The following is a 57,087-nucleotide window of genomic DNA, read 5'->3' on the forward strand; positions in this document are numbered from 1 at the left end:
ATACAAACCAAGATCTCATAAACATGTTTAACCCCGCCGCATTTTTGCGCCTGTCCCAAGTCAGGAGCCTCTAGCCTTTGTTAGTCTTGTATTATTTTTAATTTTAGTTTCTTGTGTACAATTTGGAGTTTAGTATGGCGTTCATTATCACTGAACTAGTATATATATTTGTTTAGGGGCCAGCTGAAGGACGCCTCCGGGTGCGGGAATTTCTCGCTGCATTGAAGACCTGTTGGTGACCTTCTGCTGTTGTCTGTTCTATGGTCGGGTTGTTGAATCTTGGACACATTCCCCATTTCCATTCTCAATTTTACAAGTTAATTTCCAAATTAAATTACATGACAGTAGATTTAAAACATGCTGATTGAGTGAAATATTAGCGAAAACAGTGGGACAGAGTGACCAACTTTTGTCAGATACTGACATACCAGACTATGACCCCATTCAAAATAAAAATAAACCCAACATGTAAAACTATGAAACATTAAAAAACAATTATATTTGGGTAATTTGACCAGACTTTTGTGAAAGATGGTAGTCCATATACTCCTTCAAATGCAATACACAATTAACCGCCACACACAACTGAAAACAAATATCTTCTGAAAACTGTTTTGATGTAAAAAAAAAATACTTGAAAGAGTGTTATACTTGAAAAATACTTGAAAGAGAGTTGACTATATGGTATGGGCTTTGCTCATTGTTGAAGGCTATACGGTGACCTATAGATGTTAATTTCTGTATCATTTGGTCTCTTGTGGAGAGTTGTCTCATTAGCAATCATACAACATCCTCTTTTTATATTATGAATCTTATTTGTCTTCATTAGCTTTTGCTTGTTTGTATATTAATGGTTTTATTAACACATTTTAAAACATTTTTCACAATTTTATTATTTCTGCTTTTGTAATAAATAAATAAAACAATATATCACAGACTTATTACAAAATAAAATATTTAACAATGTTTGCTAATGTCACAATACGATAATGTATTGTCTAAATCATTACTTTGTTCAGGTTGTATAGTGTTATTACAGTGGAACTAATATTTCCTAGTTTGGCAGATTTTTTCCTTTCTGATCTAATGAAGATACATTTCGATAAATCAATTAATACTTTTATAAAACATTTTAATATAGGTAATAAACCACTAAAATTGAATTATTAAATTCAATGGCAAAGTAGGAGAAATGAGATTATTTATAATGGAGCTAAAGTTCAAATATTCTTCATCTTTTCAGTATCATGTTTATCCTATTGCAAAATGATTATGGTTATGTATACAATCTGGCCTTTTTTTCAGGAAAATGTCAAATATAATGTCACGTCAGTATCTTTATCATATCAAAATTCAGGATTATTTTACTTTACCATCTTTTTAAAAGATATTATATGAGCATTGGTTGATCGTTTCTAAATGTTTATGAGAAAACATGAAAATGAGTAACTTTGGTTGATTTTTTGTTGCATTTTTCTTAATAAACAGAGTTGTATATCATTTGATTTTGTTTTTTGGTGTTTTAACGCCTCTTTTAAGCACCGCTTTTGGGCTATTTTGTGACGGCCAGTTTTTATTGGTGGAGGAAGCCGGAGTGCCCGGAGAGCCTGGAGAAAACCACCGACCTTCGATAGGAAAACTGACAATCCTAGTCAATTAAGATTGGAGTAAAGTGCACCTGCACGAGCGGGGTTCGAACTCACAACCTCAGTGTTGACTGGCTAGTGATTACAGTAGTAACTACTTAGACCACTCGGCCACCGAGGCCCCCGAGTTTTATATCATTCAGTCAAACTATAAATTTACTGTTCTTGATTAATAACAATCTTATGTTGTGTGATAATCTGCAGAATGATAACCAAAATCAAATTTATGAGTTAAAAAATTATTCAGGTTATCATATCTAATTAATTAATTAATTAATTAATTAAATATAAGACAGAAATTTTAATTTAAAAAACTTTGCAAAGGAGTAGGACCAGTAAGACCCCTTTTTGGCCCCAAAATATAGCAGTTTTACCAAATTGTTAAAATGTAAATTTTTAGCTATTTATTGGAAAGGAGAATAATTCTGTTACATAAATATGGGCTTTTTTTGACAATACAATGCACATGTATCGGGTACTAGCATCATTAAGTCATGCTAAATTACTGAAATCTTCGAAATTTTTGCATTTTGGTTAATTTTTAGACGGTTTCCGCCTGAAATGGAAGTGGCCGCATTTGTGTTCATTCTTAATATTTAAATGTAAGTTGTATTTGATGATACTACATAAAATATATAAAGGTTGAGAATGAACACGGATGCGGCCACTTTCATTTTTGACAAAAACCATCTGAAAAGTGACATATTATGGCATATTTTATAGATTTTTCATATTTAAGCTTGAATTTGAGCGTCTTTAATGACTAAATCAGTTCAAATCTTTCACATAAACTGATTGAATCGACTGAAGTAGACACTTAAGTGTTTAAAAATTGTCCAAAATCTTTCATCAGATGAACTTGAATTTTGAGGCCAAAATCGGCCCTTACCGGACCTACTCCTTTATCTTGAGACTATTAATGTTTTGATACTTCAAACATATTGCATTGTAAAAATAACAATGGACAAATGTGAAATTACATGCAGAATTTTCTAATTAGGTTTTAATGATACATTTGGACCACAACATAATTTGCTCCAAATTATACTCAATTCCTTATACTTGCATGCCATTAAAAGGAAAACAATATTATGATGTAATTGAAAAAGCTAATTATTAGCATAAAAATGTTTTGTTCCATTGCATCCAACATTTTAATACTTTTACGTTACTAGATAAATTATTCAGTTTACATGATAATCATGATAATGTGGTATAATAAATACTTATTTCATGCCATATAATTCATAGTACATAAATATTTTAATGAACGAACTTCAGGTGTTTTCATATTTTAAAGAAGCATACATCTGGAAACAACATGCATGTGATAATTTGCTTGTAGATTATTAAGTAAGACAGTATTTATCTATTAAAAATTAAAAAACACCAACTTTGTTAAATTTAAAAATGTTAAGTGTAATAATTTCTGTAGAGCTGATTGTTACTATAACCCAAAACATGTTTCTTTTGATTAAATCAAACTGTAATCATGTAGAGAACATACATTTCCCTGATTTTCAATGTTTCAAAAGTTATTAATCAAGAAATTTCTTAAATTCATGATTGAGAAACAAACCACCAGGTCAGGTCATAGGATTGTAACATTGATATTCAGCTGGTTTATACACTGAGTTCCCTCTATTTACCAGTTTACAGTAGGCTATTGGTTTGAAGGATATCAGAACCAGTTAAGACATGGTGGTTACTCTCAATAACACCAGTAAGTGATGGGCCTATGAATTTTAATTAGAAACCAGTTAAATCATTAAATAGTTCAGTCCTTCAATGCATGGTTTCTAAACCAGTTAGGTACTGGTTCATCACTGTAAACAACTGTCTGGATGTATGCTAGTCTTTTCTGTACTTTTGATCTGAAAAAAAGGCAAATGAGAATTTGCATAAAAAATTCAATTTATTTAATTGATATAAAGTTGTCAGGAGTTTAAAGTGGTGGCATTTTGCTTAGGGTTATCACAATAACAAAATGCATGGTTTGGTTGCAAAGCACATTTTCTTGCATTGTAAATTTGCCTATTGTTAATACCCCCATTACCCTCTATATATTATTAATTATATAACTTTATATGACAACCCTCCCTTTTATTTTGGTTTCTTACATTTTTGAAAGAATGGTTCTGAAGTAATTCTAAATCCTGAATACCCTTATATAATGTCTGTTTAGTACACACTTAAGGGTCAAATCTAGGTTCATGCAATAACTTCATATTTGTAATGACATAACCTTATAACTTACATTAATAATTCTAAAAAAATCAATTAAATATGAAGAACTGTCAACTTCAAGAACGGTTTAGCAATAATAAATTACATGTAAGGTCATCCCTACATGACCCCTAACAAGGTTTCCTCAGATTTTCATGCAGTCTTACAATTAATTGCAGTAATTTGCAGTAATCAAAAATCTAAATCTATTTCATACAAATGCCAATTCTTACATCTAAATATTGTTAAAGTCAAGGTTTCAGAATGTAGTGCATTCTGGGTAAAAATTTTAAAAGTGTACACCAAATTGTTATGATTGCTTAACAGGGTCATAAATAATGAATATCTGATAAATTGTGTATCATTATTTTGAATTTGGTGTCCTGACAATGAAATTACCCATAATCCTTTAGATTCTGATTGGCAAATAGTTTACTGAAGATTTAGAATTTACTTACTTGGAAATTTCTTTGCAGTACAGCATTGTAAGTGATTTAAGTTTTTTACAACCCTTGCGTAGATACTTCAAAGATTTATCTCTGAAAAATAAAGTGGTCATAACTGATCAGTATGAAGAACAAATGAGTCTGATAAGAATAGGAATTAACAAATAAAGTTAACCCAGAGTACATTAATCTGTAAAGCTTTCCTGGGACTTTTGGCATATAATTGATACAATTTTAACTGTTTGTCTTGCTGATAGAATTTGATGAACAGAGTTTTTTTTTTCTTTATAGTTTAGAAAAGTACCAGAAGGTTACTAAAAAACATAAAAAATAGTAGAAAATTGTGATTTAGGGGCAACAAGCACTGTAATGCAGGTAAAGAGTTGATTGATAATTTTAATCATATTGACTTTTTATGTAGATTCTAGCTGTGTTGCTAATTTTCATTGTTATTCAAATTTTCAAAATTGGTAATAAAAAATCATCAACTAAGGGCAAAAATTCCCTAAAAGGAGTCACTTGACCACTTCTTTGTAGATCTTGTCTTGTTGATCACTTTTTGCAGTTAAATGTTCTAATTATTAAAATTTTCAGATATTATAGACAAGAATAGGAAAGTATTGGTATATATAAATCCATCTTGACATCATTTTTACAGCCAACTTCCATGTTGGTGACAAAGTTGTCAGGATTGACAGTTCAAGTACAGACTGATATCCCATTACACAACAAGGAGTAAATTTAAGTCTTGTACCAAGCTTTGGAGCATTAGCGACCAGATTTTTCAAAATTGCTTTTGGTTGTTTTACACATCCCCGATAAATACTTACATGATATGAAGACAACCACTAATATCTAATGTTTTTAGGTATTTACAAACTCCTGATAAACACTTACGTGATATGAAGACAACCACTAATATCTAATGTGTTTAGGTATTTACAAACTCCTGATAAATACTGTATACTCATGTTGGTTATCTACAAATAAAGAATAATTATTACTGTAAAAACCTTATAGTAAATTTAAGACCTTAGTAGCTATTTTGTACAAATCTTATATGCTATTAATCATGACAAATTAACCATTTCAATTACTTACAGTAACTAAGAAATAAAACACAAAACATCTGCTTTCCCAATACATAAAAATCAATTGAAATCACTTCAAGATTAATTTGACCCATCTGGTCTGAGGCTTTCTAACTTGCCAGTGGAAAATTTGAGTCAATAAAAACTCATCAAAGATTAATAATGGACTCATCCACAAAATTCACAGGAATTTCTAGAAGCTACTGGTCTCTGATTAATGAATCTTAATAAATGCTTTTTTTTACTTTAAAACTTTTTAATTTTCTTCCCTAAATTTTTTCCACTAATGTCCCCAAGGCCAAGGATGTCATCACAACCTTCTTTCGAGTGAACTTACATTTTTGCATCCACATAAATTTAAAGCATTCAGATTCTGACAACAGAAAGCTAAATTCTTTATGGCACCATCTGTAATTTGCTGAAATAAAATAAATACATTATATATTGATTTTTAGCTATCAACTATTTCAGAATACAAACAATTTTCATGAATGACTCAATAAAATCTTTAACACAGAAAAGTGTATGTGATGTCCCTAAGAATCACAGTTTTCAATCCCCGGTCTCACCATTTTTGGATAGAAAAATTGTTTCAGCATTAATTTAACAACTATGGTATTGTGAAATGAGAATTCTGTTAGATATATCGTATTAAATTAATTACATACTTATTCTATTTATAAATGATTCATGGTATAGAAAGGTAACTGAAGGTTTTGGTTCCTGCAAAACACTGCCACATTCTGTGCTTGTATCAAATTAGGCTATCCACCTATCTATTTGTTTTATTTCTAGAAAGTTTTGATTGTTGGTTCAGTTTACTGCATTCCCAATTAAATCTTTGATCATCATAAATATTATATAATACACAAAATAGAACTAAAACAGTAAGCATAATTAGCCTGTAATTACACACATTTAGTACCCTATTGAGTCAGTAGTGTTAAAATTAAAATTCATTCTGTTATGTGTATATTTTATACAGAATTTTGAGTTCTGTTTTATGTTATTTATGTCATATTAAGATTATTCTTAAATTATCATATCATGTTTAATTGAAAAAAACTGAATAAAGCAGACACATTTTAATTCAATATTTAACTGATATTTGTGACTACAAATAAATGTGAGGTCTGCGACAGAATTATGTTCATTTAAAACTTACCCAACAGTGAGACAGATCTAATCTTTCAATTTCTTTACATTGCTGTGTAAATTTCTCCAACCCTAAATCTGTGATGTCAATACATTCAGACAGAGTTACATCCCTTAGTCTGTAATTGTTTCCAAGCAATGACAGAGACTGAAAAAGTTGAAAAAAAAAATATCAAAAGACATCTTTATCATTGAATCACAGAATTTCAAAGAGTGATAACAAGACAATAAATAATATTTAAAGTTGTTATTGAATAAAGATGCAACATTCTGTCAGAATTATTTTGAATTATAAAATTTCTTATCTATATGATCTACAATTAACAACATAAATTCAACTTATCAAACTCCATAACGCCATTTAGTTTTGTAGCTCCTGGGGTATTTATACAAATTAGGCTTTCCAGACCTTCAAATCTGAACATTAAATGAGGTATATCTACAAAATGCATGCAAAACACAGCACTATATGATTAGTATGTTTAATTTTAAGAAACTTCAAAATACTTACTTTGTCCGTTACTTTACATCCAGATATATCTAGAGAAGTCAAACTGTGCAGTTGTCCAAGAATTTCTATACCATTCTCACTTATATGATCACAAAAGCATAAACTGACATAAGTCAAATGTTTTAGTCTGTAATAAAAAATAGAAATTTTTTCTATATCCTTCTTTAATGGGAATCTTTTTTTAGAAAAACTGTAACATGAGCATGCAAATAAATATAGAATGGTATAAATAAATAATGTTTTCAGCAAAGGGGCACAAAAGATTACCAACATATTCTTTATCAAAATAGTAAATTTGTCATTATCATCACACTTCTATAACGATCCAATCATAAAGTGTGACGATGACAACGGTACAGATGACACAAGACAACAAAAGAGATCCCTACATGTCAATAGTGATAGCTGTATGCTTGATGATTAAACTAACGTGACACGTGACATTGTATATGGTCGCCTTAATTTCAGCTCATAGAAAATAAGTTTGTTTATATTGAAAATCAGAGCAAGGTAAACTAAATTTGTGTGAACTAGAACTTTAAAAGTATCGGTTAGATATATACAGATATCAGTGTGGACAAAATTATAAAATGCAGGATAATATGGCACAATATGTTCACTATTCAATGTGTGATGTAAATGGCGGACGTCAATATGTAGGACACACTAATGATCAGCTGTTGTATGAACATAATGTAAGTAATGAACATTTGAGACCTCAATCAGTAAGAAAGAGACAATTATCTGATGAAAACAATCACAGTTCAAGGGGAACACAATCACAAAACAATGAACATAAGAAATCAAAACAATGCGATAGTAACAACATGTCGAGTGCACCTTATGATAACACCCATTCAAACAGAATAGAAACACTGTTACTTCAATTATCATCGAATTTAAATAATGTTAGTCAAAAACTTGAAAGAAGAATTGATGAACTTGAGACGAATTTTGAGGAAAGGGTTTCTAAACAGTTATCAGAAAAAATATCTGTAATCATTGATAATAAACTAAAAGACAAGATAGATGAGGTGAAGTTAGAGGTAAAATCAGATATTGAAATAATGCAAGCTAGAATCGGGGATTTAGAGAAGTCATTGGCAGAGGCAAACAGCTCAAAAGGTGAAAAGTCAGATATAAACCGTAAGAATAGATTTGTTATAAAAAACTTACAATCTGAAGAAAATGAAAACAAAGAAGTGACCACAAACAAAGTCCAAGCCCTTTTGAAAGATGGTCTCGCCCTATCAAATATCACTCTTAAATCTGTAGAAAGAAAAGAAACTTATGGTAAATCGACAGGACTGGTCATAGTGGAGGTTGAAAACTTTGAACACAAACAACAAATTATGAAACATAAGAAAAACAAAAAAAACAGTGCACAATATAAGAAGGTGTATATAGAACATGATCTACCAATGGAAACACGTAATTTCCAAGCCACAGTTAGAACTGTTCTTAAAGAAATCGGAAGTCAAAATAATTATATGTTTGCCGGTATTCGCCTGGTGAAAAAACAATAGGACATTTTGCGGCTTGGTGTTTGGAATTGTAGGGGGTGGTCTCTCAAGGACAATGACAATGCAAAATTTAGAAAGTGTGTGCTTGAATATTCTGAGTGTGATGTTTTGGCATTAACTGAAACGTTTTTACGTGCTGATGAAAGATTGAATATTCCTGGCTATACCTTCTTTGGTCAAAATAGAAAGAAATTACATAGAAATGCTACCCGGGGATCTGCGGGAATTGGAGTTCTTGTGAAAAAAGATGTTTTATATTCATTTAATGTACTACTTTTAGATACGGAAATAGAGGGAATTATGTGGATAAAATTTCAATCAAAATTCTGTGATTTATCGATTATTGTGGTTGTATGTTATTTGCCGCCAGCAGAATCAAATAGAGCGCTAGATTCGGAAATGTATTTTCAAAATCTGTTACAACAAGTTCACGAATATCAAAATTTAGGCCGAATAATAATCTGTGGAGATTTGAATTCACGAGTTGGTAAAAACAGTGATTATGTTGAAGGCGTCGATATAAAACGACCACGAAATGTAGTAGATTTTTGTGAACACCAACAGGGTGATAAATTTATCAATTTTCTGTGTGATATTAATTTTGCAATGTTGAATGGCCGCTTCAACGACCACGATTTCACATATATTGCTCCCGCGGGTCGTTCTGTCGTGGATTATATGTGTGTACCATACGAGGATATAGAATTTGTACATAATTTTAGTGTTTTAACGATGTCCAATAGTACAAATGAAATCAATTACATGCCTGAAAAAATCCCAGATCATTCACTGTTACTTTGTGATCTAATTATCGGATGTAAATATAACTCTAACACGACAAATGATGATATTAACTCTAATGCTCAAAACAAGAAATTTAAAGTGACAAATCTACCAAACAATTTTATGAATAGAGATGAAATAGTTACAAAAGTCAATGAAATAATCATGAATATTGAAAATTCAATTCGAATTACTGAAAATGTTCAAACTGCGTATGATGAATTTCAAATGTTGATACACGGGGAAATGGAAAACAAATTAAAAAAAAAAAATTTTCAATAACGGAATAAGTAAACGTAAAAAGACATTATATAAACCATATTGGAATGCTGACTTAACGAATCATTGGAACAAGGTTTGTGAAGCTGAAAAAAGATGGTTAAAATGGCAAGGATCAAATAGTGTTAAAAAGAAGTACAAAACAGAATTTTGTGATGCTCGAAAACATTTTGATAGAATAAATCGAAAATATAAACGGAAATATGTGAAAGATGAACAATACAAACTTGAACAGAAACTAGACTCGTTTAATAAAGATGAATTTTGGAGGTCCATCGGCAAAACCGGAATAGTAAATGAACGGAAAACATGCGTGCCATGGGCAGTCGTTGATGAAAATGGAAACGTGAAAACGGACAAGGAAGGCGTTCTGAACAAGTGGAAAAACGATTTTCAGACATTATTTACAAGTGAATCTACAGACAACGAACGAGCAAATGAAACTTTTGATTCCCATTTAGATGTTACAAAGTTAAATGAGGTAATTACACGAGAAGAGGTTTTCCTAGCCGTTGCGCATGCGAAAAACAGGAAAGCTGTGGGGATTGATAATATACCAGCCGAAGTTTTAAAGAGCGATGCCGCTATTGAATTGCTGTACAAAATTATCCAGGGGTGTTTTGAACTCGGCCAGGTACCAAATGAGTGGACAACTGGGATTATAAATCCAATTTTAAAACCTGGAGCAAGCGACGACAGATGTCCCCTGAATTATCGTGGCATAACTTTAATATCCGTACCGTGTAAAATATACTGTTCGGTACTAAATAATCGTCTTAGCAAATGGCTTGAAGAAAATGACTCTCTCTGCGATGAGCAAAACGGATTTCGGCATGGCCGCAGCTGTGAAGAACACATTTTCGCATTGTATTCAGTTTTAAATGATAGAAAAATCAGCCGGAAATCAACATACGTATGTTTCGTGGATATAAAAAAAGCGTTCGATACTGTAAGGCGAGATTTACTATGGTACAAGCTTCAAGTTATGGGAATTCGTGGTCAATTTTTAAATGCAATCAAATCATTATATGAAGATGTTCAGTGCACGGTTCGAGTGAATAATATGTTAACACCGTGGTTTGATGTGTCATCTGGAGTTAAACAGGGATGTATTCTCTCGCCTACGTTATTCTCTGTATATATAAATGACTTAGCCGACCGTATTAACAGCCTTGACTGTGGAGTGTCTTTAAGTGAAAGAACATTAAGCATTTTGCTTTATGCTGATGACATTGCATTAATCGCGCCGGACGAACAGAGTTTACAGCGTATGCTTAATGTCCTTACAGACTGGTGTTCATCTTGGAAGTTGTCCATAAACCAAGAAAAGACCAAAGTTGTTCACTTTAGACCGCAATCGTTTGATATTTTGGACTTTAGTTTTACATGTAGTAATTATGATTTAACCATAACGGATTCTTACAAATACCTTGGGATTTGGCTTGACGAACATCTTACATTTACAAAAAATACCAAGGAGCTAGCAAAATCAGCAAGCCGAGCTTTGGGGGCTGTTTTTGGACGTTTTATTTCATCCGGTGGTATGTCATATAAAGTTTATACAAAATTGTACAACTCAATGGTGGAGCCTATTTTAATGTACGGAAGTGGAATTTGGGGAACCAAATCGTTTAGCGTAATAAATTCTGTTCAAAACAAAGCTTGTAAGTACTTTTTATCTGTGGGTAGAAATACGTCTAATATTTCTACAATGGGCGACCTAGGATGGACATCCTGTTTGAATAAACAACGTGTTTCTTGCGTACGGCTTCTGTGTAAACCAACACGAATGGATCAGAGTAGAACTGTATACAATATTTGGAGTTGGATATCACGTCGACGGAAAGGCTGGAATACGGAGGTGAAGAAGACGGTCAACTTATTGCAAATTAGGAACATTGTTAGTGATGTGACAAAAGTAGCCATGAAAAAAAAAATCATTGAACAAGTTTACACCATAAATAATACAGAATGGCAAAGAGAACTCTTTAACGATCGCGGAAAAGATAATGGAAATAAACTTAGAACATACAGGCAATACAAAAGTAACTGTTCCGTGGAACCGTATGTTTCAAAAATTATTCCACGGTCGTACCGACGTGTAATGGCCCTGTTTTGTGCAGGCTCACTCCCGTTAGCCATCGAGACTGGAAGATACACCAAGCCGCCAATACCTGTTGAAGATCGTTTATGTATTTATTGTTCTGACAATAGTGTTGAAACTGAGAAACATTTTTTATTGAACTGTTGTCTATATAATGATTTAAGATTTGACCTTTACTCAGAATGTTCACAAAATATTAATAGTTTCGAAAATTTGAATGATGATTTAAAATTTATACAAATCATGAATTGCTCCGAGATTCAGCCATTTTTATGTAAAAGTATTTATAAGTTTTTTATGCGACGTAAATTGTTTACATAAATTTTTATCCGTTTTTATGCGACGTTAATATTGTTTACTTAAATATTTAACCGTGAATAATCATTTTAATTTATTCTGTTTATTTACATTATGCATATTAGTTTTTTTTCTAGATATCTTTACGTAAATATTTTCACATATGTATGAAGTTTTAGATAAATGTAAAGTAAATATTTTTTACGAATTTTTTTTATATATTTTTCTTTCGTTTTATTCATCATGTTGAAAATACTCTTAAATCATAGTTATTAGTTTTAAATATTTATAGTATTTCAAAGTATTGTTGGATTTTTATATTTGTATATATTTTGTGCAATGTGTCTCATAAGCCAAATTGATATGGCTGGGTATTGATTGTTCTATGTATGTTTTAATGTTATTGTATAATATGTATGTCAATCAATATGTGACACAATAATAAAATAGATAATTAGTTATTAGTTGTCAGTAAAAACAAAAATTGAGATATGCAAATGGACTTGCAAAATATAAGCCATGTTTTGTTTTATTACAATGCAAGTGCATTAACTATATTTTAGTGTATGGAATAGATCAGATCATATTATTCGTACTTACTTTTTAAGCATATTAATGACTGAGAGTTCACTAACTCTTATACAGTTGGTCAGGTTTAATTCTCGTATCTTATCAGCTGAATCTCCATCTGTCAACGGTCGAACACCTCCATCACTTATTCTGAAATATTCATTAAACATTTTAAATTTTGATTACAATACATAATTCTATCTATCTTCAGTATTTAGTATAAGCATGATCTATTTCCATCAAAAACATCAATGTAATTTTTATTTCTCTTATTCTTAGCTGGCTTACACCTCATGCTCCTCCTTATTTAGTTTTCAATAAAACACACAATTTCATGAAATAATAGAAAATAACAAATATACTAAACTAATTCATGCTTTTAAAAACTGAAAACTGACCCCACACAACCCAAAAATACACTCAAAGTATGAACTGATAGAACACACAGAAATGACTGTCTTCTTCATGATTTTGTACAGGCAAATTTCACTACAAAGCAGAGGTTTATCATTGTTTTATGTCAACACACTTCAAATCAAAGTTAGTTATCCTCAATTCTTTACATGGTTTAAGTGACACCCTAACCATTTGAATCACATATTTCCATGAAGTTCCTACATAACACATTCACCATAAATTCTTTTCATGAATCCTAAAATATTTGCACGATGTTAACAGTTTTCAGCAAAACCAACTCCCACCTAAAATTTAGAAGTTTTCCAGGATTGAGTTTCCTACCTAACACAATCTGCAAAGTTAGCTACTCTCAATTCTTTACATGATGTCAGCTGTTTTAATGAAGCATCAGTCAGTCGTTGGCAGTCTGTTATATACAAATGGGTAAGACCTTGACACTGACCAATGGACTTCATTGCTACATCAGATATTCTCTGGTTACCTACAAAAAATGAATACACATCTGATAGAATATTTTCAAAATTCTGTTATTCCTAAATTTTTCATAAACATTTAACATTCATTTATTTCCAATGAACAATCTAGAGACATCATTTTCCAACAAAAAAATTCTAGTTTTCAATCACTTGTATCTTAAAGACCTTTTAAACTTTTCACACTTTTGATGTATTGTACAGATGTACTAAAAGATTTCATTTCTAAAATATTATTCTAAATTCATGAAGCAATCAACTTCAAAGACATTGAACAGGGGGTAAAAAAATTTCACAATTCGCAAAAAAGCAACAATGTTCTTGGTGACTAATATTATTGTACTAATTATACTAAAATGTGTTAAAATAATGTTACATACCCTCTGTTTTAAGTTTCTTGAGTCTCTTATGCTGTGCTAACTTTTTAAATGATTCATCTGTAAGAAGTGGTGATCCTAACACAGAGACTGTGTGGATCTTTGTACATTTGTTGGCAAGAGCCTACAAACAAAATAGAAAATAATGCTTACATATATCACTCTGCTTTTTAACTGCCAATAAATACAAATATTATCCAATTAATTGTACATCATTTGTACTTATATCAAATTTCAAAACCCAAAATTCAATATTATACCTCAAGAATCTGCCTTTTATACACAAATATTGGCTTCCACAAATAACATTACATTAAAAAGCACCATAATAAATGTTTAATTTTATCACCTGAAAACTTATTCACTATAGTATGTTTGTAATCTAAATGCAAAAAGTTGTTTTTTGAAATATGTATATGTCTGTTGTACATGTATTGGTATATTAGTATTCAATAACTATAATCTTTATCAAAATATTGCCACTTAGATTTGTCTTTAGATGTGTGTGTTTCAAAAATTTTATCATCTGACATTTGTATATAAGTTGCAAAAAAAAACTCAAAGCTGTCTTTGATATTATATCTTTCTAATGTTTAAATACTGAAACTTTCATTTTGAATTTCTTATAAGACTTACAATAACACATTCATCTGTCAAAGTTGGGAAATCATTTATAATCAGGGTCTGTAGATTGATGCATCCATTGGCTAGACCTTTGAAACCATCAGGGGTTATCTAAAATGAAAAGTTAAACATCAAAATAATTGGTATTTATATAATAATCAGGACAATCTTCTGACTAATGGGTACACTCTGTGTACTATGAAAGTTTTCAATAATTAAGCCAAAACTTTTATTTCTACTACAATATTGCAACTGTTCTCTGTTTAAACAGTGTTTTTTAATAGATATAAGCACTCATAAACATATTTTACCCTGCCACATTGTGTATATACCTTTCCTAAACCAGGAGTCTGTTGTACAGCAGTGGTTGTTGTTGGTTACTGTTTGTCGTAATTGTTTTTCTTATAGTGTTATAAGCTTTAAAAAGGCCTTTGGGTTTTCTCCTTTGCACTGTTTCACATTTTTTTATCCCAAGTCCTGATGCCTTACAATATGGGTTTTGCATGTACTAGCATCTGGAACATTTTGGTTTCTTTTGCCAAATACAATATGTTTAAAATAAACAAATTTACATATTTCAATTATTTCCTTGTAAACTTATATTACTGTATTTGATTATTTACCTGCAGACAACCAGATATGTCTAAATATTCTAACTTCTTGCTACATTTGGCACTTGCTAAATACATTAAACCTCTGTCTGTAAAGTTCTTACAGTAGGCTAAACTCAAAAACTGCAAATGCTGGCTAAACCTTAAACAAACCAATAAAAAAAATCAGTTATCAGAGTGTCAAAAATAAATCTAATAACAATCTTGAAAATTGTAAATAATTTATTGTCTTTTCAATCTATGAAATAAATTTCCCCACAGGCAATGAATCAGAAAAGATTCAATTATTATGAATTCTTGAATATTCTTTAAAGACAACTTTTAAATTGGTGCATTTTCCCATATATTTCTGATATCACAGGGCTTACAGTATGTTATTATGTCACAGTAAAAGTCAATTGTTCAATGAAGTCATTTATGCTGATTAATCTATTTGATCATATCTTTAAAACTTTTTGCGATTTTGAAGTTTAATAAATTCATACAAGGAACATCTACCAATCCCATATTACTGGAAGATTCATCTATTTTAATGACATCATCAGTAACATGAAAGTTGTCTCTTGAGGATCAGAGGGCCTTGGTGGCCAAATGGTTTAAGTAGTTTAACTACTGTATCACTAGCCTATTAACACTGAGGTTGTGAGTTCGAACCCTGCAAGTGGCAGGTGCGTTTGACTCCAACCTTAATTTACTAGGATTTCCAGTTTTCCTGCCAAAGGTTGTTGTTCTCACAGGCTTCCTCCCTAAAAAAAAAATGGACTGCCACTATATAGCCAATAGTGCTGAAAGTGGTGTTAAATACCAAAAATCAATCAATCTTGAAGATCAGGATCAAAGTAAAAGAGGAAAGATACATGTATTGTGATTTTTTCCCTTTGAAGTGACAGATTTCTAAATTGAAAAAAATAGTGAAAGGCTTCTACTAATATCTAAAAAGATGATAGCCATGAATAACTGGTATAAACTTACTTTGAAATATTTCTCAAGGTAGCATCTGTAATGTTTGTGAGGGAGACATTTAGATATAACAAAATTTTACATCCTTGCAGGGCTATCTTCATTGAATCATCCTTAAAAAAGAAAAAAGTAATAATATAATAACATAAAATACAATGGCATATTTCAAGTGAAAACGTAAAATGTTATATGTTTGATGTAGATGCTTCTAATTTTTTTTCAATTTCTTAATTGAGCAAAAGAGTAAAAATTAGCAATTTGTAGAGTAAAAATCAAGTACATTTATAATGTATCTGAAAAATCATTTCAGTATAACTTTTTTTTTAGTTTATTCCAAATAAGTTGGAAAATATAAGTAGTTTTGTATAATTTTAAGCAGCCTTCTATCAGGTGCTTTGTACCTTATTCTGTCTAGCCTACAAGAATTCCTACCCATAATTTGACATATTTAGTCTAACCTACAATAAATCCTTTGCCTAATTTGACAAATGCTGTCTAACAATAATTCCTGTGCATATTTTGAAAAATTGTGTCTATGTTACAACAATTTCTGTGCAAAATTTGACAAATTTGTCTAACTTACAATACCACTTGTGAATTGTGACAAATCCTGTCTCATTTCATTAACACACATTCATTGTGACCAATTATGCCTAACTTATATTAGAACCTGTGTACTGTGACTTATTTTTACCTAACTTACATTAACACCTGTGCATTGTGACAAATTAAGATCTTGTAGATTTCTACATTCACTAATTCCTCTAAAAGTTGGTTCTCCTAATTTTGTACATCCTCTCAGGTTTATGTGTATCAAATAAGGCCGCCATTTCATCAAATGCTTTGTTGCTACTTTATCTGTTACTCTGGAATCGAAATATTATAAAAACTTTTAAATGTTAGATACTTAACGCAATGCATGTCTATAAATGACTTGTCAATTTTTTTACACAGAGTTTAGACTGTTCCAACATTTATACTTACATGTACTTACAGGTTATATGCAACTTTTCTGATATTTGTGTTGAAATAATAATAAAATAAACAACAAATTAAAAAGTAAAATAAATGCATATCTGCCGAGTGCAGGATTTTTCTCGCTGTGTTGAAGACCCATTGGTGGCCTTCGGCTGTTTTCTGCTCTTTGGTCGGGTTGTTGTCTCTTTGACACATTCCCAATTTCCATTCTCAATTTTATTTGCTAATTTCTGGTATTTTTCCTGCCACAGTGATCTTCAAAAATATTTTGCATGCCTTGTGTTTAATTATGTCTTTGTGCCCTTCTCAAAGTATATTGATTAAAAGTCCTATAATATGCTTTGTTCTGTATTCTTAACAGTCATTTTGGAAGAATTACATTATCTGGAATCTTTATTAGAAACTCATATTAGTTGCTGTTCATATTAACTTGTTCAGAAGAGTCCATGTTAAAAAAATTTATTCGCATGGGTGATGGATGGTTTGCATTTGAATCTTTTTTGAAATTTTCATAAAGATATTACCTATAAATTACATTATGAATGATATTGAATATCAATAGTACAGAAATGACACAAGTCTAAAGCTAGGATGTCACTGAAGGGGTTATTTGGGGTCATGATTCTCTGAATTTAATAATCAAACTTTAATCTGAACCTCATCTTAGTCTTAAATAGTATTTTTTGTTTTATGGGATGGGGTTCAGACAAATCCATGAAACCCTACTTTGGCTATTGGTGTGGGACACATATTTTACTCACTTGTTCTTTACTTGGGAAAAGTCAATCTGTAATACAAATAAAAACGAAACAATAAAAATGTTGTTTTAAAATTTCCTATATAAAAATTTGTATACCAATAACAGTGAACTTGGTCATGTAAGCTGTTTTTTCTTTATAAAAGGCTATTCATATTACCAAATTAATTTTCTGAAAATTGAGAAAAAAGGAATAATGGGTTGATCCATATTAGATACATTCCAAAAGATTCGTTAAAATATTGTCATATCCTGGTGCTTTTTCACGCATATAAAAAATATCTATTTCTGGTTCGGTAAATCGATCTAATTCTGCATAAACCACATCATAGTTGTCATCATTTACTTGAGTGCACATGCTGAAATGTCTCGCCTGCTTTAGTGACCACTGATTTTATGTTGAAAGTCTTAAAGATAAAGGTTTAACTAAAAGCATCACAGAAACTCAGGTCAGATAAATGCTGTCAGACAGACATATACACCTTACATTTTTTTTATACACAAAATATATATATTTGACCTATTGCTTATGATAATTGAAAAACAGACCAAAAAAAAAACCAACTTAACATTGACCTATGAACCATGAAAATGATCTCAAGGTGAGATGATATCTGCCAGACGGACTTATACACCTTACAATAATTCCATACACCAAATATAGTTGACCTATTGCTTATAGTACTTGAAAAACAGACCAAACCACAAATACTTAACATTGACCAATGAACCATGAAATGAGGTCAAGTTCAGATGATACCTACCAGACAGACATGTACTGTACACTTCACAATCCTTTCATACACCAAATATAGGTGACCTATTGTTTATTGTACTTGAAAAAAAGACCAAAACACAAAAACTTAGCATTGACCAATGAACCATGAAAATGAGGTCAAGGTCAGATGAAACCTGCCAGACTGACATGTACCAATTAGTCATTCCATACACCATATATAGTTGACCTATTGCTTATAGTACTTAAAAAACAGACAAAAACACAAAAACTTTACATTGACCAATGAACCATGAAAATGTGGTCAAGGTCAGATGAAACCTGCCAGACTGACATGTACCCATTACAGTCATTCCATACACCACATATAGTTCAGGGATCTCCATGGATGAAAATTTAACGATGGAATAACTTTCACCATGAAAAAACCCAGCGTCTACGTTTGGCGTCATCGAAAGTATTTCATTCCTTCATTTACATGTAAGGAATGGTGAACAGGCTGATATATTGCTTATTATATTCATTTCATTATAGAATAACCAATATTTTCATTAATTGTCATTTGTAACAATTCCAATGCCAAGCCTGCATGGCTCCCCCTTAGTAAAGAATGACCACAAGCTGTCCTTAAGGTTCCCACATTGTTTTCTTGCTATTTTGGTAATAAATAGGGCTTAAAAATCGGGGGTATCTTCTTTTTTTTGCGACGATTTGCAGCATCAACAACAAGAAGAATTTTCGTACCAGTTTTGTTAAATGCTGAAGAATGATTTGGAGGGCAAATGTTAACAACTTAAAAGGTTTTAATGACTTTAAACAGCAAATGTCATAGTAATATACTATGCAACATGCATCTTTCGATTCTGAATGTAAACCAGAAAACCGGATGTATCAATTTGATTGTAAACTACGAAATGAATTCCGAATTACGATACGAAATTTCTTCAGATTATCAAGTTGCAATTAATATTCATGTATTTACTTTTAAACTTGTAAAGTGATTCAACATTATCGATAATTGCTGTACTAGTGTTATTTGGCATGAAATTATGTTCTGTTTACGTCTTATTTTGTACTCGGCTAAAGAAACGAAAACAAAATTTGACAATGGCGGGGATCATTTGACGGTGTCGGAAGACATTTTAACGATGGCGGTGCGCCATCATAAAACAGGTCATGGAGATCCATGTAGTTGACCTGCTGCTTATAGTATTTGAGAAACGAACCTAATCACGTAACTTTAACCTTGATCACTGATCCATGAATTGAGGACAAGTTCAGGTGAACCCTATCTGAAGGACATGTAGACGTTGCAAGGAACCCATATGGTTATCCTATTACTCATAATAAGTGAGAAATTCACATGACAATAAAACTCAATTTTTTTCTAAAGCAGTTGTTGAACCATGAAAATGAGTTCAAGGACATTGGACATATGACAGACAGAAACTCAGAAACTTCATAACATAAAGTATCTGCATACAAGATATGAAGCACCCAGGTCTTCTACCTTCTGAAATATAAAGCTTTATACAAATAGTTTACGCTGCCGCCCGATAGTAATACCTATGTCTAGCATACTGCGACTTTCGTCACAGGCGAGACAAAAATGAAATTGCAAGAACTTTTGCTTTGGATTAAAATTGTTCTGAGACTATATTTTAATTTTTCTAAAAAATTTTTTTTATCTCTGCAGTGTGTATGATAAATTATTCAATTTGCAAGCTGTCAAGAAGATTGAATTGAGCAAGTTAAATGCTCAACAATAAAGGCTTAGGCCAAATATATGCAATTTGTTGTATATGGTTTAGCAATTTTGGAATTTCCCATTTTTGTTTAAAACTGTTATGATTATTTTATAAGGTCTTATAAGATTACTGTTGGTATAAACAATGTACTTACTCTGTTCCAAATGGCACTGCTGTTGGTAATGATAACTTTCCAAGATCTACAAACTCTGGAACATCTTGACAGATCAGCTATATCCACATTCTTAAATATCTGAAGATAATATAGTAATAGTATGATTGCAAATGTGTATGAAAGCTTGACTCATTCTCAAGCTGATTGAATTTTGTATTCTATAATAATGTACTGGTCAACTTCAAGAACACATATAAAATTACACACTAATAAATTCAAATTTGTGACATTGCGAACATGAATTCTTATGGAGACAAAATAGTTCAGTAGATATACCTTTATTGTTGGAAATATATGTTTAAGAGCATTTTATTTGAATTACATGCATCTGTAAAAAGTTATTCTTATGAAATTTATTGATGAGCAAAATTTCCCTTTCACTCTCAGCATCAATACTTCAGAGTCATCAGAGTTTACACACAGCTAAATAAAATATAGAACTTTCTCTTGCAAACAGTATAAAAGCTGCAACAAAAATCCTTTTAATTTTTTTCAGTTTGTGAGTGAGATGAACAAGCTCACTGATCAATTAATCCTTCAAACTAATCTTAAATACTTGAATAAAGTTAACTTATTTTCCACTGTTGATGTGTAAAAACACTAACATCACTCTCACCCAGAAACTAAATAAAATTTGAGGTTCTTTTTGCAGTTTGTGTCATGTTTACAAATCAACAAATTTCTTCAAAATAACCTTCATTACCTACCCTAACTGCAACACTTCTGTCCAGCCATGAAATACTGTCTCTGGCATCACCAGTTGATCCAAATCCATCTTCATCATTCAGGTTCTCTCCACGTTCTAGCCTCTATTAAATTTAACAGCTGTTTTAGTCAATGTTCTTAAAATATCAGTATTATACATGAGTTTGAATTTTAAAATACACAGAAAATTATCCGATCTTCTGTTTTAAGATCATTATTATTACTCAATATACAAATGATAAGTTCATTGACCAACATTTTAGAACCATAAACTCCATATAACATGTATAAAAAGTATAATGGGCTAAAATTAATTAAAAAATTTTTACCTTGTGTTTGAAAAGTTTACCAATTAAGAAACTATATTGAAACACACCTGTACCATTATAGAAACTCAGAGGGAAAAAAAATCCCTTTACCCCAATATTCAAACTAAAATCTGCAAAAAATATTCCATTTCTGCTACTAAGAATATAAAAGTTATTATACAAAACATATCATCATGAACACCCTATCTACTGCTATAAATAATCATTGATTGATCAGAGCCATTCCATCAATGCCGAAAAAGTCAAGCAGATACATGCTTAAAATAATTTAGAGGTACCCTTAAGTTTAGTGCATTTTAGTAGTTACATCTTCCCTCAGACATTGGCCATACCTCTCTGTAAAAGTTTTAAATGTGAAATACCTGGGGTTCTTTTCACAAAAAATCTTACAACAAAAAGTGATCGTAAGAAATACTGAAATGTTCATGACTTATGAGTATTTTTCTCATAAGAAATTTTGTGAAATGAGTGGCTATACTTAACTTTGCTGTGAAAATGATACTTTAAAGCAATGCTTTATTTCTGGCAAAAACAAGCTGTGCCAAATATCATGCAAGATTGTGTAGGGAATATTATTAGTAAAGTGTCATGCTATATCAAGCTATATAGCAAGAAGGACAAAACATGCTGTATGAAAATGGAAACATTTTGGAACTCATAATTTTATTTTTAATAGTCTAATTTCCTTGAAGTGTGTATTTTCTACAACTTTACTTTACAAAATAATTTCAAGTAATTTTTCTCCACTCCCTTAAAATAATCCAATGTGAGAATATAGTGATCCTATCACAACTTTATATTTAAACAAATTGTTATACAGACACCCTACCATTCTTTATTAGGTCAAGGCAAAATCCTACTTTGCTATGATTTATGGGATTTCTTTGGTTAAAATTTTAATATTTTAAAACTTATTATTCCTGCATTTTAAAAAGTTATTGATGTCACCTAATAACCCCTCCTCCAACCCACCCACTTAGAATCTTCTGTCTTTTCTCCCTCTTGACCTTACCAGAATACTTATTTAATGTCCATCATAAGTTTTTTTCAAACCAAACTGCATACTATAGAGAAATAAAAGGAAACAAGTATATTCTGATAACCTCAAATAATGAAATGGGGAATTCAGAGACAGATGATATACAATATATCATACATATGACTATTTGAAAAAAGTGGAATTTAGATAGAAAGTGTTTTATGTCTTCGATTTTGTTTTAGTATTTGTAACATTATTACAATGGTTATTTTGGGAAATATTGCCACAAAAATTGAAATCAGATAGCAGTTCTAATAAAGTTAAAAAACCAAATTCAAATCCACACTACTCAAGACATATGTGCATATGTGCAAGGGGAGTATCAATATTTACCCATAATCTGATCTTTAAACAGAAAACAATAATAAAAATAAAGCAAAATAAACTAAGACATACAGCAGGTGAAAAGTTAGTATAAACATAAAAACTCATACTGCAGTGCAAAATTCAACTGAACATATCGCTCCATAAACTTCACCTGATCAGGTCTGGCTTAAATGACTATAAATTATTGACTCATTTTAAAATGATAATGCTTTTTTTCTTACACAATACGTTTTCTTAGTTTTGAAGACAGTCAAGCCTTCAAAACACAAAATGTGCCTTTGTTTTGTAGCCAATCATGCTAAACCCAGTAAGGTGAAATTTATATATCATGTACCAACAAAATGATAACCACAATAATTAAAGCACGTTCATGCTCTAGAAGTCTATCAAGAATTGCATATTAAGACTTATGATTTCTTTTTGGTCCCTTAGTAGCTACTCATAGTGTTCTTATGGTCATTCCGATCTTAGAATTATCTGGTTATTTCTTCCATCAGGGCTGTTTCAATGAATGTCTTGTAAATAAAGTGTCATTGGAACAAACAGATGCAATAATGACCCTTGCTTTTGAATATCCCATCATGATTTTGTGGCTGTTAATTATCATTTAAATTCAAATACCTTTATACAATTACTTTAATAATAAGAAATTATATAATTAAAAATAATCTATATTTTGAATTGATTTAAATGTCTTCAATATTTCTGAAAATTTAATACTGAAATATAAATTTGGAATAACAATTTTACAAAATAATTAACTCACTAAAACACAACATAATTTAGGCTTAGGTTTTCAACATTTTTTTTTTTATCTTTAAAATCATACAGGATGCAAAATCATTCAAATTTATTTCTGCAAATTACTTCTGAAACAAATGAGAAAAACATTACCAATTTGTGTGTTTTCTTAAAAATATGTATAACTATAAAATCAAACAAATAATATATTAATATATTAAACAATTAATTTAAATTTCAAAGGTTGTACTGCTATAACTTTTTTTCTTACAAATTCTGTAAGCACATTCTTGGTACACATCAAGGTCTTGTTGCAACCAAAAAGGAAAAAGCTTGGGAGATCTGACAATCATTGTTATACACCTAATTTGTTTAGATCAGAAAGGGCCTTAACTCTTAAATGTAAAAATTCATCATCAACTGACATCAATCTGCTGTTTAGGACTAAGAAATTGGTTTAAAAAATGTCAATTATAAATCTGCAATAAATGGTATATCATTCTATGTCTAGACTATTTCTGTATCTAAAATTATGTTACTTTAAATTTTATTTTATCTAATAAGGTAACATCCCTAATTTTATATTCAAAAAATGTTGCCCCCGCCCTCCAAAAAAAACCAAACCCTAAAAAAACATAAATATCAGGTTAAGAAAATATAGTAATGAGATTTTTTTTCATTGCAAGAATAGGAATTTGGATTAAATATTTCTGTCAAGTAACCCTGGAGGACCATCTAACAAAGCACACATAAGACTTTTGGGCACATAACTTCTGTACAGATGTTTGCAACTTTTACACATGTAAACTTTGTGGTGATTTTCTGCTGCATTGATAAAATTTTCTGCACTGCTGTTGAACAATTGAAAAAGCAATGTAAAATCATGTTCAAATAAACTCATCATAGATACTAGGCTTAAAATTTTGTACGCCAGACACACATTTCGTCTACATAAGACTTTCAGTGACGCTCAAATTAAAAAAGTGAACACTTTGTAATAACAGTTAATTAGTACTGAAATCAGACAATTTTACATACAAGAGACAAAAGTTTGCAACATTTATAAGAAAAAGAATAAAAGAAATAAGTGAATAATTAGGGTTAATTCTAAATTAAATATTGTTTTATCTTCAATATCAACATAGTTACAAAAAGTTAGTTCCTGAATGAAATCATTGTGTAATAACATATTAACAAGAATTGAAAAATAATAACTGTAGTAAAAAACACTAATTTTTAAACTGCTAAGAGAATGAAAGACATCATCAACTCTACTTAAAAAAGCTATATTTGGAGGGGATGTCAGTTTTCTAGACAGTTTTATGGATCTTTTGAAATTCGTATTGTTTATTGTATTACTTTATGAAGAACATTTATAATTAGTGATTTCAAACCCCCAATGAATTTAATTCACAGCATATGGTCATCTTTTGAAATGGTTAAAAAAGCATAAGTCCTTATTTCATGTAAGTAAAAGCACTATTTCCAAAGAAGCATAATGACTATTTCATAAGGACTTGTATACTACAGTACTTCTTGGTACATTTTAATCATTTCAGGCCTACATCTCAAAGATCCAGGATGAAAACAAAAGTAAGTTATGCATGAAAAGACGTCAAATTGACCTACATTTGTTTAAATGATTATGCCTGCACTGAAGTGCTTCTCTTACTAAGTCTAAACCTAGAGTAAGTCAGTTGAGCTTGTATAGTTTTTCACATTGAAAGTGTCATAATTCCATCAATTTTCTAATCATCTCACTAAAAAAAAACAACACCTAGGCAATGAGTTGGAAGCTTTGAACTTGTAATACCTGAAGTATGATGTAACAAGAATGTGTCCATAGTACACGGATGCCCCACTCGCACTATCATTTTCTATGTTCAGTGGACCGTGAAATTGGGTAAAAACTCTAATTTGGCATTAAAATTAGAAAGATCATATCATAGGGAACATGTGTACTAAGTTTCAAGTTGATTGGACTTCAACTTCATCAAAAACTACCTTGACCAATAACTTTAACCTGAAGCGGGACCGACGGACGAACGGACGCACAGACCGAAAAACATAATGCCCCTCTACTATCGTAGGTGGGGCATAAAAACTAATTTCACAATATTTATTTTTAAATTCTGAACAGTTCTTTTACCATACTCTAAAACAAATTGGTGGTAAAATAACTGTTATGAAAAATTAAGTTACCCTGGTATTCCATCCCTTAAGATCTGAGTCCTAATAAGAAAGTATATGTCCACACATTTTGAATGCCAGGTTGTTTAAAAACAATAATTTCCTAAAGATGATATATCTAAAATGTAAAAATAACTTGAAAAGATTTGAAGATGAAAAATACATTTCTTATATAGATCTGTTTTTTCAAAAGGGGAGACAACTTCACTGATGATCCTTTCATTCTCTCATTTAATTTTACCTTCATTATGTTCTGGAAATAATTTTGTTCTTATCTTTAGTCATTCAGTAATATTTAAAGAACTTTAGATCTATGTTGTATAAAGTCACTAACAGTAGAAAAAAGCTGACAATTAATTATGATGAACAGATGAACAAATAGAAATGAAATCAATTTAATATTGTGTTACACACTACAAAACCCATTGTAAAATTTGTGTTATAACCACCATTAAAAATCACTACAGAAACGTTATAAAAAGAATCCCAAATGCCACAAGATGTGTGGTACTAACCAGTTTATTCTGTGAAATAAATAAAAATAATTTAGCAAAGAAAACAACAATGAAGAGTTACTCAAAATCAGATTTTATTTCCACTATAAATAACAAAACTAATTTTAGTTGATATCTAAATTTACAATGTTGGTCACTGCCATTAAACTGGAAATTTTTCTTTATTTTTAATTTACCAATACTGTAAATTCCTTTCATAGCAAGCTTATATAGAAAATTCATGTGAATTTTTCATATGCAAACAAAATCAAAACTATCTAACTAAGTTAAACTTGACGTTTTGTAATTCCATTACCCATGACCTATCTCTGAATAGTTTCTTGAGGCAAAGTTAAAGAGCGCATGCATAGAAAAACATAGAAAGAGCTTCAATCCATGTAAACTGTAATATTGCCTTCTAAATCATAAAATCTTTGAGAATATTTAATTTTACATAGGCAAACTATCAGTAATATAAAAATTCTTAAGGGGTTCCGCGGAACCCAGTGTCTCGCCTACTTTTGCTGTTGTCTATGTTTTCAGTGTGATAGGGGAATGCACATAATAGATTTACAGTTAATGAAATAAAAATCCAGGATGGTTTATGAATCTAATAAATGTTTTAAAAACTTTAACTGCAGACTGTATGTAATGTTAACTGGAAGAAAAACTAAGTCCATTTATAAGTAATATACAGAAAAACAGGAAATAAATTTTTACAAAATTTCCTTCTAGATACTAGCTTTTGATCATAAACAAGCTTCTGTCCAAGTTTGGTACAAATCCAGGATAGTTTAAGAAAGTTATTAGAATTTTTAAAACTTTAACCACAGAGTGAATGTAATGTTAACTGGCAGAAAAACTAAGTCCATTTATAAGTAAAATACGGATAAACAGGATTTTTTTTTCTACAAAATTTACTTCTGGATACTATCTTATGATCATTAACAAGCTTCTGTCCAAGTTTGGTACAAATCCAGGATAGTTTAAGAAAGTTATTAAAATTTTTAAAACATTAACCACAGATTGAATGTAATGTTAACTGGCAGAAAAACTAAGTCCATTTATAAATAAAATACAGATAAACATGATTTTTTTTTTACAAAATTTACTTCTGGATACTATCTTATGATCATAAACAAGCTTCTGTCCAAGTTTGGTAGAAATCCAGGATAGTTTAAGAAAGTTATTAAAATTTCAAAAACTTTAACCACAGAGTGAATATTTGTGGAAGCCGCCAACGACAGAATGTAGGATCGCTATGTCTTGCTTTTGCAACAAAAGTCGCAGGCTCAACAAAAATCATTTATAGAATAACTAATCAAAGAATTCAAATGTCTTAAAATACTTAACGGTTGATTGATCAACACATTAATTCAGAAATGAGTGTAGAGTGTGAGTGAATTAGCAGTGTTGTTCGGTCATGAGTAGAATATTTTTTCCATATTTGAATTTTACAATTAGTTATTTCTTTTTTTACATTGATTCTTTATGTAACTAAAGTAGAAAATATAATCATCTATAACTTTTTCTATGCATTTTCTCTTTGTTTTGAAGCAATGGTATTAGAACATAGCTTTCTGTTTGATCTTTTTAATCATCAAACCATGAACTAATTCCATTTAAAACTGAAATAAAAATATATAAACCAAAAATAAATAAAATTGAATTGTATAATTCCTGTACATATCATTTTAGTGAGGTAAACAAAAATTCTATATTGTCTGTCTAAAGCTCTGTGAAACACATCTAAAAAAAAAATACAAATGATGTCATCTAATTTACCTCAAAATATTCTCTTTGGTTCTTAGCTTGTTCAGTTGTGATTCTCCATTCATTAAATATAACTCGAGCTATAGCTAAATGCCAAACTTTTTGGATTACTTGGAAAAACACTGTAATAGTTAGAATAAAAAATTAGTGACTAGTGTGTAACCATCTCAAATCCTAGAACAATCATCATATCATAACCAATTATCTAGATCCAATCAAATATTCATGTCAACCAATTTTCTTTCAAGTGGTCAATTATATTTCTATTCTTTCAGGGATAGGGAACTTTTTTCAAGTTTTGTAATCAGACCTGCTCAGGCAATGCTGACCCTATCAGAAAGTAGCACCAACTGAGATGGACACTATGTACCATGCTTGAGGATACAGAGTATGCTGATGATTTAGCACTTTTATGGAATACTGAAGACCAAAAAGCTAGAAGAAAATGCTTGAATGATTGGACTTAAGATCAATGCCAAGAAGACAAAGTTAATGACCTCAACACAGAGAGACTGAGTGTCATATTTGTAGAAGGGAAACAACTGGCGTAGTAGACTCATTTAATTACCTAGGAAGTTGTATAACAACAGAAGGTGGTGCTGAAAGAGATATAAAGGTCAGAATAGGAAAAACTAGATCAGCATTCATTAGATTAGACAACATCTGGAAAACAACAGCCTTTTCAAAGAAGACCAAGCGTAGACTTTATAACAGCTGTGTACTATCAGTGCTCCTATACGGCACAGAGTGCTGGAGAATGACTGAGAAAGACATCAACAGACTCTCCAGCTTCCATAACACCTGTCTGAGGAAGATAATGAAAATATTCTGGCCAAACAAAATTTCCAACTAAGACCTACAAGAGATCACAAACACTAAGGACATGGAGACTTTGTTGATACAAAAGAGATGGAGGTGGCTTGGTCATGTTCTATGCAAACAAGGTGAAGACATGACAAAGGTAGCCCTTAGATGGACACCAGAAGAAAAAAGAAAAGAGGACAACCAAAAACAATGTGGAGATGCACAGTAGAAAATTCTATGACTCCTTGATCTAGTCATTTGTACATATCAGTATGATGTCATATCTCCTGTTCCAGCATCAAACTTTAACATCAGACATTTCAAAACTTTTTGTATGCTTCAGAATATAATAAACTTTGACAAGAACAACATTTTCAGGTGAAAAATGTGACTGTTTTGTAAATTATTTAAGAAATAAATTTTCAAAATTCAACAATTTTCATTGGACATCAATGCAAGATTAATAAATCCATATCCATTATATGTAGTTTTATAGAATAAATGTATCCATTAGTTATTGAGATTCCTGAAAAAAATTAAACATTTCAACAAAAAACTTACTAGCTTGACACCCTTTTCTATATCTCAACCATTCCTGTATAAAAAAAAAAGAAAAATAATCAAGTGAAAATCAGTCAACATCGTGCATATATAAAATAAGAAAATAATAATTTGACATCAATAAACTCTTGACACAAAGATATGTCTTGCGTTTTTGTAATTTTGATAAGAAAATGCATATGTTGAAATTAAAATGACAATATTTAAACATGTAAACTATACAAAACATTCAAAGTCAATGAACCATGACTGAAGATACAGGGCAAAATAACCTCCATGGAAATGAGAACTGATAATGCTTATAAAACTGAATACTAAATACCATTGAATTATCATAAGTGGTTCCCTTTAAACTAGCCTAAACTCAAACTTTAACTTGTAAACTATGCAAAACTTTCGAAGTCAATGAACCATGATGAGGGGGTGGGGCCATATAACCTCCATGGAAATGAGACTTGCAAATGCTTTTACAAATGCATTCCAAATATAATTGATTAACATTAGTGGTTTATCTTTAACTGATCTAATCACAAACTTTAACATGTAAGCTATGACATTCAGTCAGATTCAGTGGACCATGACTGTGGAACTGAGCCAAATTATCTCCATGGAAATGAGATGTGCCAATGCTAATACATCTGCATACCAAATATCATTGACCTACCACTACTGGTTCCCATCTAACTGACCTAATCACAAACTAATATATTGTTGACGAAGCCACAGATGCCGCCAAAAACAGCATGCTTTAATCTAGTCATCATTTCGACAATGTTGAAAAAGCAAGACTCAGGCATGATGTGTCTACCGGCGGCATCAACACTGTATTAGTGTGTGATTTAGGTCAGTTTATGGGTAACCACTTAACCTAAATGGAAAAATCTTGTAATACAGATGTTGATGTTTACATTACATCTAGACATGATAAAACTAATTTTACATATTGAACATCTCTAATCTACATTACCTTCCAAACGACAAAATGTTCCTTCATCAGTCTTTGTGAATGATGATTTGATGCCTTCAACATTTTTCCAGATACATTTGTCTTCTTCAACCTTTTGTTTAGATAGTACTGTAACCAGGCTCTGAAAATGATATCACACATTTCGTGAAAATCAACATAAATTATCACAAGGACACAACACATTATAACCAGTTATGGATAGTAAATGTTGCTTTGCCTTTTCATTACTGATGTATTTTATGTTTTTTCATATTATTTTCATAGATTTCACAGTAGTTGAAGTTATACATAAATAAAGAGAAATATGGGGTAGTATCCACGAGACAGCAAACAAAAAACATAAGGAAAATAAAAATAAACATGTTGCAGCATGACCTTCAACAAGAGATTGATACTCACATGTCTCTAAATTTTCCTAACTGGTATCAAGTTATGATTGAATTCAAAACAGAATATGGATATCCTCATAAATTTCTGCAATTGAATGATCTATCAAAAAAAGACAATGGCAACACTGACAATTTTTTTAATTAGGTTTCCCTTGATATATACAGCATTCTGTTTTTGTTCCATGGTGTCAAGGTACACAGTAATGCACAAAATCCTTATAAAGCAAAAAAGAATGTATAGTTTCTTACCTGTAGCACATATTTTTCAGAAAAGTGTTGTAATGCTGGTAGGCCATATGGTACATTTCTGGCGAAGGCTAAAAAAAACCAAATAATTTTTCAAATAATTTCAAATAACCACAAATAAAATATGATGTATGAAAAATGATGAAAATGAAATATGGAAGTACAATAATTTCTTTACCGGTACCTTATTCTGAAGTATTATGCTCTTTATGTTTACATTGATGAAAGTTAAGGCAAAATACAAAGCAGAAATAACTTACAAATTAAAAAAATCATCAAAAGCAATCTACAAATGTTTTGCATTCATTCAGCATGAAATTAAAGTAGGAAAACATATTCTAATACATACTATTTGATACATATTCAATGATGTTTGAAAATTAAAAAATCATTGTGCATCTCTTATTTATATACATTACCAACAGTCAATAAAAGAAAATAATATATTGAGATGAAAATTAAATAAAAGACTTTTCTTCCCTACAAAATTGAGTAGTTTTCAATCATTACTAAGATATCACACTGTCTCCACTACTAGCCATGTGATAAATACCATCAAGAAATGGGTTCAAACATTCTTATTTTCTTTATTTGTTGACAATGCACTTCACATTTCTGGTCTGATATTGATAAATGAACTGAAGTAATCCCTAAATGATATGTTGGGTAGAAGTTTCTGTTTTTTGAATAAAACAAATGGATTTTATCACACTGTCAATAATAAAATTTAAAAAAATGTCCTGACAGATTGACATGGTAATCAGAATTTGTTACCGAACATCAATAACACAGGTGGGTAATATCAAATAGATGTTTTTGTTTATTTCTTAATGAAAAAAAAACCCTTCATCTGATGGACGCTTTCTAGAAACTATGGATTCTTTTTCAAGATTTTCTAAATCTGTACAATGATATAAGAACTTCTCAATATTTACAAAAACAACTTAGAATGTGGTTGCTACCAAGAGGATGTTTATTTTTAAATTTTTCAATGTAACATTGAAGTGGATGTAATCCCTGGACAAGTAAAGGAAGTCCCAAGTGAGTATCAATGATATATTCTTGGTTTAATAGCTGTTTTTATTTAATTAATTACTTTGGGCTATTCATAAGTTAATATATATGAAATGGGCTCCAGGTGATGCAAATCAATTGCTTGTTTTTTTTCATTTCTAAAATTTCCCCTCTAATTCCCACATCAGTTAAAATATTTTTTTGCCAATATGAAAAAACATATAAATACGATTATGATCAATATGGTAATTCTTTTTATATATACAACAGTGTGTTATATTATGAGCTAAAAGATGAATTTACTAATTTGCATACAGTTGATTCATTCATTTTCATGGATACTAATTTTTGTGATTTGAGGTAAAATCATGATTTCGTAGATATTGATTTTCATGGTTTTGCCAAAGTCTGCATACAAGCCTGTAGAAAATTTATACTGCGTTGAACTTATAAATTCATGGTTTACCATAACCCACAAAATCCCATGAATAATAATGAATCCACAGTAGCAAATATCCTAAAGATTTCATTTGATATTATGCAACTGTAAATTTGTACTGAAATTTACAATTCTTTTCACAATTTTGCTTATTTTAATTGATGCTCAGTGATCTGCAGCATCTATAACATGTGAATAGGTCCATGCATTGTAACCATATACTAATCTGAGTGACGTGCAATCTGTGTCATCTCTTTTATAATGTAACCTCCTCCATGCACACAAAAAAAAATGTTCAGCTGGAGAAAAGTATTCAGAGAAACAGTGCACTGATGTAGCCTAAGTTATCTCCCTTTGTTGTATATTTGTTTTCAGGTCTTCCTGAAAAATTAAAGCCCTCAAACAAATTTAACTGGTTCATCGCTACTGTTATGGAAACATTCAATTCTATACTATAGTTCTTACCAACTCCCATGCCCATCAACTCTTTCAAACATAGATAAACAAAGTTTTTGGACACTTGGTTCAATGAAAAAAGATGTAGAGTATTTAACTTGTATATATCTGAGAATATCATATCATGCTTATATATTGTTGTGCAAAGCATATATACTGATTTCATACATTAAAACAATGGACATCATGAATAAACATGCATATTTTATATACCCTATTTATTCTGCAATCAGCCATTCTATTTCATACCAGAAACCAAAAGATATAAATATATCATATTTTAATACTAGACATTAATCATAGCACAATGTCCCTTTTCCCTTGGAATCTTATCTGCTTGTTTGTGAGCGTAATATTATAATGAGGGGGTCATTTAACTACCTTACTAACGGTCAAAATATCCATTTCCTCTGTCTCTTCTATTATCTAGGTTTATGTAAGGTTTACAGTATACAACCACTATCTGTACAATGTCTCCAAAACAGAATATATTTTGTACTTTGCACCTGACAATTATTCAAGCTTAACAAGCCTGACTTAATATAATTAACATTGTAAACTATTGTATAGATTTTAATAATTTCCAGTTTATATATTATAAAAGAGCAGTTTTTTTCCAATAATGATGTAAATTTCATACAGAAATATAAATTTATTTCTCTAACTCTAAGGAACTTGATCATATCTTAGTAATTTCAATAAGTCAGCACAAAAATTGTCTTGCCTGCTCACATCAAAACTAAACTGTAACACTGTATAAAACAAGCAGCATTTCATCAAACTAGACAACTCTGAAGAAAAGCAATCAAACACAAAACAAAAATATCCACTAAAAAGACAGAATTAATGAAGGGGTTCTTTGGGGTCAATCTGATAGTTGTACTATAAGCCTGTTTTCGAAACTAGTGATGCAACTATGTGTTTATCATTTCAGCTATTTTTTACATTTCAATGATTCCCTGTGCAGAGTATATGCACAAGCTTAAAGTAAAATTCTATGATTATAGTTATGGGTAAGGAAAAAAAACACCTTTGCAACATGGGTAATGAAAGTTATACAAAGAAAACACAATCATACCTAGAAAAATAATTTAAACATTTGTAATTACTTTATTGTAGTATACACAGTCTGTTTAATTTTACATTCTACAGGTTACCATGGGGGAGATTTTGAAGCAAATCTAGATAGTACACTAATGTAAGCTGCCAGGGGAGATAATTCACTCGGATCTTATACTGGTTATACTTGACTGTAACATTTCAATATCAATCTAAAGTAAACACTGATATGTTTTATTATAAATATTTTGACTAATTATCTGTTTTGCACATTTTATCATCTTACTAATGGTCAAAAAGTTTCCAACTCAAGAAGGCAAAAAATATTTTCCACAAAAAACCTGGTAAAGTTAATTTTTCCTGTATGCTAAAAACTTTGAATACCATTAAAGTTTACTAATATGGATCAATGAACAGGTTTGATTTAAAATACCTCTAATTGAAGAAAGCTTCCTAACTTCTAAATAGATAGAAAATCAATACGATCCAAGATAACTCTCTAAAATGAAAAATCCAAAGCTAACAACAGAAAAAAAACACCTTTCAAAGAAACATAGCTCTACTTAATCAAATTCTACCAACAGAAAACCACCATCAAAAACAACATAGCTCTAAATATTACCAGGCCTACACTCTTTACCCAGGCCAATACTGCTTTGTAGGCTGGATCATCATACTGCTGTAAAATAATTAGTATTTCCTTACTATAGTGATCCTTTATCACACCACAAATAAAGGATCACACCACGACTCATTATTTGTAACCTTTATTTTTGTAATACCTCCATATGTTATTGGTTTTCCATTTTTTCTCTGTTTCTTTATAAACCTTTGACTTTCCTCCATGATTTTAATAAAGCAGAGTAAGAGATCTTATCTTAATGATGTACATTTTGTTAAGTGATTTGAATGGTTGATCGTTACTGGTTTGACCATCCATTGGCAGCACTGATTTTATGGGATGCACCATTTATCTCTTATGTTAAAACTTTAAAGTCTTTTTCCTATTCATATCAAGGGCTAAAAACAGACACTACATTCAGTCTTAACATTCTCCTTCATAACAAACCTAAAGCTTTCCAAGATATAAAGTATTTTAGGGAATACTTACAAATATTTCAATATTACTGAGAATGCATTGTATAAAACAATGTAAACTCAACCAATTGTGAAACCTTTTTCTTTAAACATTCGTACAAATATTGAAATTATCCAGTAAATTAATTTCGGATAACATGAATTACAATAAAAATTGTAAAATACATTATATAAACAAAACATATAAAAAAAAAACACCATCAACTTCAAAATATCAAACAAAAGTAAAAATAAAACACAAAACAAAACAAAACAACAAGAGGAACTTGGAACAGATTTAAAGAATACATTCCCCCTTTGCCTTACTACCTGATCTTTAGATTTTGTAAAAATTGGCCATTCTACTATTTGCTGAAATTAAAACAATGGCATTCTATGTTTTGTTATACAATTTTGTCTTCACAGTACAATTGATACACAATCAATGTTGAAATCAAATTAAAAACAGATATCGCACATACAAATTGTTAAAAATGAGAGACAAGGACATAATTATAGCTCATACTCTTAAGAGATGTATGAAGATCATGTGGCAGGCACCATTACCATAGCATTGATTTGCAACAAAAATTAAAAACTTTATTAAAGTTAGACTTTTATCACATTACAAATGAGAAAAAATATTGGGGATGTGAAATATTGCATTGCAAAATAATCAATTAACAGCTGCGTCATGAGCCCATGATACGGCCGTCGCTTTTTCAAAGAATAAAGTTCAATAACTCCTCAATGTCATATCAGAAATTTATACAAAACAAAAGGGAGGTTGTTTTAATAGATATAAACCAGTCACCAAAGTTTCATGAAAACTGCTCAAAGCACTTTTGAGTTATTGTCCGAAAACTGGAAAATCACCCCTTTTTTATGAATAAAATCCCATAACTTGGAAAAGTAAAATCTAAAATTTATAAAAATCGAAAAGGAGCTTAAGTCAATAGATATAAAAAATTCACCAAAGTTTCATGAAAACTGCTCAAAGCGTTTTTGAGTTATTGTCAGAGGACGGGAAAATCCCCCTTTTTTAATGAAAAAAAAACCATAACTTGAAAACATAAAATCTAAAATTTATAAAAATCAAAAGGGAGCTCACGTCAATAGATATAAACAATTCACCAAAGTTTCATGCAAACTGGATTAAGCATTTTTGAGTTATTGTCCGACATGTTGCAGCGGACGGACAGACAGACGGACTGACAACGGTATACCATAATACGTCTCGTAAATGGGCATATAAAAAATAAAAGAATGAACGTATAAAAAGTAATCTTTACAGGGTTCAGGTAAAATGTTCTCCATGACTTGGTGGCAAAAGGGAAATTTTAGATCAACATTTGATGAACAGATAACAAGTATTTTGAAAAAACTGGACTCTTGGGTATTATTTTGAAGTGAACAGCAAATTACACAATTTTCCAGCTTTCCTTAGAAGTGGTTGGTTGAAATGTTCTTAGTTATCAAAGGTACCAAGCTTATTATTTTTATATGTCAGACTTGCGTTGATGCGCGTTTCGTCTACATAAGACTCATCAGTGACGCTCAGATCAAAATAGTTGAAAAGCCAAACAAGTATAAAGTTGAAGAGCATTGAGGACCCAAAATTCCAAAAAGTTGTGCCAAATACGGCTAAGGTAATCTATGCCTGGGATAAGAAAATCCTTAGTATTTCGAATAATTTTTACTTTTGCACACAGTTAATTTATAAAAAAAAATACCATATAATTGATATTCATGTCAACTCTTACATTTTAATGAAATACTTTACTTTGGTATTTCAGTACAAAAAGTCAATATGTGATATAAATAATCTAAAAGTTTTATCTCTCCCCCTTTCCTGAAAACATTTTCTTTATTTTGACACAAATGTGACTAATATGGATAATTTTTTACCCCAAGCTGGATTTAAACAAATACATTAAGATATTGAGTCATTCGGCTCTACAATGATCAGCTTTTAAATATTCTTGTATTTTTTTAGATGCTGAAAATGAAATAAGAAATATGAAAGAGCTGGAAAGACTACATAAAATATACGAGAGTTAGAAACAAGAAAACCCAGCTGAACATTAGAGTGAAATCACACCATAGTGTGTAGCACATGTATAAAGCACATGCACATTTTTCTACCCAAATTATCTTGTTTTTCATCAATCCATCGAAGCGACCACCGAAATATCCAACACCTTTCTGAATGTTGATTGGTATATCTATAAAATCCTAAAAGTATTAAAGGTTAAGTTGGTTAGCATAGATCTATTATTGATAAGCAAGGTCGTGGAATATAGTGGTGTGCACTGAAATATAAAGTTTGTGTATATAGACGTGAGGGAAGTTATTTACGAAACATTTTAAAGAAATAAGCTTTAATTTGCAAAAAAATATTGCATATGAAGGACTAGAAACTGAATGTAATTATATGTAAAATTTATCTGAAGATGTTTAAAATCTCATCACTACACTTTATCAATATCAATAACAAAACTTGCTTTCGTAATAACTCCCAGCATTATTACATAAAAGCAATTTATATTGATACAAAGATAGTACATCTTTTGTTATTTACACACAAATATATGTTGAAATTAGTATTTGAATGTTTAAGTTAATAATTAAAAAAAAGTGAAACTGTATGGCAACAATAATATGTTATTTGAAAGGACAGTTTTCAATACTTATGTATTTTCAAAGCTTTGCCATACAAAATGGGTTATTGCATAAATATTTCCCCTTGCAGAATTTTAGTTGCACTCAAAACTTGTGCAATATAATATTCCATATATAAACCTACAAACATTTGTGCAATAATCCTTAAGAATATATATATATACCCTAGCTTTAACATCTTTGCTAGTTAAGTGTTGCAATCTGGCGAGGAGAGGACAGGGTCAGATTGTTACCCTTGACTAACGAAGATGAAGCATTAATTGTAAGTAAGTTTGTAATTCTATAGATTAATGTTCCCTAGCATTACTACATGGTCAGTACTTTTGTAATTTTAAGATATATATTCCCTAGCATTAATGGTCAGTATTTTTAATTCTATAGATAGATATATAAAACTACTTTTTTTATTATGAAAATGTTCCGATGACTTACTCTATCATGTGCGCCCTGAAAGTTTAATGATCCATTACCAAAAATACAGTTACTTATAATAATTCACTTGCTTAACAATAACATTACCAAACCTAAAGTAAATAAATGTAAACTTGAGGTAATGCTATTTTGTTAACTTAAGGAAATAATGGTCTTCATACTCAATTAGTTAATTAATGTTTCTTTTTAACTGGTCAGTAAGAATGTTTAGCAGATACATATGTACAGTGATTTTGCTAGCGCTCGTCATTTTCGTCATTTACTAAACGGTTTTCAAAATGACGAAAGTATTCCAAATCAATTTCGTCACTTAAATTTGGAAAGTAAAAATATTTTCGCATGAAAATACTATAATTCTACCTGTCTTATTGTTTCTGACAAGTTTATGACCCTCAGCTAATTAACATTTACAACAGGTGTTATAAGTTGTGATTACAGATAATCCGCTTATCGCCATCGGATGGGTCACTAATCCGTTAATTATTTATCAACCTCATAATTGAACATCATAATTATTTTCCCCTGTAAAATCAGTCAGTCGGCATTTCAATTTTAATTTTATAAAACGAGCACAATTTGCTATTCGTTTGTCGTAGTTTCGTCATTTGAGTTTTGCCTCGCACAGTTCGCATTTTAATTTCAATATTTCTCAAACGATCACAATTTGCAGTTCGCTTGTCGTAGTTTCGTCAAATGAATGTATTTTCGTCATATTTGATATAACTTTTAATCAATTTCGATTAAAAAGATAGAACTTTATTCATAACATTCAGAAATGTTTTCACGAGTCACGAGTATATATATATCAGGGGAAATTGTTTAAAAAAATTTATTCAAAATCATTTATAATGGTAATTTGAAATTTGATTGTGATTTATATAACTGAACTTTGTAGAAACAATAAAAAATGAAATGTTAAAAGTTAAAACTGCCATAGCATAACATGTAAAAACTGATATCACAAAAAAGGGAGGTAGTTCAACATTTGAACTTACTGTTTTATTTATTATACTCAGCAAATATTTCCAATAAAAACAATATCCCTACCTATATCTTTCAGATACATGTAGTTGTATCCAATTATTAAAAAAAAAATATTTCTCTTTAGCTTAGAGATGAAATTTCATCAGAATTTTTTAGTTAAAATCACATGATCAAAACAAAAATAAAATGTAAAAGAATATAACCTAAAAATGAAAAAAGAAGTCATTTATTAACATAATATATTAAATTCTATCAAACATTATTTTTTACGACAATTAATGATTATATGTGATTATTATTCATAAAATTTTGGATACATACAATCATACTCTCATCATCGAGGTTGAATATAAAATCCAGGTTACTTTCTGTTATTATTTTAGCTACAGGTCTCATGCCTTCATCAACAAACATATCCCTAAAAATATAAATACCAATACAATCTTACAATCTTAAAGCTTATTTATTTTACACCTTATTTTCATTATCATACAAAACCATATTTCATGTATTAAAGTATAAAAACTTTTTTTCTAGAATAAAAAGTCTTTTCCTATTTGGCAATTACAGTCTAACACCTCCAAAACAACAAATTTGTATATTTTAAATAAAAAAAAAAACAATTTAAAAAGACAGCTCATCTGCATTGCACCAAGCATTACACAATTTGTTTTTGTAAAGATCAGTTAGGATTACTTATCATGAGACTTATATGCAACAAAAGATAAATTGATTGACGGACAAAATGTACAATCAAAATCTGTCGTAAATTGTCCATTATTGTAACATGATATACATACCAATTAAGTTCTTCCAGACCACCTTCAACCAGAAACTTGAGTTTATCCAGTAAAAACTGTAAGGGATCATCAGGACACATAATTGCAAGTCCAGTGAGTAGTGCCTACAAATAAAGTTGATAAATGGTAAAAATAGAAGCATGATAATCAATATATAAACTCAACAAAAAAAAATAAGCAAACAACATCTAGAGGACAACTTACAGTATAATATATTTGTTTTTATATAATAAGCCAAGCTATAAATTGTCAAGACAAGAGTCTATATAAGTTGTGAATAAACATTGACAAACATGATATCATAAAAAGTATTTCATAAAAATAAAATACATTAATAGAGGTATTGATTTTATTAATTTGTCTAGTATTTTTCATGACTCTACCTTTAAAAACTTTATACCTCCATATTATGATAACATAGAGCCATCTATAATTTCTTATTCGTATAAAAAATCCCAGTAGAAGTTTAATTTTTAATTATATGTCAGTTACATCAGACGTCAGTATAGAAAATAATGCTCCTTTGACATGAGACTGTGAAACATCAAAGTTTAGATATAGCACATCCTAAATTTTATAGTGATGTTGCTTACCGAGCCAAGAAATTTATATACGATCCGGGTACTTATCAATCCTTTAAATAAACTTATTTTACTAGTAAAAGGTTACCAATTCAACACTGTAATTAGATCTTTGAATATTGTTATTATTGGTATAAATATAGATTTTGTTATCAGTAAATTAAAATCATACTAATAGTTTTGTTATACAAATATGCACTTTAACTGTACTACAATCTGTTGATCCTTTATTTTGGCATTGCACAAGGTCATGTTTTTTTTCTCTGACTGTTAATGACGTCTTTACACTAAATCCATAGGATGTTGGATGTGTACTGATTGATATTTTAGTCTTAGATACATGATTTTTTATTAGTTGTTATCGTCTTTGAACTAGCTGTCAGTAACTGAGAGTACTCTCAGATCTGTACTTAGTGTCTGTTTGGTTGTTAGGGATAAGGGATGGATAAATACCCTGCCAAGTTCGGTCTGTGTTTATGTTTGATGTTTTTCTGCTTTGTATCGATCTGATGAGTTAAGCCTTTTTCAACTGATTTTTATAGTTTGTTCTTATGTTGTGCTGTTACACCACTGTCCCAGCACTCACAAACATGTTTAACCCCGCCACATTCTATATGTGCCTGTCCCAAGTCAGTAGCCTGTAGTTCAGTGGTTGTCGTTGGTTCATGTCTGTCATATTTGTTTTTCGTTAATTGTTTTGTTACAGATAAGGCCGTTAGTTTTCTCAACTGAATTGTTTCATATTATTCATGTCGGTGCCTTTTATAGCCGACAATAGGGTATGGGTTTTTCTCATTGTTGAAGGCCGTACGGTTGCCTATAATTGCTTACATCCACTTTATTCGAACATTGGTGGATAGTTGTCTAATTGGCAATCATACCTCATCTCCTTATTTTTATATAGAAACAATCTTAGATCTGCCATCAACACCAAAAGGGTGTGCAGCAAATATATTTCATATGATTTGTTAAGAATAAAGAAAGGAGAAATTTATTTGCACTCTCCATAGTTACCACTCCATTGAATTTTTTTCTGTAAAAATTAAATATATTCAAAGTTTATTCAAATGAATAAGTAATAAAATTGAGAATGGAAATGGGGAATGTGTCAAAGAGACAACAACCCGACCATAGAGCAGACAACAGCCGAAGGCTTATGACTTAGACATGTTAAAGATGAAGTAAATTTCAAAGCCTTTTCTTTTCTATAATAGTATCTAATAAGAGCCATGTGTGATATTTGTTTTCTTGAAGTTAATAATGGGGGAAACCAGTTGTACTTGATTGTACAACCAGGTTCGAAGAGAAAACCAGGTGCACAGCAATTGGACATTTTCTGAAAAATGTTGCCATCGGGCATTTACCAGTAATGAAGCCCCAAAATTTAACAACATGTTTTCCTACATCAATTGCATAAATGTATCTGCTATCAGATCCCGCACTCTGTATTATAAAATGAAGTCCTCACTTCTACGTTATCAGGTTGTTCAGGCCCCAAGTCGATCTGGTCCCAAGTGGATTTGACCAAAGTCGTTTCGTCCCATGTCGAAATGGCCCCATAATAATATTTATATAATCATTTGAGGATTTGGTGACATATAAATTTGATTTGGGGTAATTAAATGGAATTTGCTCAAAGTATCGATGATTAATGACAGCAGGTAAGTGAAGTATGCCTAATATTGGAGGAACATTCGGATGGTTTACTTTAAATCAATACAAAAAGGAGTATGATAGTTACTGTTTTTAAAGTAGCATCAGCATGTAAATTTTGTAAGTTATTTTCCATGATAACTTGGAATATCATGGGGGAAAAAAATAGTTTTTACTTAATTCACACATATAAGAGATAAAATTAATAGATATTTACAATCCAATTGAACATATAATTATGTTATCATCATAATGACTTGTATAAATCAAATCAATGTCTATAATTGGTTTGTTTATTCAACAATTGTCTGAGGATCATGAACCAAAGTAACACCAGTTGTAATCACTTTTTTCAATCAAAATCATGATTGATAAAATTTATTTAATCAACAAGGTCTTTATAGTTTGATCTATTTTTTGGAAGTTCTAATATTTGTTATAAATTTCTTTTTTAGGTAACATGAAGAAGAAATGTACAATTATTTCTTTTCATTACTGTCTTCTTTGTATTGTTTTTTTGCGTCATCAAAATATACACAATAGTCTTGAAAACTTGTAATAAAAACATAATCAACATAATTGTTTTATACTGCATAATCATCTGTACTCATTTAAGGCATACAACACAGTTTTGATCCCACAGTGATTTTTTATAACGAAAATTTGTATACAAGCTAGTTTTCACCTAGTCAATTCAAATATGTAATCAAAAATTTACCTTCATGTGCTTCTTTTAGAGATAGATGGATCGGAATTTTAGACATTTACTCAAAATTTCGGTTTCTTGGACATTTCTATCCTTTGGATAGACATACATGTACCTAACTTTTTTGTTTTAAAAGATAAACACGAACAGATTTGTAAAAAAAATTGGAAAATATCCCTTACATAAGTATACTATAAATTGAAGTAACAATTCTGTAGAAATAATTCAATTTTATGAAAGTTTCATGATTTTAGACAAAAACTGGCATTTTTGCTGTATATTTATCTAATTTTTAAAAAAATCATCGCTGATTTTTTCATAAAAATTGGTACAAATAATATTCATTTATAACCAAATCAAATGTCATTTTAAGAATGAGGGTTCCATGAACTGGTTTTAAAGCTAATGATAAAAATCAGTTGAAAAATGCAACTTTTCCTGATATATCAGTTTGACGTCACGAAAAATAACATTTTAACGTCATTACCTCCCCTGTAACTGTATCATATGCCCTTTAGGTGATACATGAATTTAAATTCAAATAGTTTATATGAAAATAATATCATATTTCTACATGAAATCTTAATATACAAATTAGACATATATTTAACAAAAAAACATTCAAATAAATATCTCATCTAATGAAAATTAAAGATATAAATATTCATCAAAGGCACACTTTTTTACCTTCCACCTTTTAAATTATTATAAAATTCATAAACATTTATGTATTACAATTCATATATTAATATATTTATGCTTTATAAATATTTTTTAAATTGGGGCCGTATCGACTATAAATATGGGGCCTGATCGACTTGGGGCCAGATCGACATGAAAGCATTTCTACTGGTACATTAAAATGTCTGTATGTACATGGCAGTTAAATAGATACATGTAGGGTCAATAGGGATGACTGTGACATGTCTGGGTGACATGTTAGCAATTAACCAAATGGTTTCTGCGTGAAAGACTTGGGTGTTGTCCAGTAGGGGACCTGTGAGCTGCTCACATTGATGTTACATTTATGTGGCACGGAAAAAGAAAGGGGAAAGAGTGTTGTATAATTGGAGATATAAAGGGAATCTACAATGTACATTTAACTGGTCTAGGTAGGGAAGATCTTCCTTGGCTCATTCTTTAGACCCCTGCCTTTAGATCCCAATATTGAGGTTTCAAATCTCACTGGTACATCCATGTATTTTCACAATAGTAAAATAAAAAATCTTTTAGCTTTCTATCTTCTCTGTTTCTCATATGCACAGTAACCCTGATAATGGGTCCTGTCATGTTGTTTTAACATCCCCTAAGACATAAAATAAATATTGTCATCACCAAAGAAAGAAACTTATGAAGTAGCATCTCAAAATGTAGGAGAATATATATAGGAAGAACAGGGTGATTTCAAGAACTGGCAAGCACTTTATCCCTATTCTGACCTAAACAATTAACTAAAGTACTGTGAGAAATTACTTAGAAAAGCAAAGGTGTACCATGAGGAAACGAATCCGGGTCCGTTCACGCCCAATCATGTTCGCCCCTTTCACTTTCGCACCCAAAGTCCGTTCGCACCCAATTTTTATTGGTTTTGTGTTGAATAATTTTTAATCATGTTTTGGTTTAGTGTATTGTTATAAATATTTTTTTTCATTGTTTCTTGTAAATAAAGTGTGAATCTGACAACGTTATTTTGGTGCTGCATAAATGGTAAGTGTATCGCTATAAATATATTTTTTTCATTGTTTCTAAATATAGTGAGATTCTGACGTTTTTTAATGTGTTGAATAAATCTTAATCATGTTTAGGTAAGTGTATTGTTCTATATATATATATCTATATATATATATATATAACAAGTCTAAAAGGGTACAACATCACCAAAAAATAACTAAATCATGAACAAATTTTAGATATTTCGGATAACTAATATCCTTCATCAGTAAGATGTAAAATGAGGTCTGGCTTGCATTGGTAGTCGATACGAACGGTCAGTTTTAGAATTGTGCTAGTTCATATCGCACATTATTATTTTTATTTAAAGCATATATTTGAACTCTCTGTTGTAACTAGTCATATAACCTATGTCCTGTTTAACACATATTTAGAATTGTGCAAGCGTCTTACCTGATGTTCGGTTTGACTTTTTTATTGTATAAATTTCAAGATTGTTATAGTTTAATCTAAGTAGACTGATATATGATTCATTCAACATCACAATCATATTTACTGATGAAGGATATCTGCTATCCGAAATATTTCTAAATAAATTACATTTATAGTTCCTTTTTTTGTTATTGGTGTTGTTGTGTACACTTTTTAGGCGTTTATATATATATATAAAAAAAAATTTCATTGTTTCTAAATAAAGTGAGATTCTGACGACGTTTTTTTATGTGTTGATAAAATCTTAATCATGCTTTGGTTAGTGTATTGCTATGATTATTTCTTTTTTATTGTTTCAAAAGGAATTGGGATTCTGACAAATGCTTCATAGTGATATTCAGCCATCATATATATCATACTTGTCCAAACACACATGAGATCAAAAGAGCCAAGCTGTTAAAAACAATTATCTTTCATGTTTTTTATTTAAAATCTTCAAAGTTTTACTCATACAAAGCTAAATACATGCAGTATTTACATCAAAGCAAGTTAAAACAACAATCATGATTTAAACACTCAACAATAACACCAAATTAGGCTGTGAATAAATACCAATTAGCAGTAATCATACAAATTCCTGAATTTTTATTTATGAAAATAAAAAGATTTTGATATAAACATCTACAAAACATCTAAAAATTTATCAGGTTTTTGAATAAAAAAAAAGGGAGCGAACGTGTACGGTGCAAACGGACCAAGGGCGCGAACGTGTGGGGTGCGAACGGACCTGATACCTGAGGAAACAAAGATAGAAGTACCTGAGTCAAGTTGTGTCAAATTTGACTTAAGAATCCGGACCTGTAACATATATTACAGTTACATGTTACATGTCATTTCGTAAAACAATTCTTCTTCTCTCAGTATAAGCTGTAAGGAACACCATAAAATCCAAGTATTGGTTATATTTACACATATTATTAGTTCATATATTTTAACTAATTTGATTCGTTCAAGTAAGTCACATGTTAAACTATATTTTCGAAGGTAGACAGAAAATGGCAGATCCCAAAATGCATATTGCATAGCAATAAGCATATTGCACGGTTATTTTTAGAATATCTAAAAACCGATATACTTTGTGACGTCATGTAATGAATTTCATGATATTGTTAAAAGTGTTATTAAGAAATATCTTTGATCGATTATTTGAAGAAAAAAAATCTTCAAATACATAAGACTTTAAAAAACAAACATAAAAAATAAATGAAATAAAACTAATATGTTGTTATTGTCTAGGAGAAAATATGATATCTATAAATTTCCAACAAAATCAAACGACTATTTTCATACAAATATGGTCGGAAATTAATAATATAACAGTTATAGCCTATGTATGAAGTCAATACAGGATATATCGACCCAAAGAAGTATATCGACCTCGGACTTCGTCCTCAGTCCATATACTTCTTTCAGGTCAATATATCCTTGTATCGACCTCATACCAAGGCTATAATTGTATAATATACAAATAAAGACAGCATGAATATAAAAATTCATGTTATAGCCAAACTGATTGCATCTTTATGTGCATACCTCATAAACATCTGGTAATTTATTTGACCGCAGATAAGTCTTTAGTTCAGGGTTAGAGGATTTCATAGATGCTGCCATTTTTGGAACTTTATAAAACAAGCAGGGTTAACTGGAAATAATCAAATAATCGTGTTTTTGGAATCCATGTTGTTTGTGTAGCAACGAAATATCCCGGATATTGATTCTAATATTCAAGTCAATTGCGTAGCGCACCTTGCACATTCCGGAGAATAGTGGCGTAATTATAACAAAATAAGGGTTGTCGGATTTTCCTTTTTAAATGAGATTTAAAAAAGACATTTTCTCTTTAAAGTGACTTTAGCGTATTTGCTATGGTTTAAATGACCAACACAAATCCGAGAATAGATTTTGTTATAAATAATGTTCTTCACTTATATTAAACATGCGGAGTCCGACGTCTAAAGAAAGAGAATTATTTTACTATTAAGATATTTTAAAAACTTATCAAAGATGCCAGGCTTATAAGTTGTCACGCCAGACGCGATCTTCGTCTTCATAAAACTCCTCAATCTTCAGTGACGCTCAAATCTTAAACTAAGTTACACTATTTGATAGACATTTACATATAGAAATCATGGAACGGGATTAGTCACGTTGAATAACTAAATTTTCTGAGATCGTTGCACATTATTGGCAAAGAGATCCTTTATATTATTCATCTTGGCTTAACTGAGCTTCTGCATTTTTCTCTGTGGAAAAAGTCCTTTTTTATTTATTGTGTTTAAATGCCTTTTGAACACCGTGGCCATTTCCATTTAGGCGTACATGATAAAAGACAGGAATGCTGGCACTCTTTGAACTTATAGTATTAACTAGTAATGCACTACTGATATTATGTCATGAAATCTTCAAGATTTTGCACTTAAATAATAGACAAAGTTATTGATTTATTCCTGTAAACTTATAAAAAATGAAATCAACACGTTATAAATGCCATGCGTCCAGAAAAGATCAGAAAAGCGCTTTGGACGCATGAAATTTATAACGAGTGTTATAACCTTCATCAGGAACACGCAAAGATAATATATAAAAGCCAAGGATGTATAAGAACCGAAACAATGAAGGAGTTATATGACCAAAGAGGGCCTAAAAAATAGCCCAACCATCTTAGGTCAACCGTCTTTGCCTGAGGGAGCTGAATATCGGTTTCTTTATAATTTTAAAAAATTGTAAACGGAAAATTTTAGAAAGGTTTGTTATAAATCATGTCAGTATACAAAGTACTGACTACTGAGCTGATGATACATTCGGGGACTAATATAGTCCACCAGCAGAGGTATCGACCCAGTAAAAAAGTATATGTTTAACATGAGCCAGTAAAAACGTGCTTCTGGAAGAGACAAAAGCGTGTGAAGCCAAAAATAAAAGAAAACCTAAAGAAATATAAAAATGCTTGAACTGAAAAGCCAAACCCGCCTTGAGTCAACTTTGCCAGAGTGAATGGCAACCTTAGCTAGGTTTAGCATATAGTTTATGACTGACTGGTGTAAAAGATATGTCTGAAAAAGTCGGTCTATGTTCATTGTACACACTGTAACAAAACTTACAGGGATATAAAGGGACAATTGCAACAAATTGCATAGTACTTTTTTTTTCTACAGTTAAATGTCGGGAAATAAAATGTGTGTGTCAAGGTGACGATGAAAGAGATTAAAGTGTTCGGGTGACAGAGAAACGTGAACAAAGGTTATTAGTAGTATTATCTACTTGATTATATCTATGTTTAAGAAAATGAGAATGCTATCAACGATATAACCTTTTTCTATCTTTATTTTAGTTCAATGATTAGACCAGTACAAGAGTATCCATTGGAAGGTGTTACAAGGGGGAAATGTCTGGAACATATGATAGCAAAGACAATACTTCAAGGTTCATGGTCAAGCATATCTACCTTATATAGTATTATCTTAGATATCAATTAAAGGAGATTCATAGTAAACGTCGACGAGAAAGTACCAATAACAACATGGGTTAACGGAAATATGCAGCATCTAGAAGACCATAAATTCTTCAAAGTTATAAAAACAAACATCCACAAATCATCACAGGCTCTAATTCGTCTCTAGTCTGCATATTTTTGTCTCAGTTTTTATTGTGTTCCTTCACATTGACGAATTCCAATATCTATCTATTCATATTATGAGAACACACAAGTAGGCATTTTTATCAGGTGTCGGATGAATTATACTATGTCCTAATCTTTTAGTCTAAGAGCTTGTCGTATGTAAAGCCGGGTTCACACACACGATTTTTACTGCCGTCCTTGATAGGACCATTCCCGATTAAAATTTGTTAAAAGTCTGATCAAGATCCTGTGAATCGTTGTTGGAAATTCAAACTTTAATTAAAATTTGTAAAAACATTTATTCAATCACCACAATAATCAGATATTGTTCAGGAAGCGTCCAAATTCAGCCGTTTCGATCCGAATTATCCCGTTCTCAATCCGATTCTAATTCGATTTGTATCTTTCGCATGGTAAAAAACGACCGAATCTGTCCCGACAGCGTCCCGATTCTGCCGAATGCGATCCGACAGAGATCAGACAGTGACCAGACAGTGAACCGACGCTGACGGAAAATATCCGCTAGAAAACTGTCGTCATATTCGGGATGATCAGGTACTGTCGGAACGCAATCCTATCACAGTCTGCTGTACCGCATTGCAATGTGGGTCTCATTGGGGTCTAAGCGTGACGCGGGATTGACCGATTTTTGTAAGCGTGACACGTGAAAGTCAAATTATTGTGCGTGAAAACGGGAAATAAAGTCTGGCGGGACACGTGAAATTACCAAAAAATGAGCCGGGAATCCGGGAAAATCATCATTTTATTAAGCGTGAATCAAAATTTGTTGTCAAAAAATGAAAAAAAGGGATGTGGATTGACTGTCAATGAGACAGATGTCCACCAAAGTTCAAATGAAGTAGATGTTAAGCCCCCATCACACTAGACCAAGACCATGAATAAAGAGTTGACCTCATACTTGAGTGATTCACTAACTAAAATAGATAAGATTGCAGTGAGATCGTGGTATGGTTGGCTTGAATATTCATTAATTTATTTCATAGTTTTCACGTTGATACTGCGATCTTGCTATGATCCTGATAAGATCCTGCTACGATTTCGCTACGACAGTATCACGTTCTATAGTTCCTATCTTGTCACGCTCTTGCTGCGTCTAATAAGACCTTTCCACGACTTACACGATCTCTGAACGCTTCTTCCAAAACCTTCCCGATCGCATTGCGATTTCAATACGTGTCTACTACGATCGAAAAACGACTCAACTTCGTTGTCACTACGCTCTTCGTCCCTATAAATATCTTGACTTTCCCATCGTACACATCAGTTTCCTGGAGATAACTTTCCACTAAAGGTATTAAAAATACTTAGAGATCGGGGTACTAAATAAAAAGCAGAGGTCTCAAAAAAGGTATGCAATTTTGAAATTTCCAATTTGCAAATTAGGAAATATAACACAATTCTCGTGGCTAGGACGTAGTAGAATCGTAGTGATGTGGACGAGGACGACAAGGGCAAAGTAGCTCCGCATTATTGTCTTCCTCATCGTAGAATAATCGAATCAATATTGTAGAAGCGTAATTAAGACGTATAGTGAAATCGGGATAGTTGCAGTGAACTCTTATAGGCCTACCTAAGGTTGCAGCGAAATATTTTCCATTGGCGACCCCGATTGCACCACGTTTCCAATAAGATGCTTCTACGCCCATCCCGATCTAACTACGTCCTTACTACGACTGAGTTCATACGGTTCTACTTCAACTAGTTTTGGCCATGACTACACTACGAATGTTTTGAGCATATTCAAAGCTCCACGATCACGAAGACTTGGCATGTCCTTGTTACGACCTTACCACGATCTTACTATGACTTTCAAAATTTTATAATTTCTGAGATCGTAGTGGGATCGTGGTCCTAGTGTGATGGGGATATAAGTGATTTTTGTTTGTTTATCATATCAAATGTATTCCGTTTTTTCCTCAATATAATCTTTTGACAGTCAGGAGCGTAGCTGCCGTTAGGCACTTTAGGCACGTACCTATACACATATTTTTTTCACAAATATTTTTTTTATACACAAAAAATAAAAACAACATTATCTGTAGATACATGTGAACTCGGTAAAACTCTTTAATTATCAAATGTCATTTGTACACTAGTCTATCATCCTTAGTGAATTGAGTATTGGATAGAATGTCATTATATTCCACCTTATATAAACTAAAAACTAGATCTTTAGTTCAGATCATTTCATTTCTATCAACAAATACTTGAATTACCCTCATCATGCTCAAAACCCTGCCTTTTTTATATACATGATTTATTTTCTATTAATTGTTGTTGACTTTCAACTAGCTTTCCACTTGGTCCTTATCCGACCTACAATAAAATCCTTGCCGAAGTTAGGCGTTCGTTTGGTTGTGCGTAATGTATAAATACGCAGTCACGTCTGGTCAGAATGGGGACGTTAAATCCGATGCCGCTAGTGTAGAGAGAATGCCACGCTCTCTACACGTTAAGCAACTTGCAACAACTCTTTGAGGGGTTCGTAGGTGGTCTACTGAAAGGAAAAATCTATGTTCCTATCCAAGAAAACCACATTTTCTATGCATTGCATTTCTAAAATTCCAGACCTTCATCCTCGACGATCAGGACCTAACTACCTGTTGTATTTATTGTAAATTTGTTTTTGTCCTGAACAATCATGAACTATTTGCCATTTTTAGCAATTAATCAATCAATCAATCAATCAACTAGCTTTCAGCAACTTCGAGTACTCTCAAATCTACCCTAGACCTGCTGGGTGCATTCAGCGGCCCCAGATCCCCTGCCGCAATTTTTACCCACAGTTTATTGGACATGTAGTTACGCTTCTCACAGTCTTGGCGCCCAGAGTACCACCCACCTTTGGCGAGTCACTGACAAACTTTTTGTATCATTCCTAAATTTGTGACAACAGTAAGCCATTTATCGGTTCCCTGATATCTTGCCAAAGGTAATACAAGTGTGATATACTGATAGGAGGGCTCTTGCAAGGCGACTTCTTATAGAAAAAAAATATAAGCGGGAAACGGGAAACAAAAAAATGATAAGCGGGATACGGGAATCTGACAAAACAATAAGCGGGATCCGGGATTAGATCTCCCCCCCCCCCCAAATGAGACCCCCTGCAAGTGGATTTGTCTGGACTCAGTCGTATCGTGTTCTGTAATTGTCGAGACTCTGACGTGGGTATTATTGCCGAATTTCGTATTAATAACGGGACTGTTCCGGAATGGTTTCGGCAAAGACGGTTTACATTCGGCAAGATCTGGATGCAATCTGGACTCAATCAGCAAAAAAGCAGCAATGACAAATTTCTCCAGATCATGCCCCTTCCACAGGACACCGTCCAGAAAACACAGAACATTGTAACGATTTTGATCCGATACAGCAGAATCTGTCACGACATAGTCACGATTGTAATCCGACTAGACAAAATCGCCCGAGTTTCCCCGAATGTTACGGGACGCACCTAACTATCGGTGGTGCTTGTCGACCTCTCCGGACAATTTCCGATCCATAGGAATCTGTTACGAACGTATACGACTGCGTTCAGACAATGATAGGACATTTCAGATAATTCAGGATAGTAATTAGACTTTTTCACTTTTCGTGTCTTAGCGCTGTCTGATCTCAAACGGGAGCCATAATCGGCACTGTGTAAACGCCACATGAAGTAAATTTCATTAATCTTCTAGTCTAACAGATTGTCGTATATAAAGTAAAGTTGCATGATTCACAAGTATGAAAACTTCTAACCAAAGCAGTGTGAGATAAGAAAGTTTGATTGGATAATTATATATATATGTAAACGTGATTATAGATATACAGATACCACTCATTTATAATTAATACGTAAAACACAACCACCATCGGATACCAAACATGGAATCGAACAAATTTGGCATTGCTACCATGGCATTAATTTCCTCAATGCAACTCATTTCAACATACAATTTACAATACATTGGCAATTTCACCACCAGTCATCCAGGATTCTTGAGTTTAATTCGAACACAGGATACCGGGAGATTAAACGATGATTATTCCCTATTTGTGTCCAGTTTTAATGGAGCACCTTTTACTACAGATCACGTGTACTTCATACCTTCAATTGGAACTGTTGTACAAACATTACAAAGTAATGGTCACCATACAGTGAAACCGACTACATTGAGTTCTAATATTGTCTGGCCTAACGAGGTCAATCAAGTTCCAGGTAGGGATATTTTATTTAGGGTGACATGTTATCAAGGATTGTGGTGCTATAGATCATAAAACCAAAAGACGGCGGATTATAACAAGTAGCTCCTCTCCTCTTTTTAAACAATTGAACGGTTGCTCCATAACATAATATGGGCAATGAAAGAAAAAAAGAAAAAAAATCTCATGAATAAATTTGACAGGAAAAAGTCTTCTGGTGTACGAATAGACCTTAAAACGCGCATAATTATCATCGTCCTGAATTGGCATGAAATATGTGTCACTGGACACAAAGCAAATAATAATCCATAATAGTTACCAAGCAAATATAGCCCAAGTTTTTTTTATTTTAAATAGGCACAATTAACAAAATGATTTGTTTTTAATACGCGAAATTCACAAAATTGGATCACTGTTGTAGATGACGTATTTGGTAAGAAAATGATGTCGATTGCCGGTGGCTTTCTGGTTCCATTCAAAACTAAAGGAAGTCTTCGATTAGTAGACTTGTCCAACGGTACCCCACAACGACCAATGGAAATTACAACTGGATCGGACGATCACCACTGGTTTTACCACCGAGTATTATGGCTCGATATGAATGGAGATGGAAAGAAAGACGCGGTTACGTGTCGGGCCAAAAAATCACTTCTGGGTAAGGTCACTTCGGCACTGACCGTTTTTATGAATTGGGTTTTTATGGGTTGCGTTTTTATGGCATATTTTATTTCTTTAATCAATTGTTTGAATCTTGATATCTGGAGAAAAAATCAAAAGGGATTTAAAAAAGTATTTCAGTATTTCCATTGAAAATAATTTATTAAAAATCAATGTTGATTTATTTTTATTTTTGTGTCCTGTATGTTATAATTTTTTTTTATCATATTAGTAAAATGTTTGTCCCTAGAAAGAATGTATGGTCGGTGAACTTTATTTTATCACCTTTGTTGTAGTCAGTCGTTTTTACTCTGTTCTATACAGATGGAAAGCAAATTGCCGCAATATTTGACCAGAAAAAGAATACCAAATAATAACACGTTTGATCTATTGAAAGCATTAGTTAAGTTAAACAAACACTTTATCTGGTATTTTGCTTGCAACATTTAAATTCATGTCATAGGGTAATAATTTATAGCTATATCTTTATATCAATTATTCCTATTTACAAGATATATTGTCAACTACTTTATTAAAATAAATAAAATTTTCGATTTTTTTAAAGCATACTCGTTTGAACGAAGTACACGAACAAATAGTTTTGATTAATAAGTTGGTGGAGCTAAAAGTAAGATAATCTTGTGTTGCTTTCAAATGGCATGGGTTGTTTTCATACAATTCGTCATTCACTAAATAAAAAATAATTATTTCTATGAATTGAACACCTACTACCATGTACTTCCCTATATCATATAAATAAGAAGATGTGGTATGAGTGCCAAAGATACAACTCCCCATCCAAGTCACAATGTATAAAAAGTAAATAATTTTAGGTCAAAGTATCAAAGTACGGCCTTCAACACGGAGCCTTGGCTCACACCGAACAGCAATCTTTAAAGGCATGAGTTACAACGCGAGGGAACGATGTTGAAAAATGCTTGACGTTTCCTTTGTATTTCTGAACTATAAAGTATAATCCAGGTTCTATGAAATTAGAAGTCTTCAGGTTTTCACCAAATAAAATAAAAATGCTAATTATAAATGAATTATCAGGTGGCGGTAGTGGACAGTTAGTTTGGTATGAACATCCACAGAGTGATAGCATCAGTAATCCGTGGCACCATTTTATCATTGCTGACCATTCGGACACGTTCCTTGATATATCAACATTGACCACACCTGCAGGGACCAATACTGTCATAGTAACAACTGGATTCTTTTCAAATCAACTGAAAATCTACTGGACAACAGATCCTGCAGGAAAATGGACGGACACTCTCAAGGTTGTTCCGATATTTTTTTTTTATTTGGTCTTCCTACATATTATAGGAAATCTGAATGACTATATATCATATGAATTTTCTGAGATCACCAATTCGTAAATTAATTAGTTATACAATTATTAAACAATTCAACTCAACTGTATGGGTCCAAAAATTAAAAAAAAATACTGAATATAATTACTTTTTTGCTTCCAGATTTGAATATAGCATTATCGTTATACAAAGGGTTCTTTTTGTCTACACTGTACGGGGTGTATAAACACTCGGCCATGTCCGGTCAAAACGAGGACGTTAAATTTGCTGCCCCATGTCGATGTTGGTATAATCAATGTCATGACATATGAGCCTAAAAGAACCCTTGCTGTAGTACTGTAAACTTTAAGAGATCCGTAGTTATGCTTTTTTCAGAGCAAACTTTCTGTCCATATTCTACATGCTACAGGCACCCATTTTCAATAGCAGTGCATACCTCCGCCAACCCACTCTCAAGAATCTACCTAATTAATATGTTTTTCATTCTCGTCCTGAATATGCATGGACGTTAGGCTAACGCTAAACCACGAACTGCTATGTAGAGCATGATACTGTAATACATTTCATTCGGTAGTGTTCACATAATTCTGATCTCTATGTTTTTTTTTCTGCTAGATTAAATCAAAAGTGATTGAGGAGCATATTGGTCACGTGTTTGATGTACAGATTGTTGACGTAAATAATGATGGGAAATCAGATTTATTAGTCACCTCAAATGGCCTTAGTAATACCGCCGTCTATGTTTACGAAATACCAGCGGATTTCAGGTATTTGTAACAGAATATGTCATAGAATTATCAACATTAAGCGTTAATAGTTGAATATAAGATCATTGATACTATCGATTAAAATATGATCTCATAACAAAGCCCATCAACATATTTATATCAACACCTTTATATCTTTTTTTAATTTTTTTTGTCTTCCTTGTTTCATTGGCGAATTAATGTTTAATTGTAACAAAAAATATGAGATAACTATCCATAGTTCAAAGTACACAGATGCGAACTTCAACCATGAGCAAAACCCTTAATTACTGTAAAGTAAGCGACAAAAGACCCCTTAATGAGAAAATGTGAAACAATGCACAAGGGAAAACAAACGGCGTGATCTATACTACAACAAGGAACAAAAAACAAATATGTCGAACAGCAACCAACGACAATCGTTGGATTTATTGTTCCTTGCTTTGGACAGTCTCATGAAAATGTGACCATATGCTTCATACAGAATCCCATATCTGCAATCTATTGCACACATTATAATGTCCAAACATAATCCAATTCGGATATGTCATATAATAGATGTTATTTAAGAAATTACTGTAATATTTTTTCTGTCTATGAAGAAATAACATCAAAAATGTTGTGCACCACATTTTTGAGATTATTTCGAATAGGCAGAAAAAATATTACAGTCTTTCCTTATAATTTAATTCTAAATTCCATTTTTCATGAAAAAACGTTGATGACGTCACGGTCACATGACAAAATTATGTCTATGAGCTGATAGACAAAAAACTTTCAGCCAATCAGAAGACGTGTTTCATCCACAATTAAATTATTTTATCATGAGCATGATAAATCAGTTTTCCTAAAAACCATGACAGTGGACTTGGATATAATTGATTCTTTTTTCGCTTAATTGAGTACTACCATGGAAGTAAAATGAAATATAATACTTCCATGGTACTACAGACACTGGGTCATAACTTGTTATGGAATATTGGCAGTTTTATAAGAATGTACTGACAATGTTCTAGCAATGGACATAATGACATTACTCCAGTTAACATATTAAACTCATTGAAAATGTCGACTTTAGGGTTTACTGACAATGTTCTTTCAATGAACACAATAGCATTAGGGTCGATTGATATTTTATGGGTTTTATATGAGTGAACATTGACGCAAGATTTTATTGACAGTTTTCTGGAGGACATATTAGCCTTGTGGTAACTGACAATGCTTTAGCGGTGAACAAAATGGCTTTATGATTCCATTTCATGATAGTGTTCTAGTGTTGAACTTATTGATCTTAGGCTTAACTGACAGTGTTCTATGAATTATACATTTTTTTATCTTTTTACTGGTAGTGTTCTAGTACTGAAGTTACTGATAGAATCGTAACAACACATGCATTGCTTTGATTGTTTTTTACAGTATATATAATAACTCAACAATGAAAATAATAG

At 31.4% G+C, this 57,087-nt stretch overlaps 2 protein-coding genes across 4 annotated transcripts in view; one reads left to right on the top strand and one right to left on the bottom strand.

The window, feature by feature from the left end:
- Nucleotides 1-874: 874 nt before the first annotated feature.
- Nucleotides 875-46,794, bottom strand: LOC127726638 (dynein regulatory complex subunit 6-like). 3 transcript variants are annotated; one of them, XM_052234071.1, is made up of 24 exons: nucleotides 46,632-46,794; nucleotides 39,996-40,099; nucleotides 39,517-39,613; nucleotides 37,243-37,332; nucleotides 31,056-31,123; nucleotides 30,418-30,538; nucleotides 29,451-29,484; nucleotides 28,098-28,207; nucleotides 21,195-21,296; nucleotides 20,467-20,565; nucleotides 17,833-17,858; nucleotides 16,797-16,959; nucleotides 16,106-16,206; nucleotides 15,146-15,275; nucleotides 14,535-14,633; nucleotides 13,902-14,022; nucleotides 13,370-13,529; nucleotides 12,662-12,781; nucleotides 7,076-7,202; nucleotides 6,575-6,712; nucleotides 5,747-5,827; nucleotides 5,216-5,298; nucleotides 4,331-4,411; nucleotides 875-3,520 (listed from the first exon to the last, which is right to left on the bottom strand). In XM_052234071.1, exons 1-24 carry the CDS (start codon nucleotides 46,707-46,709, stop codon nucleotides 3,424-3,426), a joined length of 2,430 nt encoding a protein of 809 aa, XP_052090031.1. In that variant the 5' UTR covers nucleotides 46,710-46,794; the 3' UTR covers nucleotides 875-3,423. The 3 variants fall into 3 exon arrangements, with proteins under 3 accessions (XP_052090031.1, XP_052090039.1, XP_052090048.1); XM_052234079.1 differs by lacking the exon at nucleotides 37,243-37,332 and adding an exon at nucleotides 38,212-38,226; XM_052234088.1 differs by lacking the exon at nucleotides 37,243-37,332.
- A 6,567-nt stretch (nucleotides 46,795-53,361) lies between these two features.
- Nucleotides 53,362-57,087, top strand: part of LOC127714363 (uncharacterized) — a 5,185-nt gene continuing 1,459 nt past the window's right edge. The window contains exons 1-3 of the mRNA XM_052220429.1: nucleotides 53,362-53,575; nucleotides 54,631-54,860; nucleotides 55,509-55,660. Coding sequence (XP_052076389.1) covers nucleotides 53,362-53,575; nucleotides 54,631-54,860; nucleotides 55,509-55,660 — 596 coding nt within the window. The remainder of the gene's footprint in view (nucleotides 53,576-54,630; nucleotides 54,861-55,508; nucleotides 55,661-57,087) is intronic.

Source organism: Mytilus californianus, unplaced genomic scaffold (genome assembly GCF_021869535.1).
Source record: "Mytilus californianus isolate M0D057914Y unplaced genomic scaffold, xbMytCali1.0.p SCAF_1, whole genome shotgun sequence".
Classification (NCBI taxonomy): domain Eukaryota; kingdom Metazoa; phylum Mollusca; class Bivalvia; order Mytilida; family Mytilidae; genus Mytilus; species Mytilus californianus.

What these genes read in the sequence shown, in the direction of transcription:
- LOC127726638 (XM_052234071.1), bottom strand. Translation starts at nt 46,709, where the DNA reads ATGGCAGCATCTATGAAATCCTCTAACCCTGAACTAAAGACTTATCTG. An exon ending in TGAAAAACAAGATAATTTGG is followed by an intron (nt 31,124 to 37,242) that starts GTAGAAAAATGT and finishes GGTTTTTTTTAG; the next exon opens with CCTTCGCCAGAAATGTACCA. An exon ending in TTTTCCCAAGTAAAGAACAA is followed by an intron (nt 16,960 to 17,832) that starts GTGAGTAAAATA and finishes TTTCGATTCCAG; the next exon opens with AGTAACAGATAAAGTAGCAA.